Raw genomic sequence first — 69,485 nt, forward strand, 5'->3', positions numbered from 1 at the left:
GTTATGATGAAAGGACTGGGGACAGAGAGGCCAAGGTGGCCAGGTTGTGAGCTTAGGGCAGGTCTCTGAGTTCAGAAGCATCAGGCACTGATTTCAGGGTGGCGCTTGCGGTAACTGCTCCCCACTATGAGCGGATGACAAGCAGGCCCTCTAGGGCCAGCCAGGTCTAGAGCCAGCTAGAGTGGAGGAGTGCGCAGGAGGTTCCAACAGCAAAACCCCACCCACCTGCCCAAGGTCAAGGGGAGTCAACCGGCGGGGATGAAGACTTCCTGGCGCCCTCTGGTGGGCTTAGAAGATACCCTCTCTGGGCCAGCCTTGAAGAAGCTACTGATACGAGAGTCTGAAGTCGAAGAGACAGGCAAGTAGGCTAGACAGAAACTCAGGTAGGGAGGATGGAGAACTTGAGTCAAGGGAAAGAGGGGTCTCCAGAAAGGCTTTAAGCCCCTCCCCCAAGCTGATCTGGCTGCTTGAAGAGCCTCCCGCTGACTGGCGGAGCTCTGAGCTGTCAGCATGGATCCTGCAGGACAAAGTACAGTGAGGCCCAGGCCTCTGAGGATATGGAAGATTCTCCAGTTCGGTACCAGGCCAGCGCGGTGTTCCCAGGGTATTCTCTTCCTGACTCTGCATTCACCCCTAGACTGCTGCCCCCAACCTTGGTTCCAGCTCGGTATCTCCCTATCCCATCCTGAATTCTCACCCACTAATACCCCTCGCCTGGGATCACCACTGTTCAGTCCTAGGACTTGGAGCTCAAACAGAAAGTTTGTCCTGAGGGGTGGACAAGAGTTTTGAATGAGTCCTTGGAGCCGATTGGGGATGCTAATTCAAGAAATGACTGGAGCTGCCTGAGTAAGGACAGGGGGAAAGCAGGCCTGGACTTCCACATCAAACCCCCTCCCCTCCAGCCTGGCTCCTGGACTCACACCCTCCTCTGTACGGCATCAGAGTCTCCAGGCAGTGGCCAAGTCTGCAGGGTCAAATCTCACAGGCAGTGAGGCTGACAGACCGCTCAGGCCAGCCCGAGCCCTCCAGCCTAGGGCACTGTTCACATGCGATTCAGACCCTGTCACACCAAGAAGACACAGACAGGCTCTCTCTTCCTCCCTCCCTCCCTTTTTCTGTAACACACACACACACAGCCCAGAACAGACTCGAAAGGCCAGAACCCATCTCAGGGGTCTCTCCTCGGACCCCATCTCATCCACAGCTTCCAATCCTGACGAGAAAGGACACACAGCACAGGAGCTGGTAGCTGTTTCATCTGGGCCTATCCTGAGTCCCCCTCCCCCAGGCATCATAACCTCCCCCAAAAGAGACCTACCCACCTCCCTGCCAAGCCCTCATGCACCTTCACCCCACACGCACCACCCAACAGACAATTAAATCCCAATCAACACAAACGCTCATTATATAACCATTTCCCTGGAAGCTAAGGACTCCTCTTGGCCCCTGGAGTGCCCGCTCCAACCCGACCTGGCTCCAAGCAGTGCGACCTGGGTGGGCGCTTGGGGTACTGGCCGAGGAGGGGCCCTCCAGCCACCTCCTTTCCTCCGGCCTGGAGGAAAGTTCAATCCTGCCTGGGGTTCTCACACTCAATCCTGCCGCGGTTCTCCCTCCCTAGCTAACGCTCCCTGCTCAGCCCTGCCGGACACTGGCACCAGCTCTGATCCAGCTGGTCGCAGAGCCGCAGCAGCAGAGGGACAGCAGGACGGACAGACAAACAGCCCGGCCCCGGTCAGTAGCCTGACTTGTTGAATAAATTTTTGCAGCGCTGGTTCAGACGGCTTTGGGCTTCGGTATTGGCACCAAAAGAACTTTCGTGGCCTTGGAGAGGGGCCCGGTCAAAGTTCCCTGTCCTTCCTCCCAATGCAGGGCCCCCACCCCCAAGCACACGATGTAGCGCCCACCTGATGGGCACGCGCGGGCGGATGGGGGGGTCAGTCCCCAAGAATAATAAATAAATAAATAAACGCCTCTATAAAGAAAGAGCCCAACGCGCCAAGAAGCCGACCAGGGGGCTGAGTCTTTTCTTCCCCCTTCATGGCCACTGCCTCGCCTACCTTGGCATGGACGTAGCCGGGCAGCTGGGTCGTCCCAGGCAGAGATGCGGGGGTGACGCGTGTCCCCGAAGCCGGCGTGGAGAGGGACCCCGCGCCCAGCCGGCTCCACGCCTCGGATTCCGGGATCAGCTGCGCCCCCGGGGCGAAGGGGGCGGCGCGCGCAGGGTGGCGGGCCCGGGGGCGCGGGCCATGGCAGGCGGGTCGCCGCGGCTCCGGGCGGGCGGCGCGGACGAGCGGCTAGCCGCGCGGAGTTGGAGCGCGCGGCGGGCGGCGGGCGCGCGGCGCTCCGGGCCGGGGGCGGGGGCGCGGGGCCGCGGTGGGGCAGGTGCGGGGCGGCGGGCGCGGCGGGGTGCGGAGTCGGGCCGCCTGTGTCCCCGGCTTCAGCACCACTCGCGCCCCCGGCCCGGACTCGAGGCGCAAGGGGGCTGCGCGCGGCGGGGGCTGCGGAGGAGCCGGAGCGCCGGGCGGTGCGGGGACGTGCGGCGGCGGCGAGACCGAGCCGCGCCGCGTGCGAGGAAAAGCCGTCCTTATACTGACACCAAATGTCTTCGGGGAAAGCTGCAGGCTTGGGGCGCTGGAGGGGGAGGCGTGCGGGCGACAGACTGAGTGACGGCGGCGGCGAGTGAGCCCCCTCCCGAGGGGCGGGAGCCCCCGGGGGATGCTGCCACCTCCCGACAATTTAGGGTTGCACTCCAGGGAGGGTCCTGGCCTCTTTGGCACTGGCTGCGTCATGCGTAAAAAAGAAAAAAAAAAAGAAAGGGGGACCCTGTGCATGAGCGGCCCAGGTGCCGAGTGCTTGTTGGTCTTGTCACACTTCAGATTCCCACTGGGCTTCCAGTTGGGGTGCTTGCTCCACTACCCAGTGACGGGGTCACCAGCTTAGCGGTGATACTCAGCCTAACCAGTCTCCAAAGGTCCCTCGGAGACTCAAATTCCCACCAAGCTTCCCATTCGGGCCCCTCTTCTTCCTGCCCTTCAAGAGACCAGTAATGAGTGGTATCATATGCCTGTAACCCCCAGCAGAGGCAGGCAGATCTCTGTAAGTTCGAGACCCGCCTTAGTTCACAAAGTCAAGTCCAAGCTATACAATAAGAACTCAGTCTATAAATAAATAAATAAATAAATAACTACCTCTGTTTAGACTTCCTAATGATCTCCACGCCCCTCTCTACCCACACAAGTGGGGCAGATGCCTATCTTTACCCAGCTGCAAGGGCAGCCCTCGGCCTCACCACCCTCTGGGCAGCCTGAGAGGCCAGCTTTGTCCATGAAATGGGGACCATCCCCCTTGTTTTGCAGCTCCTGCTTCGAAGTCCCATGCCCTCTCAGCAGGTGGCCCCGCCTCTTCCCCTCCCGCCCCCACCCATGGGATGCGGACTAGGAGAGACCTGTGATTACCTTTTACTAGTTCATGTGTATATACATAAATTAAAGGCATCAAGATCCTGCCAAATGCCAATCAATTCCTGACCCTGTGACAGGACTCCTCATTTTACTGCCAACAAAACTGAGGCCAGAGAAGGGGGGTAGGGGCGTACATTTTAAGCCAGAGGTCACTCATCTGGGAAGCCACCACCCAGTACATGAATTGGGCGCTCCCCAGTCCATACCCACTATTGGCCTGTTTTGCTTTGCTTTCTGCTGCTGTGATAAAATGCTAACCAACAGCAACTTGAGGAAGAAAGGGTTTATTTGGCTCACAGGTCCTTCATGAAAGGAGGGCAGGAACCTGGAGGCAGGAGCTGAAGCAGAGGCCGTGGAGGAGCATTGCTGACTGGCTTGTTCCTGGTGGGCTGCTGAGCTTGCTTTCCTAAACAGCCCAGGACCACCTGCCCAGAGGTAGTACCATAGTAGGCAATCGTTAATCAAGAAAATACTCCAGGGCTGGAGAGATGGCTCAGAGGTTAAGAGCATTGCCTGCTCTTCCAAAGGTCCTGAGTTCAATTCCCAGCAACTACATGGTGGCTCACAACCATCTGTAATGGGGTCGGGTGCCCTCTTCTGGCCTGCAGACATACATGTAGACAGAATATTGTATACATAATAAATAAATATAAAAAAAAGAAAATACTCCATAGACAGTTCCACAGGCCAATCTGAGGAGGCAGTTCCTCAACTGAACAGCTCCCCCACCACCACCCGGCTCAGCCCTTCCAACTTCCATGTAGAATGTATTGGCAGCGTCTCTTCACGAGGCTGGAGTTCCCGGAAAGACAAAGTGCCTGTCCCAGGGACCACTTGTTCTGGTAGAGGGGCCTGACTGCGGAGATGAGACAACCTTTCATCAAAAGACTCTAATAGAGAAGTCCGGTAAGTACATGCAAAGCTAGGTGCCCTGCAGCGTGAACTGACCCAGAGAGACAGCAGCCTGAGTTAGAGAGGAGGGTTTCAGATCATCGTGGATTCCAAGATTCCAAGAATGGCTCACCAACGGTGAGACGCATGCACTGGGCCACACAAGACTGAGCCAGGAGGAGAGCTCGGTGGAGGAGTGGCAAGGGAAAGGAAGGGCAGGAGGCATACCCAGCCCTGGCCAGCGACATGCACAGCTGGAAAGCCCAGGACATGGGGAATCTAAACCTTCAGAGTGGGAAGAAAACCACAGCTGTTCTCTCCTGACAACGCTGCTGTAATATTCTGGAGGCTCCACGGGACTTTGAGAACCCGCCTGGTAGTGCAGTCGCTGGTCTAGGCCCTCAGTACAGCCTCCTTAAGTGTTACCCAGACCTAGATTGCAATCCCTAAGGTGATGTACACCTGCAACCCCTTTGTTCCTCTGGACGCCTCTGATCCTCGATCCACCCAGCCTATCCTACCCCACTCCCAGGACAGTGAGTGAATCCTAGAGACATGGAGGGTTCAAAGAGAGGCCAGGATGGAAGTAAGAGTAAGAGAAGCCATCGACCTACTGCAGGCTGGGAGTGCAGCTCCTGTCTCCACAAGAAGCCAGGCTAGGGCAGTACCTCTCAGAGGCCTCGCTGGCTGCGGGAGCTTCATTTATTCATTATTGCTATTTATATTGTGCCTGGTATTTGCAGAAGGCTGCATCAGCCGCACACACTCATTAGGCCCCACCATACCCTGGGAACTGAGCCTTCTAAGTCCTGCCAGGCAGTGGGTGAAGTGGATGGTGACCTAGAGTCCCCCAACATACCCACCTGGCAGCCGGCAAACTCCCCATTGCTTCTGCACAAGCTGGCTCCCAGGGACAAAGCCTAACTTGCTCAATACTCTAATGCCACTAGACAGAGCATGTGCACGCATGTACACACACACACACACACACACACACACACAAACACACATAGAGTCACCCTGTTGGAGAACTTCTCACGATTGCAGTACCCAGACAGTCATCTATTGCTGGAACTGGAGGAAGCTGGGGAAGAATTCTGACCCTGTGATCTAAAATTAGGTCCTTTCTGGACTTAAAGATCATAAGGGCATGGAGATAGATATTTCAATATCTTCACAATCATACTGATTTGTCTCTCAGATACTCACGGGCCATTTAAGCCATCTGTGCCTAGGATGCCATTTAATCTCTCTGTGCCTGAGATGTCATTTAATCTATCTGTGACTGGCTCTGATGGCAGCCGCTGGCAAGGACTAACATTTTCAATCCTTGCTACAATCTTATAAAACCTTTGCTTCTATTTCACAGATGAGGGTCAATTGACACAGAGAGGTGAGGTGACATGTTGGAGGTCACATGACTAAGTGGTAGAGATGTACTTTGTGTTTGGAGCATGTATTCTTAACTAGAGTTCTAAATTCAAAGCACTCTAAAGAAAGCCAGCAAGATGTCTCAGGTTAAGGCACTCACCGCCGATTCTGACAGCCCAAGTTCGATCCCCAGGAACTTGTATGACAGAGGGGAAAACCAATTCTCAGGAGTTGTCCTCTGACCGCTACACGCATACTGTGGTGCGCGTGTGCGCACATAAACACACACACACACACACACACTAAACAGACAAATAAAAATGTAACCATGTTGTTTTAAACCTCAAAAACTTCCAAAGTCAAACTTTCCAGTACTCCAAACACAGAGTGGTTTTTGGCAGCTAAAGAAGGAAGACTCCTGGCCCAAGGGTATGGGGGTGAAGAAGGGTGCCCCGATTGTCACTGCTCAGTCCCCATTCCCCCCCCCCCAGTTATCCTCCAAACAGAGCTGTACCCTGACACCTAAGAGCAAGATCTGCATCTCTGGGGCCCGCTTGGAAAACCCTGGGAGCAGCCCAGTACAGAAGGCAGAGACAGGAAGAAATTCACAGTGGAAATTGAACTTCAACCTTCCCAAGTCTCCTACTTGATTCTGGGTCTGAGCCAGGGTGGAGGACTCTTCAAATGGAAAAGCCTGGAAGTGCTGACCGCAGGAAACAAGGAGGAGGTTTGGAGCTCAAGGCTGAGAGAAGGAGGGAGAAAGGGAAGGATCAGCATCCATATGGGAAGGGCGGGCTGGGCTGACATCTCATGAGATCCACAGAGACCCTTGAGGCCTCAGAATCCACTGTTTAGGGGAGAGGAGGGAATAAAAGAGGGGGGAGAAGAGATTATAGGATAGAGGGGAAGTGCCGAGAGAGAACCCCAAAGGAGCCCAGGACTCCACAACTCCAGACAAGACTGTTTATGCAATTTTGCTCCTTCCCACAAAGTCTCAAGAAAATCAGGGAGACACACAAGGGCCCGTCTAGTGGGAATTTCCACAAGTGCCCTCCAAGCTGATATGGCCAAGAACAGCTCTGGGTGGGTCAGCCAGTGCACCCAACCTCCAAATGGGCCAGCCACCGGGAGCAAAGAGCCAAAGGCAGGACCCAGAGAGGGTGAGATGCAGCTGACTCCCCCAGCTAAGTAGTGGGGAGCACCTCCTCTCTTCTGGCAGGTGATCACTTGCTTCATTAGTCCGCTTAACCCCCCACATCCCAAGGTGACAGGGTTGAGAACCTCCACGTACAGCAAGAGAGAGTCAGAGTCCATCAAAATTAAATGAATTGCCCAGGGTCACATAGCTAATGAGCAGCAAAAACTGGATTCTATGCTAGGGTGAACAAGGGTGAGTGTGCGCAGGTATGGGAAGGAGGATTCTTCTCCTACTTCCTCCAGATTCAAGACGACAGAAGGGTAAGTTGGGGATGGGGGAAATCTACAAAGGACCTCAGGTCCTGCCAGGTGAAAACACCTGACATTTAGTCAAATGTGATAGGTGACGACTTAGAAGCTTGCTGGATGAGGTCGGAAACATCCAGTCTGGATACGTATGGAAGGGCTACCTGGCACCCAGCACCTGCCACTGGCAAGTGGGAGAAGAGTGACAAGAAAGAACTGCTTAAGCCGGGCGGTGGTGGCGCACGCCTTTAATCCCAGCACTCGGGAGGCAGAGGCAGGCGGATCTCTGAGTTCGAGGCCAGCCTGGTCTACAAGAGCTAGTTCCAGGACAGGCTCTAGTAACTACAGGGAAACCCTGTCTCTAAAAAACCAAAAAAAAAAAAAAAAAAAGAAAGAACTGCTCAGACCCCCACCCAGGCAAAAACACCAGCCAGCCCCCCAAAACTGCGCTTAATGGTTGGCAGACTGTTCCTTTTTGCCTCATGCTATCCTAGACTCCAGCATACGGTAGGTACTCAATATTTGCTGGGTGTCTCTTTATTTTCTTTTCAAGACAGTTTCAAGTAGCTCAGGCTAGCCTCAAGCTTGCTTTGTAGCTGAGAATGACCTTGAACTTAAGGTCCTCCTATGTCTGCCAGCAGAGAGCTGGAATGACAGGCATGGACACCGTGCGGGAGCTTCTGCAGTACTGAGGGACTGAACTCAGAGCTTTGCACAGCTAGGCAAGCACTTAATGAACTGAGCCACATTCCCCAGTCCTCTGTTTGCCTTTCTTGATGACAAACCCATAGAAGTCATTTCCAGACGTATTTTCTGATAAAGAAGTGGAGATGGAAGATTGGTAAGAAGGCTCAGCTGATGCCTGAGTTCAATTCCTCGAACCCACATAGTGGAAAAAGAGAACCAACTCCCACAAGTTACACACGCAAACACACACACACACTTAAAATGTTATTCAGAAAAAAAAACTTAAATAATAAAAGCAGATGAAGTAGAGAGATGTCCTATGACAAGCCAACTGGTCACTCGGTACTGCTTCTTGAATACCTGCCACATGTCAGGTGCCAGGTACACAAAGATGCAGCCCAGCAGGGAGACTGCCATGTCTAAACAGCCTGAATAAATATTTGCAGGAAAGAGTGTGGAGACCAAGATGTGGGAGGGGTCACAGCAGGCAGAGTGACGTCTTGGCCTGGATGGGCCTATTGAGTAGAGGAAGGTCATTCCCAATAAGGTACAGCAGGAGCAAAGGTCTGAAGAGCCAAGGACACCACAGAAGAGAAGAAGAGAGAAGAGGAGAGGAGAGGAGAAGAGAGGAGAAGAGAGGAGGGAAGGGGAGGAGAGGAGAGAACCTCGGGCTTGCTATAGTCTGATAAGATGAAAGATCATCATGAGAAGATGAGTGTAGAACAGTTCCCACTTTTCTCTACCTCTCCATCTCTCTCCTTGGCTCCATCTTTGCCTGCCTTGCTCTCCCTGTCCTGGAACTGCAAGTGGAAGTCTCACACAAACTGTGAGGAGCTTCTCTGTTTTCTCCGAGCCTCCTGCTGCTTAAAGAAAGAATAATAGAACTGGCAACTCTCCCTTTTATCCTGGATGGACGAAGGCTGGCTCCAGCAACCAGACCTCCAGGAACGCTGCCTCCAAGGCCACCATCAAGGAGAGACAGTGCTCTGCAGTGCGGGTGGGAGTAGGCCCTGGGCTGGCCATTGTCATGATTGCCAGACCCCAGTCCTGCAGCTTCCTCCCCCCCTCACCCTCAGACAGTTCTTCTGGGCACTATGGGCATGCAGGCTTTGCTCAGAAAGAGGGTGGGCATCACCCAACATCCTGGCTGCTTTGTTTTAACCATCAAGAATGTTTTGTTTTAAGGTTTCAACCTTTTCCATTTTATGCGTATGAGTGTTTGCTTGAATGTACATCTGCATGTAGTGTGTCTGCAAAGGCCTGAAGAGGGTCTTGGATCACCCAGGACTGGAGAGTTAAGACAGTCTTGAGCTGCCTTGCAGGTGCTGGGAATTGAGCCCAGGACCTCTGGAAGAGCAGTCAGTGCTCTTAACCACTGAGCCATCTCTCCAGCTCTGGTCTCATGGTGAATAGTAAAGCCACACTGAGGCTTCCACCTTGCTTCCTTCAGCCCTGCTCTGACACAGCCTCAGTCAAAGTCTGACCACCAGAGCCTTCCTGGCTCCAGACCCCCACTCTGCTTTGCTGGCCTGCCCCTACCATACCTTGCCAGACTCAAGACCTACCAGGAGGGCTTGTCTGTCCAAACCAGAGCTCAGCCTAGAGTCACTGTTTGGAGAGCTGCTGAATAAATGAATGGACTAATGAATGAATGAGCAATGGTCACAGTGAGGAGGGGGTGATGGGTCGCTATGGAACTAAACAGGTTTTTTATCAGTGGAGCTTATACCTTAATATGGGAGTTAGAAAATTACACATGATAAACATCGCGTGAGTCAGATGGTGACCAGCCTATGGGGGAAAATAAAGCAAGGGGAATAGACAGGAAATGAAGACAGGGTTGTCCTCTTTTTATGTTTTAATTACTAAGTATTCAGATGGAGCCTCATGCATGCTAAGCACGTACTCTACCACTGAGCCACAATCCCCAGCCCCTGGGTTGTCATTTTAAATGCAGTGCTGGGGCACCAATGAGACTCTGACGTTTTAACAAAGGCCCTGGCTCCTGTGATGAGAATGGCTGGGAGAGCATATGTACAACACACACACACACGCACACACACACGCGCACACACACGCACGCATGCATGCACACACACACGCACGCACGCACGCACACACGCATGCATGCATGCACACACACGCGTGCACACACACACACCTTTCTAGGAATCACAGAGGCACACAGAGACTGACAGGAAGGGACAGAAAACAGGCAGTGACTGGAGGAGGCCACGCACACCCTCAGGGTGATCTAGGTGGCTTCCTGCAGAACAGTTTGCAAGATGTGCTTTGCAGGCTCAAGCGACCATCCTCATCCTTGGCTTAGGAAGGGAACCTGGCTGCTGACTCTGTTTGAAAGTCAGTGTCAATTATATGCAAGCAGCGGGGAATCAACATGGACCATCCCACACTGGAGCAGAAGCCGCACGAGTTCCAGGTGGCCAGTATGTCCTCACTGCCATTCAGCTACCCACCCACACCCGGGCTGGGAGGTGAGCTATCACATACCCCTGACAGCCACAAAGAAAAAAATAACAAAAAAAAAAAAAAAAAAAAAAAAACCACTGGGCCAAGTTCACCCAGCAGGGAATGTGAGGTATGAAAGCAAGGTTCCATAAGCCAAGGGCACAGCTACCCCACTCTCCCCTGCCTGCCTAGACCCAAATGACCTGGAGCCTACAGGTCATAGAAGCACATGGGCAAGCCGGGCGGTGGTGGCGCACGCCTTTAATCCCAGCACTCGGAAGGCAGAGGCAGGCGGATCTCTGGAAGTTCGAGACCAGCCTGGTCTACAAGAGCTAGCTCCAGGACAGAGCTTTTCTCTGCAAAGCTGCAGAGAAACCCTGTCTTGAAAAACCAAAAAAAAAAAAAAGAAGAAGAAGAAGAAGAAGCACATGGGCTTCCCCTGTGCCCTGACCCTTCAGGGAAAACTTGGAGCTTGTCCAGTGCTTGACCCAGAACACTCACTTCTGGAACACAGGGCCATCCTCCCCAAAAGAGAAGATACACAGATACCAACAGTCTCTTGTCTGCGCTCTCACACACACACACACACACACACACAGAGAGAGAGAGAGAGAGAGAGAGAGAGAGAGAGAGAGATCAACACAGATTCGCACACACCATCAAACACAGACCCAAACTGATATATTCCTATTAAACGCACTCTTGGAGAGACACAAATTCACACAGACACGTTCGCTTGCCTCTCAAGTACACACAGACCCAGGTGTGTTGTTATTAAATTCACGCTCACGCAGACACGAGTGCAAATGTACCCTTCCTCAACTGCGCTCACGAAGGGAGGGTTGTCCACAGTGAGAGACAGAGGGAAAGAGAAGCAGAGAGAAGGGTGATGGGGAAAATAGAGGAAAGGGTGGGGAGGGTTAGGGGCTTGACTGGTGCGGGGGGGGAGGGGCAAGCGAGTTCAGCAGATCAGAGAGGGGAGGCTATGAGAGAAGGATGGGAGAGGAGAGAGGGAAAGATAAGGCGATAGGAGGCAGCCAGGAGGAAGAAGAGGAGGGAGCCGGAGGGCGCTGTGATTGGAGCCTAACTTTAGCTGCAGAGCAGGGATGACTCACACTTGGGGGGAGCGCTGAGCCGGCTCCAGTTTTCTGTTTATATACCTCCACGAGCTAAATATACAGGCTGAGGGGTTCTTCTGTTCTGGTCCAGCAGTTCCTTGTTCCCTGCCCTTGCCCCTCTCTCCAACACACACACACACACACACACACGCACACGCACACACACGCAACACACACACACACACACAGAGTCCCTGCCTCCTGAGGCCACTGACCACATCAACCCTCATCCACAGCTCTCCCTTCCAGGATATCAGCTGATAGGAGCTGACCATGGGGTTTGGCTTCACACTCAGAAATAAACATAGTGCAAACTGCCTCTTTCTAAAGCCATAAGGTTGGGCGGGAGGACGCAATGCTTGCCCAAGGTCATTCAGCATGAAGTAGATGCTCCAGGTCAAAGTCTCCAAGGATGCCAGACAAGAATCTCTCTGTAGAAGGGGCAAGGGCTGGAGAAGTGGCTGTGTCTCCAAGAGCAGGTAGGTGGAGGCTGCACGAGGTATCAACTGGAATTGGATCCCCGATAAGAAGTCTTGAAAACAGACAATTACACTGCAAATGCCATGCTTGTGCTCCCAAGTAGCTTCCCCAGAATTATCAGACCTAGGTTTAGTTCCCTGCACCCTGGTTTCCAGGGTGAGTTTTCAAGGCCCTCTTCCGCTGACCCAGGGAGGCTGTATGTCGCTGTCCGTGGTGCTGAGTCTGCATTGCTCGTCCAGCCCAGGGTGCCGGTCATTTCTGCTATCTTGAACATAGGGAAGAGACAGTGGCCACAGGAAAACAAAGAAGTGACAAAGGACAGAGAGTGTAAGGAAACCGAAGACTTTCAAGGAAAGAGCTGACAGATGGGGCAAGCTAAGCTAGATGAGAGTCGGTGTGCCCATCTCCACAAAGTTGCTGACACGCACAAATGAATGGAGACGGGAGGGCAGGCTTGGGCAGGCTTGAGGTAACATCCTGCGCCTCAGAGTTGAACAGAAACGCTTCTGGTGCCTGTATTCTTGTTACCCTTCTCGATGAAAAGGTTGTGAGTTTTCACACTGTCACAGAACAAACGGAACCGTGACTTCCGTTTCCCAGGTGCGCCGTTGTTTCATGTACTCTTGACAGCTCCGTCGCACAGCTGACAGGTTCGAAAATTTTGTTTTTCTCTGGGAAGTAGAGAAGTGTTAGCCCCTCCCTCTCCATCACAAGCTGCACTGGGGCCTCGCTCCATGACCCACACCTGCCCCCCAGTGGATTAGTTCCTCTCTGGTCCCTACCTTGGCTCCTGCCTCCCGGCTTCTGCACGTGTTCCCACAGCACAGGTGCCTTCCCTCTTCTCTTTCTCCTTCAAAGCCCAGATGCTGGAAAGAGGAAATACCATAGTCACCTCAGAGCCCCCACAGTTGGCACGAAGATGATCTAAACTGTTCCATTGCTTCTCTTTCTAGGACTAACTGAGTGCACCCAGTCATGTCTCAAGTAAGGATGGTATTGGAGGTTAGCCTGAGAGAATTCCATGTTTTTAGCTAGAAACTTAGAACTTCTTATTTATTTATTGAGACAGGGTCTCATGTAGCTGAAGCTAGCCTGGAATTCTCTGCATAGCCAAAGGTGGTGTTAGGTTTCTGACCCTCCTGCCTCTATATTACAGATACGTACCACCATGCCTGGCTTGTGCAGTGTTGGTGATGCTGATCTAATATGGGGTTTCATGCATGCTAAGCAAGCACTCTGCCAACTGGGAGCACTATATTCATAGCCCAGAAATGTACTGCTTTATAAGTCAGGCAGTAGTGGTGTACAACTTTAATCCCAGCATTTGAGAGGCAGAGACAGGCAGAGCTCCATGGGTTCAAGGCCAAGCCTGGTCTACAAGAACGAGTTCCAGAATAGGCTCCCAAGCTAAAGAGAAACCCTGTCTCAAGGAGAAGGAGAAGGAGAAGGAGGAGGAGGAGGAGGAGGAGGAGGAGGAGGAGGAGGAGGAGGAGGAGGAGAAGAAGAAGAAGAAGAAGAAGAAGAAGAAGAAGAAGAAGAAGAAGAAGAAGAAGAAGAAGAAATACAGTAAGCTATTTTCCCCCTTTTTATCCCATTTTGCAGATGAGAACACTGAGACTGAGCAAGGGAGAGCCTTTTACAAGGTTTTCTGTAGAGTGAGTAGGACCTCATAGGCACCCTAAGGCTACCCACAAATGCAGGAAGATCTTTTGAAGAATGAAGAGAAGGAGGCAGAGGAAGAAAAGGAAGAGGCAGAAGAAAGGGGATGCAACCTTCGCTGTCAGGTCCTTGGACCAGGTCTGACCAATCCACACACCCAGGAGAGAATCTTTGGGGCAGGAAGACAGCTCCACCTTTTTTTCCCACCACCCCACCTGCCAGAGGATTCTGGCCTCCAAATAATGAACGGTTCCTAATTTAATTACATCTCTAATTCATTTGGGTCTCCAAGGAGCTGCAAGCTGGAGTCTGATGAATACTCAATAGTTCCCAAGACGGAGGGAGGATTTCGTCCTCTGTTTGAGGGGAAGGGTGAGAGATGCTATTGATTTCTTCCACTGTGTATCCCCTACCCATCCTGCAATGTGCTGGAGAGAGCCAGGGAAGCATCTTGCAGAGGGCAAGGGGCAGCAAGGAAAGCGAAACAGTCCCCCAGTTGTTTTGAAAAGCACAGCATCTGCACACAGCTGGGACTGGCTATGACCTGTTTTGAAGGGTGCCAGCACCATCCCCATTGTCATTTGTTGGGTGGTTTCTTCAACCTACTACCACCTACTTTTTACTTACTTGGTTTTTTTATTGTGTTTTTTGTTTGGTTGGTTTGTTAGTTGGTTGGTTGATTGGTTGACTGACTGGCTTTGTTTTGTTTTGTTTGTTTTTTCAAGACAGGGTCTCTCTGTGTAGCAGCTCTGGATGTCCTGAACTCATTCTGTAGACTAGGTTGACTCTGAAACTCATAGAGACCCACCTGCCTCTGCCTCCTGAGTGCTGGGATTAAAGGTTAACACTACCACACCTAGCCTTGTTTAATTTTTTGAAACAAAGTCTCATGTGGCCCATACTGGCTTTGAACTCTGACCAAGAATAACCTTGAAATTTTAATCCTCATGCCTCCAGCTCCTCAGTGCTGAGATTACACCTTGCCAAAAAATGAGGAGCCAAAAGCCCAATGAGGAAAGTCACCAGCCAAAAAGCCCCTAACCAGGAACAATAGGCCCCCAGAACCCTGCAAAGGAATAAGGACAACCCAGTTCTAAAGAAAGGGATCTGGACCAGGCATGGTAGCACGAGTCTTTAATCCCAGCACTTGGGAGGCAGGAGCAGGTGTATCTCTGTGTTTGAGGCCAGCCTGATCTACAGAGCAAGATCCGGAAGAGCCAGGAATACACAGAGAAGCTCTGACTTGAAAAAGAAATGGGGGAGGCTGCAGAGATGGTTCAGAGGGTAAGAGCACTGACTGTTCCTCCAGAGGACCCGGGGTTCAATTCCCAACACAGCAGCTCACAACTGTCTGTACCTCCATTTCCAGACCATCCAACTCCCTCACACAGACATACACACAGGCAAAACACCAATGTACAGAAAGCAAAAATAAATAAATTATTTTTAAAAAGAAAAGTCAAGAAGGAGGAAGAGGGGAGGGGAAATTGGCTTGGGAAGTAAGGCCACCCCTCAGGGACACAGATGCAGCTGAGCTTGTGCTCACCCAGTGTGATCTCATGCCTTAGCCTCTTCCCTGCATAGAATAGGTGCGATAACCATCTCCACATCCCAGAATCCAGTGAGAGTGAGGGTATCAGAGAAAGACACTGAATGCATGGGTGAGGCCAGAGTTTGGGTCAGGAGTGTTCCCCTAGAGACCGCTCCCAGTGTAGCGCTTTTGAGGGTGATGGGTCTTTAGGAGATGGGATCTAGTAGGAAGTCATCTGTTTGAAGGGGCTCATGGCACTTGCTCGATTACTGCCCCCGCTGTCTGTCTCTCTCACCCAGCCATGAGGTAAATGCTTTTGCTCCACCACACACTCCTGCCATGATATATTGTTAACATAGGGCCGTTGGCCATGGATCCAAACCCCTAAAGCTATGAGATGAATGGAGCCTTTCTTTCTCTTAAGCTGATTATCTTGAGTATTTGTTATGGAAACAGAAAGCTAACTCCCACAGCACAGCAGACCCAAGAGCTCCCCTCATGAGAATCTACTTACTTAGTCCTTACAGCCACCTCCAGGGCTGGAATCTAGGGAAGAGAAGTGGAACCAGCCAGACCCATGATGACAGTAGAAGAAGCCACTTATCAGAGACTGAGGGAGGAATGAGGTAGAGCATAGAATACTCTTGGGACCAAAGCCCAGTCACATCCTGTCTGACGCAGCACCAGTGAGTTCTGTCAGGTTGTGGCACCTCAGGCTCATGGGGGTATCAGCCAAGGCAGGAGAGGAGATAGCAGAGGCCCCAAGAAAATCTGCAGCAGAAAACTTGACAGGAAGAAGGTGCCTACAGGTCTCTCAGCACTCAGGAGGCAGAGGCAGAAGGATCCCTGAGTTTGAGGCCAGCCTGGTCTACAGAGCAAGTTCCAGGACAGACAGGGCTACACAGAGAAATGCTGTCTCAACAACAACAACAAAAAAGGCAGGTTGTCGGGGAGTCAAAGGCAGCATAGGAGGTTAGACAGACAAACAGACAGGCCTGACAGCACAACTGAGGAGTGGGAGGCAGGGAATATGGAGAGCGGACCCATTTCTGAACTCAGTGGGATGGAAGAGAGGAGGCAGGTGGGGGGCGGTGTACAGCTCGTCCCATTGTAGGACACGGGAAGACATGTCCAGGAGGCTGTGGGGACAGATCATTGGTGGTCAGTGATAGGTCTGACTTGGAAACCATGTAACCCCAGAGTCCATGGACTCCACAGCCTCAAGGGGCCCATTTTCGAGGAGAGGGGTCAGATGGAGGTTTCCAGAGCCCTCTGCCCAGCTCCTGCTGACATCCAGTCCCAGGCCCCAGGAGAGTGGCCACCTCAAAGTTCCCTCCTGGACCAAGGCTACCAAGATGACCAGCTTCAGACCAGACACCTCTCAAGAACAGTCCTGAGGACTGACAACATCCTAGCTGAAGGAGAGCAGCTATATTGAGGCTGTCTCCCGTAACAGATCACAGCCACACAGCTAAAGAAGACATGTCTCTCAGCCTGTGCCTCCTGTTCATCTGCCCCTGAGTCTGCATCCCAGTTCCTCCCTGGGAGTTGCCATCTTTGTCCACACTGTCGCCTGGCCTCCTCAACCCACTTCATCATAGCTTCCCATCATTTCAAACCGTTTCCAGAACATAGTACGTATTCAACACATTTTTGTAAGCTAAATTCATTCAGCAATGGTGATAGGTACACAGTAGGGCATTAACCAGACATCACAACGGTGATGGGCACACAGTAGGCTATTAACCAGACATCGCAACGGTGATGGGCACACAGTAGGACATTGACCAGACATTGCAACAGTGATGGGCACACAGTAGGGCATTGACAAGACACCATTTGGGGAAGGACAGGAGCCCTGAGATGCTGCCATCATGATGGGGCAGGCAGAACAAGAACAAGAAAGATGGAATTGATGTACAAAGTCTGCACAGAGCATCTCCTCTCTCTCTCTCTCTCTCTCTCTCTCTCTCTCTCTCTCTCTCTCTCATAATTGCTAGTTTATAATTCATATGTTCAGCTATTTCTAAAGAGAATTTCTTTAAAAGTTAAAATAAAAAGCCAGAAATCATTTAAGGACCAGGGATGAGCTGGAGGCACTGGGAAGCTGAAGGAGATGTATTTCAGGCTGAGTAACAGAGTGGCGTTATACAATCAGGTAATAAGTTCGGATTGTGATGCTTCCTATCCGACCCTCACGATAGCGGGGGTATGGGCTGCACACCTCTCCTGCTGCTTTCACTGGCTCTCTGTCCTTCCTAAACTCCCTTCTCTTTACTCTCCTTGGTTTTTAGCTCCACCCTTTTTTGTATCTATGTCCCCCTTTGCAAGGGAAAATACTGTCAAGTTAAATGGCGACAGGACGAGTGTGAATGGGGTTCTGGCCTAAATAAGGCCTTGATGGTCACTCTCACACTGTCTTTGGGGCCCTGGCTAGAGCACAGCTTCCTGGGTGCCTGGAAGGGCATCTGGAGGCAGACCGCTTCTGTGATGGCTCAGCATGGAGTCCAAAGACAGGTGTAGTTATTCCTAAGTCATAAATGGGGACAGTAGGGCAAAGAAAGGAGGTGGTCTGTGCAGGGTTGCTCATGCCCATGTCCATGTCCCTGAATAGCTACCTTAGGGCGGGAGACCCTAAGCCTTGCGTGATGAGCAGGGAGGAAAGCTACTTCCAGGCGGACCCCCGTTTGTTCTAAAAAAAAAATGTGAAGATGGAAGATGGAGACCAGTCTCCTCTCCCCCAGTTGCTATGACAACCAGGCCTCCATTCCTGGCATTGTAGGATATTTGCATTTTAATAGAGATGTAATTAGAAGGCGAGGCTGAGACTGGAAGAGCCTGGGCACTCTCCTCACACCCCTTGTGGGATCCAGAATCCCCCACCCAGAGCCCACTGGGGACCAGAATCAACCCATTCCAAACTTGCCCCTCTCCAAGCCTTTAGTGACATTCCACAGATCACTTGTATCCTATGTGGGGGTGCAGAAAATCCCCACTGCTCAGATGGGAACACTGAGGCACACAGAACATCCCCACTGCTCAGATGGGAACGCCGAGGCACATAGTAAAGGACAGAATGACCCAGGACCCCACAGTGAGATCACATGCCTGGAGTCCAGACTCCACCCCTCTGCCTTCAGCATCTGAGCACTCTATGACCTTTTAGTAGCCATGGGGTCTAGTAGGAGTAGGAACCTGCCCATGTTTCCCCTGGGCCACTAAGACTCAGGAATAGAAAACAACTGCCTAACCATAAAACAACTTGCTGGCAGAGCAGGGCCTTCAGTCCCTACCTGGGTCACTGTCCAACCCGAGATCTCCAAAGAAAGTTTCCAGCAGCAGCACCCTGCCTCCCCAAACCGAAGTTGAAAAGAAGTAGTGGAGCTGGGTATGGTGGTGTACACCTGCAATTCCAGAAGTCAAGGGGCTGAGGCAGGAGGATCACCATGAGTTGGAGACTAATTTGAGCTATATAGTGAGCCTCTGTCTCAAAAAAAAAAAAAAAAAAAAAAAGAGGAGAGAGGAAGGGATGAGGAAGGGAGAAGGTACCAACACTGCCCAGCCCAGACCTTGACTGGGTGGCTGACCTAGGATCCTATTGCAGATGGTGAGTGTCACCAGAACACTGTGAACCCTGGGGTCACATACAGCTCTTCACTTGCTGAGCATGCAACAGAGTTCTTTTCTATTTTATCATAACGAACATCCGAGTGTGTGTGCCTGTGGATGTGACGCCCCTAAAGGCCGGAAAGGGCTGAAAAGGTATCAGAAGGACATCAGGTCCCCTAAAGCTAGAGTTACAGACAGGTGTGAGCTGCCTGATGTGGGTGCTAGGAACCGAACTCAGGACCTCTAGAAGAGCAGAAAGTGCTCTTAACTGCTGAGCCATCTCCGGGGCCCTGTAATGGTGATCCTAACAGAGTATAAAGACAGCTGGCTGCCCTATGGGAACAAAGGTTGGCCTCCACCAGCGGGCTGGGTTTAAGGAGACTGTTACAGAACAAAACGGGGGAGGAATGGGCTCTGTCTCCAGGAAGTCCTGCACCATTACAGCTGAACAGAACTCTTTGCCTACAACATCCCTCCCTCCTCTGTCCCGCCTGACTGCCCAGCAGATACAGGTTGTTACTTAACAACTAAATGCCTGACTGGCCTTGAACATGTGCAGGCAACCTTACCTTGCACCTGGGAGGGTGGTACCCTAGGCCCTCACCAACCCTCCCAAGAATCTCAGGAAGGTGTTGGAACCTTCCAGGCACACAGCTGGGCTATCAGAATACCGCTCTGAGCTCTAGGTTCACAAACAGCGCTGTCAGTAGCCTCAGCCCTCACCATGTGCTGTCACCAGCATGGAGACACAGCAGTCATTCACAGACATGTGCCCAGGTCCCCCAGGATACACCACTGACCCATATAGCAGCCGTTCACCTACAGATGTGTGGCACTTACTCTATGCCCGATGGTATTTTCACTGCCGTGTACATAACCCTTATAGTACCCCTATAGTTACTGCTATTATATCTAACTCATGAATGAGGAAAATGGAGGCATGCAGTTTGGGACCTGTTCTTAGTTCACACAGCAGAGTGCCTCATAGCCTGGGTCCAGATGACAGGAGCAGAAGCAAGGGTGGGAAGGCGGGAGCTTGGGGCTCCCAGCAACCCCAGAGAGGGTGAGGACATTGCTCAAAAGCCAATTCTCAGAGGAGGCCAGAGAGAAAAGGTGGCTGGTTTGTGAGCCAAGTCCCTATGGTAGCCCGACACCCTGGAAATCCAGTCTCCCACCAGTCCAGTCCCCCACCACAGGGTTCTCAGGTCTCTGAGGAGATCCATGGCTGCGACAGCATGGGCGGTGTAATATCTTCCAAGAAGGAGGAAAGTCCCGGATGGAGAGTGAAGGGTCTTGGAGGCAGGCAGGAGCCAGGCTCCCAGCAGCGCTTAGCCACTGGCCTGGTAGTGCTGACAGGCGGGGCCTGGATCTGAGAGAAGATCAGAAGGTTGGGCATTGAGGTGGCAAGGAGGAAGCAGGAGACCAGTGCATTTGCAGTCAATGAAAAAGACATCTGGAAACTCCATTTGCTTTTCAATTTCAAGGTGGAGAGAGGCCAGGGGCTGAGGGACTGGCAGAGGTGAAGTCAGAGCCAGGAAGGGAGAGAGAGCTGGAAGAGAGAGACACAAAAGACAGAGTCAGAGACAACAGAGATCCTGAGAGACAGAGACAGAGACACATAGAGACAGGTTGCAAGCAGAGACCTCAGGGGGGAACATCACAGACATAAAGAGACAGAGTCAGGGACAGTGAGCAAAGACAGGGAAGGACAGAGTCAGGAGGAGGAAGGGAAAACACAGACAAGGAAAGATGTCTGAGAATAGTGGCTGCAGCACTGGTCCTTAGAAACACAAGAGACGCACACATGCAGCTGTACAATGAACCCCACCCACAGTTCAATTAATATGTTTTAGTAAACCATTTACTTTATTGGAGTGGAAGCAAGTCTCACTCTGTAGCCCAAGATAGCCTGGAACTCACTCTGTAACCCAACCTGGTCTCAATCTGAAGAGAATCTCCCTGTCCCATCCCCCATCCTCCCTCCCTCCCCCCCCCTCTCTCTCGTATATTATATGTACATACAAGCGTTCTGGGGCACATGCCCATGCAGGCGCTGGCTGGAGGAGGAGGATGTTGAATGTCTTGCTCTACTGATCCCCAGCTTATTCTCCAGGTCTCTCACTGAACCTGGAGCTGGGCAGGCGCCCATCCCTCGGAGCACCAGGGCTATGGGGTGCATACTCACACCTGACCTGATGTTTCAGATGAGTGCTGTGGAGACAAACCCAGTCTGGTGCTCGCCCAGTGGGCGCTCTACTCACTGAGCTATCTCCCCAGCTCCAAGAATTACAATCTTTTAAAATTTAAACAAAGGTGGTAACGGCACCCGCCCCCTTAAATCCCAGCACTCGGGAGGCAGAGACAGGCAGATCTCTGAGTTTGAAGCCAGCCTGGTCTTCAGAGCAAGTTCCAGAACAACCAGGGCTACAAAGAAACCCTGTCTCAAAAAAAATATTTTTTTAAATAAATTAAGGACCTAGATATAGTAGCATGTGCCTGTAACCCCAGCACTCAGGAGGTAGAGACAGGAGGATCAGGAGTTCAGGGTCGTCCTCAGTTATGCATCAGTTTAAGGTCAGCCCAGGGCTGCATAAGATAAAAAAGACAAGTAACCTGAAACACAGTTGAAGACTATGAGCGTCCACATCTATTCATCCACATGCACTAGTTCACGCCTATGCTAGCACACACTTGTTCCTGCTCACACATCCGTGCAACCTGTTCACACTTGCTCTGGACTTGCTGCCCTGGCCTCTAGGCCTGGCTCTGTAGGAAATGCTGTGTGGCTTTCTAGAAAACTCCTCCCTCGGAGGGAAGCCAAGACAAAGCTAATCCCAAATCGGACCAAAGGAGTCAGCGATGGGGTTCTAAGGTAGCAGGGACTAGAGGATGGCAGATTATCCTGTTTCCTTTACACAGGCCCTGCTAAGCACATTCCTGACCAGTGCAAAGACTGACGCTCAGAACAGTAAAGTGACTTCCCAAGGCCACACAGCCAGGACAGGAACCAACCTGAGACCTGAAGACCTGACCCACCAACTCCCATGGAGACCAACATGAAGCAGCTGCCCCTCCCTGAACCTAATCTCTGAGGACTCGGGACAGATGTGACAGGAGGCAAATACCCATGGGTGGCCCTGCCCACTGCAGCCACCCCGTTCATCTGCTCACGCTAGTGTGGAAGGATCCAGAATGCCAGCACCGGCTATGTCTATAATGTGGCCCCCAAACAGTTTCAGGCATTATCCCCTCTCCTTGAAGGTGCTTCGGGAACATTGTTTCATTGGTCAGAGGTGGGTACCCTATAAAGAAGCTGTTTCCGCACCCTGTTTAACAGACGAGGAAATGAAGATGCTCTTTGCTGTGGATTTGCCGAGGGTCACACAACCCTCTGCAGCACTCTCAGTACTTGCATGCTTTTCTGGAAAGAGTCCTCGCCAGTCCGACCTCTTGGCTCTGCCTCAGCTTCCCCATCCAGGCAAGACCGGAGGGGGCCGCCTGGCTGCGGCTGGGAAGGCTGCACCACAGGAGTAGCAGAGATCCCCAGTCCAGGAGTGCTGGACCTCTCACGTCCGTGCACGTAGGACCCAAGCAGTGGACCAGGAGACCCACGAAAGCTGTCCTGCAGCGCCACCTAATGGTCACATGGTTGCGATGTGGACAGCCACACTGGATGAATTGATTGATTCCCTTTCCCTCAGTAAAACGGGACAGTCCCTACCACAGTGAATGGGGTTTACACTTGTGAAACACTGCAGAAACTTGACCCTTGCTAATGTTTGCTATTAGGAATGTCTCCCTTCTGCATTAGTTAGTAGAGTTTGGATGACGAGGGCGGTCCAGGAAGAATCAGCGGTTTCTTCTACATTCTACAGCATCAGGTATGCAAAACCCGCAGTAGTACACGTTGGTCCAACAAATTCAGACGTCCATTTTCACCCCCACCCCCATTCACCAACTGGCTGGTGCTGCATGGCTCCCACATGCCAACTGCTGGTTAGGAGCCTCCAAGAGAGAAATAAACCAGACAGAGGTTCTTCCTGCTTCAAAAAGAACCTTTTCTGTGTTTGGAGGTAGAAAGCCTGCCTGACACTCAGGGGGCTCTGCATTTGAACACCAGCACAAACAAACCAAAATGGTGAAGAAGAGACACTTCCAGACTAGAGATTTTCAAAGTCTTTTGTTTAAGAAGCCCTTTTCAGTCTTTAAAAGCTCAGGTCAGGAGAGATGCTCAGGGGTTAAGAGCAGTGGCTGCTCTTCCAAAGGACCTGTATTCTGTTCCCAGCACCTAAACTATGGCTCACAGAAGTCTGTAACTCCAGATCCAGGGGATCTGATGCTCACTCCTGGCCCCCACAGGCACCAGACACACCTGTGGTACACAGGCGCACACACACAAACACAAACAGGCAAAACATCTGTACACATTTTAAAAAATTAAAAACAAAAACAGAAGTTCAGGTACCCAAAGAATATTTGTATGTAATATTTATTGATTTGTATCTTTTTTAAAAAAAACTGACTTATTGGCTGGGCAGTGGTAGTGCACACCTTTAATTCCAGCACTCAGGAGGCAGAGGCAGGCAGATCTCCCTAAGTCCAAGGCCAGCCTGGACTACAAAGAGAGTTTCAGGACAGCCAGCACTGTGCAGCACTGTAACACAGAGAAACCGTCTCAGAAAACAAAAACAAACACCTGGTTTACTTTTTTTTCAACACTAGGGATTAAATCCAAGCATTCTACCACCAAACTATTAATACATCCTAGCTCTTTGGTAGCCCAGGCTGACCTAGAATTTGGTATGTAGCTATATAGTCTAAGCTGACCTGAAATTTGCTGTTCTCTGGCCTCAGCCTCCCAAGTGCTGGTGTTACACATAGATGCTGTATTATGCCCAGCAGTGTTCACGGATTCATTCGCTTAACGAACCAATTTATTGCTTAACAACATAAACAGCATTTTGCAGTAAGTAATTGTATTTTTCAAAACAAAGTATGTTATTTCGCAAGTTTGCAAATGTCTTTATTTCTTTATCTATTTGGTTTTTTGAGACAGAGTCTTGCTATGCAGCCCAGGTTGGCCTGGAACTCACGGCATACTCTCAGTTAAGTTTCCCAAGTATTAAGGTTCCAAGTGTGTGCCACCTTGCCTCACTGGCAAATGTCTTTAAAATGACTGGCTTAGTGGAAGTCAGCTAGATTCTCAAAGGGCACAGGATCTGTGTATTGCTTTGAAGTTCATGAGAAACTGTCTAAACCTGGCAAAGTGACTTAGGTCTGCAATTCCGGCCCCTGAAAGGCAGAGAGAAGAGGATGGGGAGTTCAAAGGTATCATCAGCTACACAGCGAGTTCAAGGCCAGCCTGGGATAACCGTGTCCTTGTCTCAAAAGTAAACAAGAAGAACCACCTCTAGCCTTTCAGTTTCCTTTGCAGGAACTGAGACTATTCAATAGTTGGCCCCTGGCCAGAATTGATCAGCGAGGCTGGAAGCCGAGGCTGTCGAAGACGGCACAGCTTGACTCACAAAAAGATTGTTAGGTAGGAATCAGACAAAACAAAGGTGGCTTCCGCGCCTCTCACTCGCCTCCAGTTCCCACTCCTCGGAGGCCAGGGGAAACCCATAAGCTTGCGTCCTAAGAGGGCACTTCCGCCCCTTCGGAACTTTGGATTCCGGCTCCGGTTTCCGCCGAGGAGCGAAGACCGCCAGGGCGGAAGTAACGTGCGGCGTGTGGGCGGGGCTTGGTAACATGTCGGCGGCGTTGCTGCGGCGCGGTCTGGAGCTTCTGGCGGCCTCGGAGGGTGAGGAGGGTGGCCCTGGGACGTCGCGCTGTGCGGGAGGCCCCGAGGGAAGTGACTGGGAGGACGGGAAGGGAGAGGTGAGCGCCCCCCGACTCGGTCCTTCGTGTCTTTCTCTCCAGCCTCTCGTGCTGCCCGCGGCCAGGCCAAGGCGAGCGGGGCTCCGATGAAGCGGACCCGGAGGGCCAGAGCAAAGGCCTCCCAGGCCCTTAAACTCCGGAACTCAGCGAAGGGAAAAGTGCCTAAGTCCGCGCTGGGTGAGTGCTTCGCAGGGTTCGGGGCAGCGCCTTCGAGGCGGATCTCCAGACATTACCCGAGATTCAACAAGGGAAAGGCAAGAAGACTGTTGAAATCGTGGGGGACAGGTTTCGAACCCAGCAGTCTAATTCCCGAATCTGGGCTCTCAGTTGCGTGCCATTGCTGTTATCGCCCTGCAGCTGTTAACAGAATGAGAGAAAGTGAAAGCTGAGAGAGGTGACACAGACTGTAATCCCAGCACTTTTGGAGCTGGAGGCAGTGTGGTTGAGTTCATGGCAAGACCTGACTGGAGGTCAAAGAAACGCAGGGTCCGGGTGCTTACGAACTATAGCCCTAGTGGGAAGAGAAGCAGCAGAAAGTCAAAACCAGCTTATAAATCTTGGCTAAGTGTGTGAGGCTTGCAATGTAGAAGGCTCTATGGTGCTCCAAGGGAGAATCAAAGCAACGAGCCTGCTCAGCTGTCTGTGAGGAAGCAATATGAAGGCTGAGCGCTTGAGGAGGTGTAAAAGCTGCCAGGTGAGAAGAAGGAGCCGTTAGCAGGAAAGGCTAACAGGAGTCAAGATGGGAGTATCCGCCATGAGGGGTGAGGGCGGGTTCAATGGTTAGGAGGACCTGGCTCGAGTTCCCAGCCACCCCCATGGGTGACTCCGGATCCAGGGAATTAGCTGCTCTCTTCTAGCTCCACAGGCACCTACTCACGTGCACATACACACATAGAAGCTTTCTCCTTCTCACTTCTTAAGAAATGGGGCATTCAGCCAACAATTTCCTTCTCCGTGTGCCCGATGCCCTCCTGAACCCTGAAAACGTGTGAGCTCATCTGATCCTGATAGCAACCCTGTGAGGTTAGCGCTTCTCTCACCCCATTTTACAGATACAGAAACGGGCACCTGCCTAGGTGGTGCACGTGGAAACAGGTTGCGTGTCCCCATGGTCTTGCTCTCAGTGTGCCCTGCTCAGGTGACAGGGTTCCTTCCTCCATCACAGCAAAGAAGAGAGTCAATGGGCATCAGAGATGGCCTGTCTGCAAAGCAAGAGCCTTGTTTCTAGTAGAACATCTTAGGGTGTGGCACCTTAGGGTAAGACCTAGAGACTTCGGTGGAGGGGCCCAGGATGGTGAACTGCTCTCTAGTCTTTGGGTCCATGAGTCCCCACTGAATAAAAGGTATTTAGGTACTTGGATTTTATTGTTTGTTTCTCCAAGTTTGGCGTTTTGTTGTTTTGGTTTTGGCATGGTTTGCTTTGATAAGATCTCACTCTGTGGCTCAGGCTGGCCTGGAACTCAGAGCAGGCTCCTGCTTCAGCTTCCTAAATGTTGGGCTCACAGGTACGCACCACCACACCCAGAGTTAAGTATTAGTTGAAATGAGAGATGGAAGTCCAGGAGGAAGCAGCATGAGCAAAGGTGGAGCTAGGAGGCATATTTGGACACGAGTAGTTTGCAGAGTTCCCGTGTCAAGGTGCCTCACTGCGTCGTTATTGGGGTTCCCTTCACTCCTGTCCTGAAGTGGGAGCTCCTCAATCCTCAAGACACAGGACTAACCTCCCACCCCTGACCCTGGATTTTCTGTGGCCCTGGTGACCACACCACAGCATGGTGCATAATGGGTGGGTAAGAATGGCAGGACAGTAGCCAGGCATTGTGCTACATGCCCTTAAACTCAGTGTTAAGGAGGATCTCTTGAGTTAGAGACCAACCTGGTCTACATAGACCCTATTTCAAAAAATAAAAGTAGCCAGTCTGGAGATAGCTCAGTAGCTGCCACCTTGGTTTGAGCTACCTCATCTCAGCCTGAATTGTGCAGAGCTCATGGTTGGTCCCAGCTCTCACCTGCTCACCTCTCCCAGTCATCTTCTTAGTCTCAGAAGCAACCAAGGTGAGCACTGCAGAGCCCGGCCTCACTCCCCTCAGGGTCTTCAGGTACATCTCTCTAATTCCAACACCTCTGGCTATCCTGGAACTCACTTTGTAGATCCACCTGCCACTGCCTCCCAAGTGCTGGGATTGGTGTGGGCCACCTCCTCTACCACCTCTGATCTTCCTCTTGAAGGTTTTAACACTGTTTCCATCTGTCTCCAGATGCCCTTTCTCTAGGTGAGCATTCTCAACCTGTCATTCGCAACCCCTGGGCATCAAATGATGCTTTTACAGGGACCACCTAAGACCATTAGAAAACACAGATAATTACATTACATTCATAACAGTAACAAAATTACAGTTAGGAGGTAGCAACAGAAGTCTATGGTTAGGGGTCACCACAACATGAGAAACTGTATTAAAGGGTCTCAGCATTAGGAAGGTTAAAAACCACTACTCTAGATGTTGACCACTTTGACTTTCCAGTCTTTTTTGGTGAGATCGTCTTAGGACTTTGTTCTGGTACGCTCCTTTTCTGGTTTTTTTTTTTTTTTTTTTTTTTTTTTTTGGTTTTTCGAGACAGGGTTTCTCTGTGGCTTTCGAGCCTGTCCTGGAACTAGCTCTTGTAGACCAGGCTGGTCTCGAACTCACAGAGATCCGCCTGCCTCTGCCTCCTGAGTGCTGGGATTAAAGGCGTGCGCCACCACCGCCCGGCTAGTACGCTCCTTTTCTGTTCCTGCTCAACTTTTTGTATGATGGATAACCCTGACTGGACTGCATTCAGGAGAATAAGGCAGGAGAATCCTGAATTTGAGGCCAACCTGGTCTACAGAGTATACAGAGTGAGACTTTGCCCGCCCACTCCCAAGGAATGGATAGCCATGGATAGCCCTCTAAGATGCTCATTACCATGCTTCTCAGTCCTTTTCCTGTAAAGTGAGACCAGGAGTCCTTGTGTGTTCTGCTTCTTACAACTCTAGAACCTGATACACAGTTGTACATTAGGGCATACCTGTTTTTATTTGTTGGTGGTAATGGGTTTTTGCTGTGTTGTTTTTAAACAGCTTTGCTACATAACCCCCATCTGATCTGGTACTTACTGTGTAGCTGTCTTCCTGTCTCAGCCTCCCAAGTGCTGGATCACAGTTGTATGCCAGCATGCCTGGCTTAAGACATAATTGTTGAGTAAGTGGCTGAGTCACGACTAACTGAAAGCCATCCAGTAGGTGGGGATTTTCAGCAGGACCTATGGGAAAAGCAGATTTGTCAGGAAAGAGCCCAGACTATTGAAATGACCTAGGGAAGGGACCCGGAAGGCTTCTATAGTATGATGAGTCTGAAATGACATGCTCTGCCTGCCACCCGCAGCCGAGTACCAGAAACGACAGTGTCGAGACCACCTCAAAGCAAACCTGAAGTTCATGACCAGCGTGAGAAGCTCCGTGCCAGAGTCTGTGACCCAGCAGGTTTGTTTAGGGGTGCAAGCTATAGGAAGGGACCCAGGAATGATAGCTGAGGCTCTTCTTCAGATCTATGTGGATCTGTCTCACTAAATACAGTGTGGAGTTGGTCCAGCCCTGCCCTGACCCTAAGTCCCTGTGAGCTCAAGGGTTTCCACCTGTGCTTCCAAAAATGGAAATTCTGTGCCCTCACTCCAGAACCTTTCCAGATTCTGCAGCAGAACCGGGGCCGCAAAGCTTGTGATCGGGTAGTGGCCAAGACAACAAAGAAGAAGAAGGCTGAGGGCACTGTGTTCACTGAAGAAGACTTCCAGAAATTCCAGAGGGAATATTTCGGCAGCTAGGCTTCCTGCAGGAATGGTGAGGACAAAAAGCACTAACGTCCTTTGACTGCCATATCTCTGCTGTCTGTGGCTGTGCAGTGCTGTGACATGGGTGACCAGCAGGTGGCAGTGCAACCCAGCCTGGCTCAGGAAGCCCTAGAGCTGGTATTCCAGGGACACTGGACTAGAGCTGCAAGCCCTGAGGCAAATTTGCACTCAGATTGAAGTGGATTTCTGCCACGTATACCCTGCCAGAAAAGATTCTGACCTGATATCTTTGACCAGGACAGGACCCTGGGGCTATTTGCTGTGAAATAAGGCCAGTTGTGTGGCCCTCTCAGACCATACCTCCAAGAACTACAAGTTGGCTGTTGAGTTTGAGTAAATGGATTTGAACAAATGTAGGTTCAGGTTTTGTGTGTGTGTGTGTGCGCATGTGCTGTTGATGGGACTTACAGCACGTCTCCCATCTCAGTGTGGATGAAGGTGCTCCATGTCAGAAGCTCCCCCAGTTTAAGCCCAGCATAAATCCCTTCCACCAGTGATGCCTCCTCAGTGGGCATAGCCACTAGCTCCTAGCATTGCCCAGTAAGTGAGTCTGGGAGTCTAGAAGTGGAGCTGCCTCAGCCCCCCTGGAGCTTGGGGTCAGCATGGGATGGGGGCATAGGTCATGGTTTCAGGAGTCATCCTAAGCAAACAGATTGACATTTAAGTCTGTACCCCAGCCAAGGACATCAGTGAAAGCTAGGCTTGTGCCATCTCAGGGCAAACTGGCCCTTTTCCAGCCAACACAGTGCCAGACACAGGTGGCAAAGAAAGGTCATGTGGAAAGAACGCACTGTGGAAAGAATGGCACAGACAGCTACTCTCCTGCCACAGAGACCAGGAGCCCCCTCCGTGGAGATAGATGGATTCCTAAAGGAGAAAACTGATGGCCTTCACACAAACATCTTCTGCCCTGGGCCAGCCTCTCCATTTTAAACCCAGGGGTTCCTCAGGTCATGTGACTCCTGAACCCCAGGGAGAATAGTAGAGGAAGGGTATTGATGGGTCTCTGACAAGACAAATGGTTGGGCTTTGTCCTCAGTAAGAGAGCAGGGTTCAGTGCCCCCACTTCAGTGCCACATCTCAACATGGGGACACAACTACCCACAGCCTCCATGTGGCCTCTGCCTAGTGGGAGGCTGGCCATCCATCTGGGTCAGAGCAAGCAGGAACAGGAGGGAAGGAAGGTGCTGTGACTGTGAGCTCGTGATTGGGAGCTCTGGGTCCTCTGTGGTGTGGGTTGAAAGGGACATGGGTGGTAGTCTTCAGATCCTGTTTGCTAAATTTTGCAAAGTGGCCTTGGGACTCATTTCCTCCATCTTAAATAAGCCACTTAGCAAACAGCTCCATGCTTATTCTTGGAGGGAGGTGATGAAGGACTCCAGGGCCCCTTTCTAGGGAGTTCACACCTGTGGTCACATGATCACCTAGGGGATACCGCCAGAGATCCTGTACCTTTCCTGGTATAAGGCCTCAACTTGCTGCCAAGAAGAAAAGGTTAGACACTCGAAGAATGTAGTGTTGACCATTATCCCCAGTGGCCCAATAAGAGGATACCAGTTGTTAGATTCAAGCCAAAGGGGCCTAGCAAAGGGAGGCCTACCCCAACTAAGGCATCCCAGATAGATACAAAGTTTGATGTTCTACACCCCCATCCCACATGCTTCCTGTGTCTCCTGTTGTGGGCTGGGCCATCTGCACAGCCAGAGAGACTGGAGATGGACTTCCATGTACTGGTCTTGGGGACTCACAAGGTCAACCACCAGGACATCAGCCTTGCCTAGAGTGGTCTGACTTGGGGGTTAGGGAGGTCTCAACCCAAGGCCCAACTGGAGCTGATGAGGTTCTGGATAGGTGGGTTGGAGAGCTCTCCCTTTTCATATACACAATTTCCCCATTCTTAAAGACCTAGTCAGGAGGCCCAGCCGTCTGCCCTGAGATTCCCCTAACCTGAGCTGTCTCTCAAGTTGTCACTTGGTAGTGGTTTTGAGCATTTACCTGCTATCCACCCTGGCCAAGATCCCGTGCCCATCCCAGAGTGCCTGGGGAGGGGCTCAGCACTTGGGTCTCACGGCCCCCGCTTACTCTTTTCCTGGGCTCTTCTGTCTTCAAACCCTATATCCACCACCTCAACGGCCAAGACAGCCTAGTCCCTGCCTGCATAAAAGGGTGAGCCCGAAGGCCTGCTCCCACTTCCTCATCTGCAGACGTGGGGCTACTGCTTCGTCATCCTACCCACACCCAGACCCCACCTGTTCTCTCCCTCAGTATGATCCTCCAGGTGCAGGTCCTCCACCCAGACTGCCAGGCAGTTCACACATCTTTGGTGTCCCTTTGTTTCCCTTAGGAAAAGTGAAGTTCCACAAAAGCTGGGCTGTTGACCCTGTGTTCACTATGTACATCTCTGTCAGTGTTTATGCATAATGGGCAGTCACCAGTGGCCATCCTCTACCAAGTGACCGGAGAGCAAGCACTACTTACACCCATTTTGTCAATACCTGGCAGGGACTTCAGTCACCATGGTCAGGGTGGCTAGATCTTGGCTGTCTCCCTGGTCCCTCTTGTAAGCAGGTCAAGTGTGGTGGTGCATGTCTATAACCCTAGCACTTGGAAGGTGGAAACTGGGAAAGCCAACAATTCAAGGTCATCCTTGGATCATCTAAGACCCTTTTTAAAGCATTGCCAGGGTCACCTGGAAGGACTGACATGACATTAGCCCTGCATAAAGAGGTAGCAGCATAGGAAGTGGAAGGAATCACTGCCAGGTGTGGGTAGTCACTGTCTCTAAGGTCCTCCACCTGCTTACTGTCCCACTCCTCAGTGCCTCCCTCCCACTACCATGTTCTAGGCTGGATTAAGATGCCCCTTGGCCAAAAGCATCAATGCTGAGGGTGACTGTAGGTTTTTTTTTATAGCTCATAGTGGGGGGGGGGCGCTGAAATAACAGGACTAAAGTGAGGGCTTAAAACCAGCTGTGCCAATGAGGGTGGTCTCTGCCCCACTCCCACTGAAACCAAGCCTAGGCAGTGTAGCTAACTGATCCTTTTATGGGTGGCTTTTTTTCTTTAGCTAAGGCCTTATAACTCAAGCTGGCCCCAAACCTGTGATCCTGCCATAGCCTCTCCAGAGCCAAAATAGATACACACCATAATCAGCTAAACTGACATTGTGTACACACAAATGAATCAAGCTTTCTGCCTGATTGATAGACATGCTCTCTGCTTTAGTTGTAGACAAGTTGTTCCCACCCCCAGCCAGACCTTAAGAAATCCTAAATTTTCTCAGCAAGGTGTCCCTGCACCTCTTCTAGCACTAAGGATCTCTTGAATTTGAAACTTGCCTTGTCCATAGTTGAATTCTGGGACCCTATCTTAAAACCTAACAAGAAATCAAGTGAAAGTCGAGTAACCACGACAGTTGTTACATGTTACTCAGTAAAATGCTCATGGCTGACTTCATACTGTTCTTTGAAATCTTTTAGCCGTTATTGAATTTAGCTGTTGAGATGGGGTGGGTGATTACTCTGGACCTTTAAAGCCCAAAGTAGAAACAAAAGCAATGTGTTTCTACACTTTCCATTAGCCAAAGACTATACATGGGTGGATCCCTACTTAGTATGAAGCTGGGAAGCCTGTAGTCTTACAAACTCCACATCTCAGCCTCCATCAGATACAAGAGACTACATCCACTAACAGCACTCAGATGAATCTGCTGGCACACGGAGTTGGTCAGGGAAATCATTGTAAGTCCTGCAGGCCTTAATCCACTTTACAGACTTACGAAGCAAAACTATATAGTCCTAGCTTCCCATCCACTTCCTGCCTCAATTCATGTGCTTACCCACACCACCCCAGCACTAATACCTTATGCTGGTGCAAACAGCCCCCAGCATCTCAGTGAGCAACACCAGCTCTATTCCTTCTTCAGTAATCAGACTTATCAGCCCTCAGCAGGTTTCCTAAGGTCTCTTGAACTGTATAAGCTTAGAGAAATCTTTATCAGCTTGTGTGCTCAAGTACTATTCCACCTTATCTAGGTACCTACATGGCAGACGTCTGGCATAAAGCCAATTATGAACAGATGGCATTCAGGTGGTTCCTCTCAGTAACCCAGATCCCCCAGCTAGCACATAGCCCAGCTTTGCCTCACTACTTAAACTTAGGCCTGTGTGAAGTCTACTATGTAACCTACACACAACAAAAGTCTATTATAAATAAGGAATGACACAGCAAACCTGCACTGGTACTTTGCTACAAAATAATTTATTACAGCAAACACAGCTTCAGCACAAGACTATGTACAAGCACAAAGCACCCGGCTACCCTACTAGGGAACTCTCTTCTTCTCCCTTGCCTTACGGACCTCTTCTATCAAATCTTTTAGATACTGGATCTCTTTGGCAAGAGAATCTGCCTTCTCTTTCAGAGCTTCATTCTTCTTCTCTAGCTCCTTACACTCGCCAGTGAGGGCTTCCTGCTCAGCCCGCTTCTTCTGGCGGTATCTAGTGGCTGCTGTCTTGTTTTGCTCCATTTTTTTCAGCTTCTTATCCAACTTCTCAATTTTCACCTTACCTGTCAAAGTAACTCCAGGGGGGTCATAAGGTTTAGGTCGGGGAGACCCACGGGGAACACCTGGAGAGGGAACAATGTTTGGTGATCCCCTGGAGGTGGAAGGGCTATGCTGGGGAGAGCCCAGATAGGACTCAGGGCTCATACAGATACCACTGTCATTATCTGAGGGGGTGTCTTCATCCTTTACACACTGAGGGATTACAGTAATATAAGCAGCAGAGTCAGGCTTCCTGTCTCCTTCAGAGATATCAACTTCACTGCCTAGCTCTAAACTGAAGGAATGATCTGGAGTGGAAGACAGGACCCCTGAGGAACAGGGAAAAGGCTGCAAGAATGCAAAGGGGGCAACCTGGTCGATTTTTGTTGCACTTTCTGGGAGATGGCTAATTGGGTTCACTGTCATGGGCTCCTTATTAGTCTCTTGGACTAGAGGGGCAAAGAGATCGCATGTGTCATCCAACGTGGTCAAAAGCTCATCTGGCATGGTTTCCAGGTCATCAAAACGAAACAGAGCATCGAAGTCAAACTCTTTAAGATCCATTTTCTCCAACATCCAATCTGTTCCGGAGAAAGCATCCTCTGAAAAAAACAAACAAACAAAACAGTTAATGGCTCAGACCACATACTCAAGGCAGAAGAAAGCCATTAGAGTACCAGACCCGCACATGAAATGAGCACCCGGGAGCAGGTGGTGGCCCACTCACCCTTGCCGGTGTCTGAGGCACTGACCAACCCATCCACAGCCTGCCATTCGGAGGAGCCCGCCTTAGCCTTGTCGCTGGAGAACCCATGAGGTTTGAAGTGCTTGGCCACCTCCAGGTAGTCATCTAAAAGACCTAGGCTTTCTTCAGCCCCCAAACCCGACTGGTCGAAGGGGGACATCAAGTCCCCCGCCAACACTTCGCTGTTCAGGAAGCTCATCTCGGTCATGTTGTAGGGCTTTGTTGGAATCGAAGAAAGTGCTTAAATCGAAGGTATCTTTGTCCGTTACAGCAACGCTGCTGCTGGATTCCGTGAAGAGCCTGCGTAAGAATCCAAAAGCAACCCCCATCATCTTTCTATCTAAAATGCAGGATAGCCAAATCCCAGAAGCCTCGGAATGAGCAGCACGTGAGCCCAAGGCCATTGTGTAAGCCTCCCCAGCCGCCGGCTCAGGTTGCACAAGATGGAGGCTCAGCCTTGCCTCGCCGGACGCCCCAGAGGAAGCAGCTTGTCCTTGCCTCCTAATACAGCCATCGACGTCGCGTCCCGCCCCACCCCCATGACTCACACCCCCGCCCCGCCGCCATCTTGGCTGCGCCACGTTCGCAGGATGTCACAGAGACCCCGGCGAACTCGCGGCCGTTGAGCCGAAAGGGAAGCAAAGCAGCAGCACTGTAGACAGTGCTTCCCCGTCCCCACCCCGCCGCCAGTCAGCGCCGGCGTCTCGCGGCCACGCAAACAAGACCGACGCGTCGAGTCGCTCGTAAAGCCGCGTATGGTGATCAACGCGCCACGGCCGCAGCCGCGCCCAGCCCCAACAAAGCACACGCCCTGGGCAACCGGCCCAGTACTCACGCCATGGCTTAAGCCGGTGGGGGCTGCCGCTGCAGAGCCTGGTGCTGCTGCCGCCGCTGCAAAGGCCAACGCTGCCGCAGGCACTGCTGCCTCTAATACGCCATGGTGGCCGCAGACCCTGCGGGAGGGGGTGAGGAAAGGCTCAATAGCGTACAGATCCACATCTATCGGAGAGCAAGCAGAAATGGCGGCGACACGCCCTGCACCCGCCTCTTATATACGACGCGAGGGACGCAGCACACCGCACTTCCTCCCGCCGTGATCACGTGGTCCGGCCGTAGACCCACCCAACTTCATCCCATTGGCGTCCTGGCCCTCCCCATCCCTCCTCCACTGTGCTCGGGGAGTAGGTGTGGAGTTATCAGATCATTCTGAAGGCCCCATGAACGGAGAAAAGTACACTACAGGTTTACAGCTAACCGAAGTCACGTGTCGCCGCGGAGGGATCTCTGGGCACCGAACTTCCGGCCGGTGTTAGTTCACAGGGCGGGGAGAGCACTGAGTCAAAGCTGTTACGGTCAAAACCGAAGCTGCCTAGTTATCACGCGAGACGCCAATGGAGCGCTCGTCGAGCTGATTGGCCCAAGCGTGGCGAGTCATATAAACCTCAGGTTCCTATTGGCTCCGAATCTGCGCGCTGTAGCAGCATTAGGTCTGTGCGGGGAGGGCGGAGCTACCAGAGGTTCCGGCAGCCAAACTGTCATACCTCCTCCAGCCTCTTGTTAGGGGTGACCCTGCTGCAGGGGCTGGCTGTCTTAAGCATCGCTCCTGGACAGCTTTGGTCTGGCACGCACGGAGCAACCAGTCCTCCAGGCGTGATCCTTGCGCCCGAAGCCCTCCTTACCCATATTTGGTGTTGTCAGGACCAAATGGGCAGGTTTCCGGCCTCTAGAGGCCTTGCGGAGAGTTACCTGGTGCAGGCTTTCAGACTCCTGTCCAAGGAACGCCCTTTGAGGAAAGGACAGAGCAGGGCGCTCATGTTGGAGCCTCACTGGGAAATATTCTAGTTCCTCTAGCTCTGCAACTTTCCTCTGAACTCTGTAGTTGGAAAAATATGCCTAACTTAAGGTCTAAACCTTCCCATTCCTGCCGTCAAAGGGGTGCTTGCTGCTGGTTTACAGTGTCCGTTGTCTTAAGACCATGTTTAATTCAACTGGCTCTCAAGCCCCCAGGTAGTTTTGATTAATTCCTAAGTACTTCCAGATATAACCTTCCCAAGAAGTCATCCAGGTGTGTGAGCAGCCGCTTGTTCTGTGCTAAGTGATGAAACCCAAGTCCTAATCAGAGTCAACCCTCCATAAAAGGGTGCTATTTTGGGAGTGCTGGGAGTCCCTCTTCCACACTCCAGCCCCTTAAAGGCAGAAATCTTGAGTTTCCACTTCTCTTGAAGTGACTCACACTTCTAAGAGGGCTGGCTCAGTCATTTACTGGCTAGGGCATTTGATTTGGCTAAGTGACATCCACTCTGAGCCTGGTTCCTTATCTGCAAAAAGAAGTTGTCTCTCCTTGTCCTAAGAAATGCGTAAAGCAACTGGCACAGTGCCTATCACTTAACTGCTCAATAATTACTTGCAAGCCACGTACTCTAGCACACACAATCCTAGCACTCAGGTCTGAAGTGTACCCACGTTCAAGGTCAACCTGAGCTGCTACTAGAGGCCAAAAGAAACAGGTAATTATTGCCATTGTTATTAAAACTCAAAACTTCTGACCCTGACCTACTTCCCAAGTCCCCATCTCCAAGATTCATTCTTCCTGCTTCCTCAGACGATGTTTCACTATTATTATTGACTGTGACTAAGCCAACTATAAACAACTGGAATCGGGAGGTGGAGAGATGGCTCAAGGGCTAAGAGCATTTGCTGCTCTTCCAGAGGACCCAGGTTCAGACCCAGCACCACATGAAGACTGGGTGGCTCACATTCATCCCTAACTCCAGTTTCAGGGAATCTGATGCCCTTTGACCTTTGTGGGCACCAGGCACACACATGTTGGTACACATACATACACATGCAGGCAAGGCACCCATACACATAAATCTTTTTTAAAAATTAGAAGAGATAGCTCAGCGGTTAGCAGCATTGCCTGCTCTTCCAAAGGTCCTGAGTTCAATTCCCAGCAACCACATTGTGGCTCACAACCATCTGTAATGAGGTCTGGTGCCCTCTTCTGGTCTGCATACATGCAGGCAGAATACTGTATACATAATAAACATTTTTTTAAAAAATTACAAGAGAATTTAGTTTTAAAAACTAAAAAGTCAGGTGGTGGTGGTGGTGCCCATCTTTAATCCCAGCACTCATAGGCAGAAGCAGGCAGATCTCTGAATTTGAGGCCAGCCTGTCCTACAGAGCAAGTTCCAGGACAGCCAGAGCTATAAAATAAAACCGTCTCAATAGCAAAAAATACAACACCCAGAATGCACAAGGCCTACATAATGGGGTGTTTCTTATCCCCAAAGAGTGCATGTGCAGACATACAGGTGTCCAGTCCTTTCACCAAAAGCGTAACTATGTCCTCCCTTTACTCTAGGAAGTCTCCTAACATAAGGCCATGCAGACGGTTAAGAAACACCGATCTGACACTACGGGAGAATTTCTGATGGCTTCTTTGTCCCCAGTCTACTACAGAGATCCAAGCCAGATGCTTTAAAGCTGAAAACGGACCTCGCCTAGCATCCATGTAATAAAATACTTCATACTGCATACACACACCGGAGTTGTTGGAAAGGAGAGTTTTATTTTCTTCTTCCCATGCTGCAGAAGATGCTGTTTTCCCCAGTAGAATTTGCTCCTTCAAGGAGAAAAATAAATAAAGGGTCTCTGGGCCTCAAAGCTAAGCTGCTCCTATATGGACCCAGCTAAGACGGGACACAAAGACTGGTGATTGATCCCATTCTACCAGCTTGACACACTGACCACTGTGGAAGGGCAGGCAAGAAGGTAGGTTGTGGACCTGGCCTCAGAGACCAAGAGTTTAAAGACTAGGTGATCAAAATAAAAATTAACACCAATCTCACCCCCAGTCTGCAGTTAAATACTGAACCTACATCCTGGTATTTTGGCCATTTATAAGTCTAAGAGGCTTACAACCTCCCAGCCTGGTGCAAGGGTCAACTCTAGTCCCAGGTGCCTCCGCATTTACCTTAGCCTTGAGCTTTTAAGCAAAAAAAGCTAGAGTTGTAGCCAGTGCTCTCAGTCCTATCCTTGGCAGAAGGCTCTAAACATATGGAGCACCCCTGCTCTCAGCGTCCCTCAGGGCCCTTGTTCCAGAAGCTGATTCACCTTAACCATCTGAGCTCTTTGGAGGATTACATGAAGTAAAATCAGCCAGCGAAATGTCCAAGGAGATGATGGGTCTCCCAACAGTTTTTCCATCTTTTATTTTTAAAAAAGTCTCAACAGCTAATATGAAGAAAAATACTGCTATCCTGAATTCCGTTTCTGAGAAAGGGCGACAGAGAAGAAACAAAATAAACTTAGAACTTGCTTGGTTATTAAGGTGAAGAGTACTGTCTTCAGCATCAAGTCAAGCATGTAGTTTTGGGAGTTACACAAGAGAAAGGCAGAGGTGGCACAGCCACTGGGTCTTTTCAACAAAGAAGGAGGGGCAGAATATTTCTTCTTCCATAGGAGCATCCCAGAGCATCTGGCCGCCTCCCACTTTATGACAAAGGAAATGACAGCAAAGAGGAAGGCCTGCTCAGCTAATCAATAAACCCTCAGGACAGAGCTGTTCCCATTTCTCCTTGTTCTGAGGACTTTTAAGAGGCTCTCGCATATAAGATGTATAAGATGGCCAAGTCAAGATTTTGGTTTTGCAAAGCACAGTCCAAAGTTGAAACTGCTCCTAAAGACAGGAGATAAATTCACTGTTTTCTTAAATTCACAATGACATGTGGCTGTGATTATTTGGGACATTTAAAATCTTGAGCATTTTCAAGTTTGGGGTTTCATTTGCACTCTTCCCGGTATCTTAAATGGAATCGATTCAGAGATGACAGCTTGGAAAAGTCTTATAATACTTATGACAGGAAACCCCTAAACAAAACCTGGTTTTGCAGCAGTCTATCAACCCCCCCACCCCAACAACAGGCACCAGCTAGAACCTTGGACCCCTCAATGTCAGCCCTCTACACCCACTAAGTCCGACAGGCAACACGGTCTTCAGCTCCCATTTCATTATTATAGACAGCCAGGGCATCATGTTTCAGTTAGGGTTCTCGGCTTTATCGTTTTCAAGTTTCTCACACTGTCTTACACAAATCAAAGAGAAACTCCTGAAGAAGTCAGATATATGGGAGAAGAGGCAGAAAGGACCTCCTAACCTAATGGGAGGGGGAAATGGCAAGTTATCTATCTCTACCCTCATTTCAAGTGGGCTGCTGAAGAGTCAGTGCTATTTATAGTCACTTCATGTCACCCTCATAAGGAAGGGCCAACACAGCTGCAGAGTGCATCACACTGATGGAGAGGTAGTAAGAGTTAAAATAGAAAGACTTGATGGGAGAACAAAATGCTAGATGGGCAAATCAGAACCAGAGTTACTGTCAGCTTTTTGTCATGAATGGATATACTAACCACCTCCCTTCCCCTCATCCCTAGGATACAATTACACGGCCATAAATAGGGATCTTAGCAGCAAAGTGGAAGCCCCAACTCTTTTCTGTGTATCTTATCTATGTACCCTCTTCCTAGGTAGCACCAATCTCCCCAGGAGATAGGAAAGGGACAAGGGCTGGCATGATCATGTGCCCTCTGGCCTGTGGAGATACCTACAGTGTTCAGCAAACACTCTCCAGATCAATGGGGACAGGAGTCAGATGGGGGGTATTGGCCCTGGGTGTGTTCTTGCTCTAAGGCAACATTTAAGAAGGTAGAGCCTGTCGAGAAGAAAACCTGGTTACTGGGTTTCAACTGACACTCAGCCTCCTATTGCCTTCCCTTGGCCTCTACTGCTACAGCAAGGCCTTCTTCTGTTGGCAATAAAGGAAACCAGCACCTTTGGAGGTACTGTCAGCGAAGCCCCCAAGCTTCCCCACTACCTGTGTGACTTTTGTGACCACAGACAGACACAGACAGTAGGAACAGAGCCCCTCCCCCTGTGATCCCACTGATAGCCATAAAAAAAAAGTCTCCAATAAATAACTGCATTGGTTCTTCCTCTATGTACCATTCCCAGGTGAAAAATTCCTAGCAGATAAACAGGAGCTGCTTGGGGGAGGGGAAAGGAGCTTGCTTTCCAGGAAGCAGAACCAAAGGCTGATTTGCCAGGACAGAGACTCTCCGCCAGCCTCCCCGGAAACCCAAATACTGTACTGTCTCATTACTCTGCAGAGCTCAGCTTGGAAACATGCAATCAGCTCTTCTGTGACATCTTCAATAGGCAGATGTGCTCCAGGTGCAAGAGCAAAAGAGGTGTGACCAAGAAAAGGAAAGACAGAGAAGACAGCAAATAAGAGGCCAAAGGGCAGAACAGTGCAGAGCAGATAGGAAAGCAAGAATTTTCGGGCAAAAAAAAAACCAAAAAAAACCAAAAAACACCCAACAGCTGAGGCCAGCACTCCACCTTCTCTGTTCGTTCCAGAAAAATCAGCCTAGAGCAAGGAGGCAGTAGGGAGCACAGTGTTTGGTAACAAAAATAGGGTTGGGTGGGAAAACCAAAGGGATGTCATTCTAATCAGCATGAATTGACCAGGACAATGACCAGCAAAACAGGAGGCACCTAGGGACCCTGTGAGGCACCAACCATGTAGCCAAGTGTTTCTAACAGAGACTCTGGGCCTGATCACCCGATGCCCACTCCAGCCTTCACCTGCCCTACGTCTGCAGCAGCACCTCTGGCTCAGACAACGAGCAGTAGAGAGTATATCCCAATTCGTCTATTTCTTGAGGGGTGAGCTCTGCAAATAGGTTCACCTTGGGGTTCAGAGCACTGGGCAAGACTCCAGCCTCCAAGTAGCTGATGAGTCCCCGCAGGGCCTGCAGAAAGCGGTCAGCCAGCATGTCTGAAGACCAGTCAGCCTCCTCCTGGGCCAAGTGGAGGATGACATTGGTTAGTTGGCTGGCAGTAAGGTGGCCCAGAGCTGGAGTGGACTTGCATATGGCCTTGAGTATCTTGAGGCACAGAGATCGGCAGCCTGAGTCAGCCTGGTCCAAAGCCCGTAAGCGTGCCGTCTCAGCAGGACGCAAGCTCAGCCGCCACATGTTGTCATACTGAGCTAAGCGGTGTGGTCTGGCCACCAAGACAGTGTCACCAAGGGTCACTGATGGCAGGAAGTCAATGACAAGATGTTTGTCCCTCTCATACTGCACTTCTAGTGTCAGGGCCTCTGGGGGTGGTGCTGGTCGGATCACATAGTCCAAGAGGGACCCTATGGCTGGCCAGTTAATAGAGCCTGCCACTACCTTCTCAAACGTGTCTGCCACTGTCTTTGGGGAGAGGTAGCCACCTACAACACAGCGGTCCCAATAACTGCTACCACGAGGAAAGTACTCTGGGTTCTCACGACGGACCAGGAAGAATCCAGGAACATTCATGATAGTGTCCTCGCCAGGTATACATGACCACAGGTTCTGCTCCAGCACAAGAGGGACAATGAGTTGGATGTGGTCAGCTGTCACCACCTGCCAGAGAAGAGTTAAAAAAAAGTGTTGGCTATGTTTTAAATGTTTTATTACACCTAGTGTGTGCACATGCACACATGTAATGTGTCATGGCATGTGGAGGTCATGCACACATGTAATGGGTCATGGCATGTGGAGGTCATGCACACATGTAATGGGTCATGGCATGTGGAGGTCATGCACACATGTAATGTGTCATGGCATGTGGAGGTCATGCACACATGTAATGGGTCATGGCATGTGGAGGTCAGCGGTAACTTACAGAAGTCAGTTCTCTCCTTTCACCATGTACAACTCAGGAACTGAACTCAGGTCATCAGATTTGATGACAAGCACCTTTACCTGCTGAGTAATCTCATTGGCCCCAGAATTTAAAAAGGTTTCAGAGGGCTCTACTAGTCATAAGATATATGCTGCCTACAACACAGACCTAACATCTTGCACTTGCCAACAGTAATGCAAACCAATGATTCAATCAGCACACAGAAAACAAGAATACAAAAAAGGAGGTTTTTTACCACTACCCTGGTTCAGGGTTTTGGTTTTTGGGTTTTTTTGTTGTTGTTGTTTTGTTTCTGAGGTAGGATGTCACATAACCCAGGCTGGCCTCAAACTACACAGCTGAGGCTGACCCTAATCTTCTGATCCTTTTGCCTCCTGAGAGCTGTGATGACAGGCCTGTGTCATGATGCCTATTTTATGAAATGCTGGGATTATACCAACTGAGCCATATCCTCAGCCCCGATAGCTTCTTTAAAAGTCTAAGTATGACTAAAAAAGTGAGAAAGGACAGAGCAAAGACAAATTCTGCTGTGGGACGGATTTACAAGCAAGCAGCTCTCCAGCTGAATCCCAGACACAATGACTTTCTTGAACAACCACAATACTGAGAAGTATCTGTCTATGCCCAGCCCTACCCTTCATAAGAACTGTGTTACCTGCAGATCATCATAGAGGCTGCCACTTAAATACATGTCCCGAAGTGGCATATCAGGCAGCTTGGCCCGCAGGAAGCTCCGGAGCTCAGCACATATGTCCACCGCAGCTTGCTTGGCCCGAGCCTGCTCTCCAGCAGGGATGGCTGCCCGGTTCCGGTAGTAAGAAAGAAGTTTCTCCTGCAGGGACATGCGGAGTCGTGACTTCTTCAAGTCTACCTGGCCCCTCCTGGGAAGTGGTTTGGGCCGGGGTGGGCAGAATGTATCTGCCAAGGCAAGAGAGAGAGGCATGTGAGCTCTGCCCAAGCTTGCTCAGTCCACAGAAGTCCTAGTCCCAGGAAGGAAAAGGACTTGGCACAAAGGGAAAGTTGCCTGACATTCCATGCTGAGAAATGTTTCTCTACCACAGCAGCTATAAGTCCAGAAGCAGTCCCAGAAAGTTAAGGAGTTTCTTACCTGTGTCAAAGGCAGAGGAGTCTGTGGGAAGAGTCTGCAGAGACCGGCTCAGGCCTGTTTTCATGTCCTTGTTCAACAGTCGAGGGGAGCCCATCCAGTTTGGCTCTTCCCAGCTCCTCTTTCCTGAATGGCTCAGGCGGGTGGGGCTGGTAGGGGCACTGATTGCCCGATCATACATCTGCAACACCAGAGAGGACCCAGGACATATACCAGCCCTCCTCCTTCTGTCTCCTTCCCGACACTTCTCCTCCCCTATTAAATTCAAAAGTTTTTTGTTGTTTTTGTTGATGGTGGTACTGGGGATGCAACCCAGGTCCTTGTGCATGCTGGGTAAACACTCTACCACTGAATTACATCCCCAGACAATGTTTTTCCTACTTTACTACAAGTCAATTTTACTTAAATCAGGACTGTCTGAACAAAATCACAGTTAACCATTCATGATCTGAATTCTGGTGTATGAATTAAATTATGGTATACATACTAGGTGGTGGCGGCACTCGCCTTTAATCCCAGCACTTCGGAGGCAGAGGCAGGCAGATCTGTGAGTTAAGGCCAGCCTAGTCTAAAAAAAATATTATGGTTCACATAAAAAAAATATGGTTCACATAAAAAAAAAAGACATTTGTTTTGCAATAAGTAAGGTAGTAGTGTTACTCACTGATAGCCTTTTAAATATTGAACTATCAAGTTTGCCCTTTCTTCCTTCTTAATTCCAGCAAAGATCACTTTTGTTTCAGGTATGTACTTTTTGGGATTCTCCAAAGACTCCATCAGGGTATCCCCTCCCAAAGTGATGTATTTGCTCTTGCTAGCATCTGTGTAAAAGAAGACAGCAGCCTGCACTGTCTTCTGCCCAGGCAGACCATGAAGGTTTTGGTCCAGTCTTATGTTTCCCTACCTTTTCCACAATGTGGCACTGGGCACACTTCTGAAGAAAAATCTTTGTCTTTTGCAACATCACCCATTTTTGATGGGCAGTATTGGGATACGATTTTAATCCCAGCACTTGGGAAGCAGAGGCAGGTGGATCTCTGTGCAATTGAGGCCAGAGTGAATTCCAGGACAGCCAGAGCTACACAGAAAAACCCTCTCAAAAACAAACAAACAAACAAACAAAAATCACTCATTTTTAATTCGATCCTGGCTGGTCCACACCACAAATGGTAGGACCCGAAGATAGACATCCTGCTCTCTCCTCAACCAAATTTTTCAAAATAATTTTTAGTCTAGACTATAGAATATACTGCTCCATGCAGAAAATCTCAGGAAAAATTAAATATTAAATATTAATTATCAAGAAATAATTTATCCACAATGCCACAACCCATAGAAAACTGTTAATATGTGGTATATTTCTTTCTAGAGATATTTGTACCATCAAGATCAGACAATTTTTTTCTAGTTCAGACATTTTTTATTTTGTACATGGGTATATGTGTGTGCGTGTGCACATACCACAGCATGTGTGTGAATGACATAGGATAACTTTTTGGGGTCATTTCTTTTCTTCTACCATGTGGGTCCTGGGATCACACGCTGGTTGTCTGGCTTGGAGCAAGCACCTTTACTTACAGAGCCCAAACTCCACAGACTTCTCAAATCATAAGTTTTCCCTTTTTGGTCATTTCTTCCAATCACTAAGATACATCAGTATTTTCTGACTATACAACATTTTTCTAAGAATATTCCATGTTGAAAGAGCCGGGAACGTTGTTAAGCAGCACAGTGCTTACCTAACACTCCATGTTCAGCTCTGATTTATTTATTCCACAGGTAGTATCAGCTGTTCCTCAGTATCACCAAAGGATTAGTCCCAGGACACTCCAAGCATACCATAATCCTTAGATGTCTCCTGTCCCTACAGGAAATGGCACTGTAGCTGGGTATAGTGCCTAAAATCCCAAAATGTAGCTGGTGCATGCCTAAAACCTCAGCAGTCAGGAGGCAAAGGCAGGAAGATTTGAAGTTCAAGGCTATACACAGTGAGTTCCCAGCTAGGGAGACTACAGTGTAAGACCTTATCTCAGGACAACAGAGACGGTCAGAAGACTCAGCAAGTAAAAGTAGTTGCTCCCCAAGAACACAAGTCTGAGTTCAATCCCAAAAACTCATATAAAGGTAGAAGCTGAGAACCCACTCCACAAAGTTGTCCTCTGGTCTCCACTGTACGCCTGCACACGAGTATCACACACCAATAGAATAATCTTTTAAAAAAATCATTGTACTTGCATATAACCTGTGCATAGCTTTATATGTATTTTAAATCTTATTTATATTATCTAATACAATGTAAATGCTATATAAATAATTATCCTGATTGCCTAAAGAATGACCCCCCAAAAAATGCTGCACCTATCAGTATAAATACAATTTTTTTATATGTTTGTTTTTCAAGTCAGGGTTTTTCTACGTAGCCCTGGCTGTTCTGGAACTTGCTCTGTAGACCAGGCTGGGCTCAAACTCAGAGACCAGCCTGATTCTGCCTCACTTAGTGCTGGTATTAAAGACGTGTGCCACCACACCCGGCCATGTAAATGCAATTTTTAAAAAAGTATTTTCTCCGGGTGGTGGCAGGATGTGCCTTTAATCCCAGCACTTGGGAGGCAGAGTCTCCGAGTTCAAGGTCAGCCTGGTCAACAGAGCAAGTTCCAGGGCAGGTACCAAAACTACACAGAGAAACCTGTCTCAAAACAAACAAAGTATTTTCAGTCTGGCTGGCTGAGGTTGTGAAATGAACTCACAGACTAAGATAGCTGTCTGTGTTTCACAGATCTTACATGCTAAGCATTGTTCTAAGTGTCTAGGTGTGTCCAATCTACCCGGAGGGTAAAGTTCAATACCAAGTATGCAGATAGAGATAAATGCTTTGAGAATAAGAGGAGAAAACAGGGTGTACATGTGGTTGCTATTTTCAATCAGGTCACAGGGAAGGGTGGGTAGTTGGGTTAGTTGTTGTGTTTTACCTACTGGGACACATTTCTTTTTTTTCTTTTTTTCTTTTTGGTTTTTCGAGACAGGGTTTCCCTGTAGTTTCTAGAGCCTGTCCTGGAACTAGCTCTTGTAGACCAGGCTGGCCTCGAACTCAGAGATCAGCCTGCCTCTGCCTCCCGAGTGCTGGGATTAAAGGCGTGCGCCACCACCGCCCAGCTGGGATACATTTCTTTACAACTCCAGTGATCTCTACAGCGGAAGCCTAGAAGCAGACTGCCAGATGAGCAAATAATACTCCCACTACAGCCTCATTTTGTAGAGGCAACTCACCGTGACCTCCCATCCTGGGACCAGACTGCACACACTTACCCGCTTAACTGCCAGGGTGGCAATGCCCAACATGGCTGCTCCACCCACACCCAGCACCAGCCGGGCATTGGAGAGCACAAAATCAATGGCTGTGCCGATGCCATTGTCATCCTTCTTGCCTTTGCGCTCACCAGCGCCTGCCATTGCTCACCTGAGAATGAAGACAACACAGTCACCAGCTTGGACCACAAGAATCATTCCTTTCTGTCCCTCTGCACCACAATCAAGGTTACTATATACAAAAATCTAGAACTGCATACTCTAGCGTCCAGAGGGGATGATACCATGTCCTGTGACTCACCTGGATACACAGGAAAAGCAAAAAGCAATGCTAGTATTGAAGGGCCCAGACCCTCACCCAGCTCTCCCCCTCTTGCCCCCCCCACCTCTTTGGTAGCCATGATAGGCTGCAGAAAAAGCCCAGCAAGATGTAGGCCCCAGAATAAGCAGGATGTGCTAAGCCCCCAGCTTTCCCCAACCTTGCTCTAATTACTGGAAAGAAACTGCCAGGTATCCTCCATGTGGTAAGGAACCAATCAGAAGTTAGCTGGCGGGCTCTGGATGTGATAATAATTACTGATAACGGCAGAATGCAGTAACTGACCACTCCAGGGCCTCCAGATATAGCAACCTTTCCTCAGCTGCAACTGACCAATCACCTCAGGACAGGTTCCCCCAGCCCGGAGATGCGCCAATCCACTAGCAAAACCCCAGATGACCCCCTCACCTGGCTCTACCCCCAATATATGCCCTGCCCCACTACAGCTAGGGGTTCCCCACTGTGTCGAACGGAGGACCTGAGTTAACTTGTATTTTTGCATTGGATCTGGTTTCTTGATGGTTTTGGGGTCCAGGCTCTGGGCACAACAGTATATACTATAGAAAAGTCTTTCAACAGACCTGAGACTACAGCAAACATTAAATTCATTAGCAATCCTATTTTTGTACTGCAGTAAAGTATCTCACCATACAATACAAGCCTCCCTACTCCTTTACAATATGGTGTTGATAGAAAGACAGGGTCTTTCTTCTTTAGTTACTACTTTAGGAATGTTAGGATTAAGAAACAGACAGGCATGGTGACATATGCTTATAATCTTAGCACAAGAGAAGCCACGTTTTAAAAAAGACTCACTGTCAAATCCAAAAATACCCTTTCTCTCACCATACTCACACTACGGCAGTTCCCTTTCCTCTGCCTTTTACTTTCAATTAAAGCTTGAGAGATTACCTGGTCAATTAAAATACATTCCTACTTCAAATGTACAGAGCAATCAAGCCACAGAAGAGTTAAACAGGGTGTGTGCATGTGGGGTCAGGTTAGACAGCTATTCACCATCCTTCCTGCTGCCACTGTGACACAGATGGGCTATGGAAAACCCAAGGGAGGCAGAGTATTCTAATCACTCGCATTTCCACACAACTAACAAGAACCTCTATTTTTTTTTTTTTTTTTTTTTTGGTTTTTCGAGACAGGGTTTCTCTGCAGCTTTAGAGCCTGTCCTGGAGCTAGCTCTTGTAGACCAGGCTGGTCTCAAACTCACAGAGATCCGCCTGCCTCTGCCTCCCAAGTGCTGGGATTAAAGGCGTGCGCCACCACCGCCCAGCAAACCTCTATGTTTTTAATAATTTATTTTATGTACATTGGTGCTTTGCCTGCATGCGAGGGTGTTACACAGATCTTCAGAGTTACAGACAGTTATTAGCTGCCATGTGGGTGCTGGGAATTGAACCCAGGTCCTCTGAAACAACAATCAGTGCTCTTAACCACTAAGCTATCTCTTCAGTCCCCAGACCTCTATTTTAAGAAAAACCTTTACAAATAGATTTACAAGGCCCAGCGGTGGTGCACACTTTTAATCCCAACACCCAGGAGGAAGAGGCAGGTAGATCTGTGAGTTCAAAGTCAGGCAGGTCTATAGAGAGAGTTCCAGAACAGGCTCCAAAGCTACAGAGAAATCCTGTCTCGAAAAACAAAAAAAAAAAAACAAAAAAAGACAAGCAAGGAGGAACACTGTGTCTAACAAGTACAGTTTCAGATTAACCAGATAAAAGTTCTGGAAGCCTGTTGTATAATACTGCTGACTTGTGCATTTAAACCACCTAAGATGACTGGGTTTTTGTTTTTTTAGATTTATTTATTTAATGTACTTTGGGGGTTTGCCTGCATGTATGTCTGTATGAGGGTGTCAGATCCCCTGGAAGAGGAGTTAAAGACAGTTATGAACTGTCATGTGGGTGCTGAGAATTGAACCCAGGTCTTTTGGAAGAGCAGCCAGTGCTCTTAACTGCTGAGCCATCTCTCCAGCCCCTAAGATGTTCTAAAAAAAAAGAAAAAAACAAAACAAAAAAACAAAAAAACAGTGACCTGGCAGAAGGCTGGGAAGAATCGCACTCTGTGAACATTTCAAGCAAATTTTATTTAAACTATTTCCCTAGACACAAAAATAAGAAAATACTCATTTCTCTATTTAGTGAGGATGTTAAACCCTTGCAATTTCCTAACTAGATAGAACAGAAGCAGGACTTACTTGAGTAAGTTCAGGCATTTCCGTTACATGTACAGCTTGAGTGCATGCGATAGTAACTAACCTATAGCAAATGCAGTGGCTCAGCAGGTAACACCTCAAATAAAGGCCTCAGAAGCAGATTCCCTCCAACTCCCCAAGAGGCAAACATAGAAACTAGCAAGGTATGGTAGCACAAGCCTTCAGTCCCAGGACTGGGAAGCAGATGCAGGTATATTTCTGTGAATTTGAGACCAGCCTGGTCTACATAGTGAGTTCCGAGCCAGTCAGTGATACATAGTGACCTGTCCCAAAATACATACCCTGTCCCAAAATAAATAAACTAATTAACTAGAACTCAGGACCTATTTCCCTCAAAGTCAACCATAAAACAAAACCAAAAATACCACACTAGGGGCTGGGAATATAGTTCAGTGGTAGAGCACTTGCCTCTCTTGCTCAAGATCCTGGGCTCCATCCCCAGCATCATCACTACCCCGCCCTCCACCCCCCAAAAAGCACTTTGTTTTAAAACTACCTTTTTTGTGCAACAGGCTACAAACTCCCTGGTTGAGTATAGGTTTTAAAACACCATTACAAGCCAGGCAGGTGTAACACTCCTTTAATCCCACCAACTTGGGAGGCAGAAGCAGGTGGATCTCTGAGTCAGAGACCAGCCTGGTCTAGAGTGAGTTCCAAGACAGCCAAGGCTACAGAGAAAGAAAGCCTGTCTCAAAATACCAAAACCAAACCAAATATAACAACAACAACAAAAGAGTCCTATTCTAGAAAGGGATCTGCCCTATACCTGACAGGAAGAAATGACATATCTCAGAGGTCAAAAAGACCCTCACAGAAAGGCAGGACTTGCTGGACTTCCCTCTCAATCCATTGTTATCAGATTATACACCATGTCCAATCCTGTATCTACACAGCTATCCATTACTGAACCTAAGCATAAAAATGGGTAATTCATCCTGAGTCTTTGGGCCTTCATTTTAAGTGCTCCATACAGGGGGTAACTTGTTATTTCTTACAAGGTATCAACTGTGAGTTCTTCCCTAGAAACATGTCACCCAAACTGGCCTTAAACTCCTATCCTCTTGTCTCCTCCTAGGTGCTGTGACTACAAGCATGTATAATCATATCTAGCTCTTATCTTCAGTTTAAAGATGAAGAAACTGAAGAACATGTTCAGTAACTAGCCCAGAGTAGCTTATACACCAGTAAAGTGTACAGCCAGGGTCTGAATCCAGACCTTTCGCTGCTGGGAGAACCAATCCATGAGTCCCAACCAGCCTGCCATACTACCTCACAGCTCTTCTCTAACCTTACTAGACTTCTAGCCACTATAGCTTCACGGGAGCATTCTGGCACATTCACTGCTACAAGAATGTACTGTTTGACAGACTAAGTATCTACTGCAATGAACTAACCTATGGCATTTGAGGGATTTTGTTTTGTTGATTTCTTCCAGACATAGGCAGTTCTTTAGCTCAGGCTGAAAATATTTACTATCAGGCCTTTCCAGACATAATCTGTTGTATATCCCAGGTTGACCTGACATTTACTACCTGTCGCAGGTTAAGTTGAACTTGTAGTCCTCTGGTCTCAGCTTCTTGAGGTTTGTACCACCATACCTAGCTTTTCATTTTCCCCTAGTGGCAAGATTTAACACAATTCACAACCAAAACATCAGAATGCATCCAGTAATTCCCTATTTCTTCAGACCCACTGCCTTCCCCTTTGCATGCAGGATTCCATGCACATCACCAACTTGGGTCCTGGGCTGCAATGTAAGTGTGACTACGAACTGAGAGCCGTTACATAAGGTTCCTGCTTTCTGTCTCAGTAAGCATTACCCTCTACCCAACGGGCAAGCCTTATACCACAGCCACACTCTGCCCTTCCCTCTTTTCCTTATTTTGAAACATCTATGTTGCCCAGCCTAGCTTCAAACTAAACTCCTACCTCAGTTTTCTGAGTGCTGGAATTACCAGCAAGTACAACCATGCCCAAGCTTTCTAAGTTTCAGCCTCTTTCCCCTTCTCTCTGTGGCCACCAAGCCCTACTGTTGTCTATACTGTTATTTACAGGTGACCACCTCAGTACAGCTATCATCTGACCAAATTCACTGCCTCTAGTGTCTCCACACAATTATTATTATAGTGTCTACACACAATTTATTCTCCACACTACCCTGGCACACTCCAAGACACAAATGTTCCTATCATTCCCTTCTTAGAAAACTGTGACGGTCCCCCAGTCAGCTATTGCCTCCCCAGGAAGTTCAATGTCCTTCCATCCCTGGCCCAACTTCAACTCCAGTCCCAATCCTTACACCACTAACCATGCCAGACTCACTTCCCAGCTACAAAGTGCAGCTTCCACCTCCAGACATTTGTTTTTTCTCCCCCACTGCAGCACATTTCTGGTTCTCATTTGAAGCAGACCGCAAATGTCTTTTCTGTACCTACCACCCAAACCAAGAGCAAACCATCTTCATTCCTGTCTCCATAGCCTTTTATACAGTGCCGGCACAGCGCTGTTCATACTAGAATTACTTCCCACTGAACTCTTAATTTGGCTGGTTTGTTGTTGGTTTTAAGATTTATTTTATGTATATGTATTTTGCTTGCAATATAATGTCTGTGACCCATATGTGTACCTGGTGCCCATGGAGGTCTGAAGAGGTTAATCTGATCATTTGGAACTGGAGTTATAGATAGTTATGAGCCATCTTCTGGGTGCTAGGAATTGAATCTGGATCAACAAGTGCTCATAACCACTGAACCATGTCTCCAGCCCTGAAGTTTTTGGAGTTTTTTGTTTGTTTTCTTTTTTTTTCTTTTTTTTTTTTCTTTTTGATTTTTGAGACAGGGTTTCAAAAATCTTTTTGATTTTTGAGACTGTCTTGGCTGTCTTGGAACTTACTTTGTAGAGCAGGCTGGCCTCGAACTCACTAAGATCCTCCTGCCTCTAACTCCCAAGTGCTGGGATCAAAAGTGTTCCAAACCACCGCCCAGTGAAAGTTCTTAATGGACCCATCTTTCTTCTCTGTCCACAGAACCTAGGCATATAAAGGAACTCTGAAAGGGTCTGAATTAAACATGGCCTTTACGCTGTAGTGGGGCTTCCTGATGGCAACGTCTCCAAGAGCAACTAGAGCTAGAGTCAGTGAGATGGCTTAGTGGATAAACACACTTGCTGACAAGCCTGAAGGCCAAGACCCCCAAATAGACAGAGAGAACCAACTCCCAGTCTTATAACCTCCACACGCATGCTCTGGCACATGTACCCACACCCATAACAAATGTAACTTTAAATTAAGAAAATAAAGGGCTAATATTCCACCTGCCAAGTACCATTTTCAGTGCTGTGTGTACACTGTCTAGGTGAATTCTCATAGAATCAAAAGAGATTAAGTACTATTACTTCCTTCCATTTCACAGATAATGAAATGAAGGCCTGGGAAGGTTTGGAGACCTGTATCCCATAGCTGCTAGCTAGCAGTGCCTGGATTTGAAAGCACGCACTGAATATAATGATTGCTATACCAACTATACAGTAATGATAAACTTCTGTTTCAGAAAACATGGTGCAATCCAATATAAACTGAGCAGACAAGCTGGGTTGGAGCTGAACTCTAATGACTTCACCATCTTTTTTAATATTCTCATATATAAAATACTCTATAAATGCCAATTCTGTTTTGGTGGCTTGCAATCCAAGGCCCATAGTTTCTCAGTAACAAGACCCACTTCTACTGACATGTCTACATTTTATCTAGAGAGTAAAGGACACGCTTGATGATAAAGGAGAGGTCATCCCTTCCTAGCTTCTTGCAGCAGAAAAAGAGAAACCTCCAGTATCAAGGGTCTACCTACCTGAGGCTTCCTAATGCATCTGTGGGGTGGGGTGGCGTGCCAGGAGTATCTACTGAAGGCACCTTTATCCTCTCCTTGGAATTAGGGTAGGAAGGGAAAAGGGAGGATCCTAAACAAGACCTCCAAGTTTGCTACGGAGGAAGACCAGGCCCTTCTCCAGCTGCTTCTCCCGAGCCTCTAGATTCTCAAGCTTCTGATTTTTCCTGAATTCACGACGGATGGAAGCAAAGTAGAAGTCTCGATCAGTGTAGCGAAGCTCTCGGCCTTGGCGCAGCAGAGCCCGGTATAGACTCAGAACCGCCTCTCTGCTCCACGGGGCCATGGGGGACTGACAAGCACTAAGCGTCACACTCTAGAAACAAAAGAGAAGACACAGAAGCCTAGAATCAGCATTGATGACAGCGTAGGACCTTAGACACGGAGTCAGGGGTTCTTAATGCCAGACTCAGAGACTTCCAAGGATTTCATGGTAGAAGTGGGATCAGAGCCCTACCTCTCAAGCTTGCCCTCCTGGGAAAGTTCAGCTTATGGCTCACTGGGGCTCAAGAACTAGATTGCCTGAGCCTGAGTCCTGGCTGTGCCACCCATTGCCATGGCACTTAGTAAAAAGTACATAACCCTACTGAGTACCAGCTTCCTCACTGTAAAGCAGGAAACGACACCACGAGAAGACCTTCTGTATAAGGTTATTTAACAACAGCAAACCATTGTACCGGAACTCTACCAGAAGGTATGGCCAAGCGTGGTTAAAGACAAGGAGTCAGCCACATCTGCCTCCTGGCACCACCACATTACCTTGAGAGGCCTTCTTCGTTGCTGTTGTTAATTACTTTTTTAATTTTTTACTTTACATGTATGGGTATTTGCCTGAATGCTTGTCTGCACACCACTGTATACCTGGTGCCTTCAGAATCTGTGTCATATTCCCAAGACTGGAGTTATAGAGAGTGGTAAGCCAACATGTAGGTGCTGAGACTTGAAATCGGGTCCTCTGGAAGAGCAATCAGTGCTCTTAACCACAGAACCATTCCGCTACCCCTTTGTTTTGTTTTTTGTTTGTTTGTTTGTTTTGTCTTATTTGCTTTTGTTTAGTATGGTTTTTTTGGGACGGGGTCTCTCTGTGGAACCCTGGCTGTCCTGGAACTCACTATGTAGACCAGGCTGGCCCCGAACTAAGATCAGCCTGCCTCTGCCTCCCGGGAGCTGAAATTAAAGGTGTTCGACAGGTAACTGACGACGTTCCCAGAAGGAAGTTATGTGCCCACCCGCCACGACAATCCAGACTCTCTACTCGCTGGAATGAAGGGAACTTACATGTGCAGCACTTCCGGGTGTTCTGTAAACTTTCCCAGCCGGGGCCCAGTGCACACCAAGCTCAGAACTATACTGGAAGGAGGAATCCTCCCGAAATCCCTACGTGGAAGAAACGGTCGTTGTAGGAGCCTAAATGTGTTTGAGGGGTGAAAGGAGTATTTGGTTGGAAGAAAAAATAAAAACGATCTGGACTTTGGTCCCCAAGACAGGAGCAATAGCCTCGGACCTCTCTAACTTCCAGTGCGAACCTGGACAGGCCACTGACTCTGTCTCCTTTCCCTCAAGTGCAGAGCAGCTCCCCTCGGCCCTAAGGGTCTCCGGCGATGCAAGAGATGCAGAAAACCAACGAAGGGCTGGGAGGAGAGCGTCACGCAGAGACTGGAACAAGGTCGCTGAGTGAGCGGCTATAGGCCCCGGTCGGCGTACAACTCCCGGAGGGCGGCGACGGAGAACCCGGGGCCAGGCAGGCTTGATGAACCCCGGTCTGAGGCGGGGCGGGACGAGGCTAGGAGACCCCAGAGGAAGCCGGTAGCCCCCGCCGGCCCGAGCGCAAGAGAGCGATCCCCGGCCGCCCTAATTCGCTCCCTCACTCACCCGCGGGCCACGCGCTACCTCTCCTTAGGACTCTCCACTCGCCCAGTACCTCTCTCGGGGTCACCCATCAACATGGCCCCTTTACTTCCGGGGCACGACCTCGCTCGCGGGGCCGACAGAGACCAGGCAGTGAGCACGGAGGCGGGCGGAGGCGGAAGGACTTCCGGTCGGCCCCTCTGCAGCCTCCCTCCGGGGGCGGAGCCGGGGACTTAGTCTGGCCCTGACCATCTCGGGGCTCCGCCCATAGACGCAGCCCCACCTCCTTGGGTGACGTCACCCAGCCCCGCGGGCCCCGCCTCCTAAAGCAAAGCCGCAAGGGTCTGCGTGGAGGCTGCGCTGGGTGGGTGTGGGCTGAGGGAGGGGCGCGAGTCATTGCCCTCCGCCTGCTGCCAGCCTCTAGCCTGCGGTGTGGATGTGGAGTTCTGGAGTTTAGGAATCTGCCCCGGCCCCAATTTGACTGGTGAGATGACAGGCAGTTAGTTCAGCGATTACCAGACTCAAACTGGACCAAAGATGGCTTCGTGAACCGCCTCCTGTGTTCCAGACACTGGGCTGGATATGTCACACGGCGTTCTGTCCAAACCAGCATCATTAATCCAGTTTTACAGGTGGGAAAATCGAGGCCTAGAGAGATAGGGTCATTTGTACTGAGGGCTGAGCCGTGCAGAGGCTCACAGCGGGTCCCAAATTCAATCTTCCTCCAAAGTATGTGTCTTTCCGTCCTTCTAGCCTGCCCTACTTTGCCTTTTAAAGAAATAATTTTGTGACCCAGATAAATCTAATTGGTGGCATTTCCAGCTGGAAGACCAGGTAACATTCATATATATCCTCCAGATGATTCATCAGCAACATAGTTTTCTAATAGCAAAGGACCAGGAGACCCTTTGGGGGAGACCTTAAGATTACCCAGACACAAACTGAGTCACCTTGGATGTCAGGGTCTTCTTTTCCAGATACACCAGCCTTCCCACACCCACCCCACCCCTGCCTCACGTTCCCGATGTGATAGGGATGGGCATTAAAGTGGCATGTGGCACACATGTATCTATACATATTCATAGGCCAGAGACCCACAGCAAAGGCACTGATTACAAACCTCAGGGTTCTTCTAGGTTTCGTAGAACCTGGACACTCTGGGATCCCCTGGACATAGTACAGGACTGACAAAACCACCCATGTACATCATAAGGAAGGTAACCAGTTCTTACAGGGACTGTGGCTCCTGGCATCTCACTGGAGAATGAGTGGACGGAGTGGACGGACGTGTTCCCGAAGATCAAAGGTCCTGGGTCAGGGTGATAAAGTCCGTCAGATTTGGGAGGGGCCTGTGGGCTGGTGGTACACCTGGGCAATGAGTTAAGTCTCCTGGGCCTTGTTTTACTCCTCTGTGAATTCTAGAAGGTGATAAAAGTACAACCCACCCCGAGGGAGGTAACCCAGACCCATAAAGACAAACATGGCATGGACTCACTCGTAAGTGGATATTAACTGTAAAATAAAGGATAACTCTGCTATGATCCACAGACCTAGAGACACTAGGTGACAAGAAGAGTTCATGGGGGACACCCAGATCTCCCTGGGAAGGGGAAACAGAAGGGATTCTGTGAATGGCCTGAGGGCAGGTGGGGATGGAAACAGGAATGATCAGGTGGGGGAGGGGGGACATAGAGGGAGAGTACTGAAGGGGACACAGGGGATCTCCAGGAGTCTATGGGGAGGACCCCAGCTTAGACTCCTAGCATCTCCTGTGACCAGATTGGTACCTTGCCCGGTTGTCATCAGAGGGGCCTCATCCAGCAACTGATGGAGGCAGATGCAGAGATCCACAGCTAAACATTAGGTGGAGTTCAGGAATCCTGCAGAGGAGGAGGAGGAGAAAGGAGTGTAGGAGCCAGAGGGGTCAAGGGCACCACGGGAAAGTTCACACAGTCAACTAACCTGGGCTCACAGGAGCTCACAGAGACTGAACTGACAACCAGAAAGCCTACATAAGACTGACCTGGCAATCTGCATATATGTTACAGTTGCATAGTTTGGTCCTCTTATGGAACTCCTCTAACAGTGGGAACAGTGGCTGTCTCCAACTCTTTTAACTGGCTTCTGGGACCCTACTCCCTGTACTGAGTCACCTTGCCCAGCCTTAATACATGGGGGAGGTGTTTAGTCTTACTGCTATATTTTATTGATACTCACAGGAGACCTGCCCTTTCCTAAACAGAAACGGAGGAGGAGGGGATTAAGGGGTAGGAGGGAAAAAGTGAGGGAGAGGGGCTGGAAGGGGAGAATGGGAGAGGGGAGCTATGGCCTGGATGTAAAATAGACGACTAAAAAAAGAAAATACAGTACAACCTCCAGCCAGGACTGTTACACAGAGAAACCCTGTCAGGGGAGGCGGGGACGGAAGTACAGCCTCAAGAGCCAGGGGTGCATGCATGCGTCTGTCTCATCAATCAAGCAGTTCCCTAGCATGCCCATGGCCCTGGGGTCCACTTTCCCTTGCCAAAAAGAGCTGGATGTAGTGGCACATGCCTTTAATCACAGCACTCAGGAGGCAAAGGCGGGTGGATCTGTGTGAGTTTGAGGCCAGCCTGGTCTACAGAGCGAGTTGCAAGCCAGCCTGAGCTACACTGAGACCCTGTTTTGAAAAACCAAATAAATACTTTTAAATGACCAAACATATTTTTCCTGAATGGCCCATGAGTGCTAACACTATTTTTGTTTTGTTTTGTTCTGTGTGTGTGTATATTTGGTTGGTTCTGAGGGGGGTTCTTTTGGGGTTTTTTTTTTTTTTTTTGAAGCAGGGTTCTCTGTATAGCCCTGGCTGTCCTAGAACTCGCTCTGTAGACCAGGTTGACCTGAAACTCACAAAGATCCACCTGCCTTTGCCTCACAAATGCTGAGATTAAAGGCGTGCATCACCACACCCCAACACTATTGTTTCTGACCTATTCAGTGCCAGCTCTGAAGCAGGTGGAAATGCAGAAATTGAATCTGCACAGTCTTTGTCGTCCTGAAGGTCAGGGTCAAAGGGCAGAGATACAGGTGTGCAGACCACTGCTATAAAAAGCCTTCATGGGTTCCACAGAAACCCAGAAGAGCAACATAAATACAGAGAGGGAGATGAAGGGTGAGACATGGGATGGACATCTTCCTGGGCAGAGATTGCTCAGGGAGGGATCCAGAACTAGTTAGGTGAGCTTTGGCTCATTCCGGATCCATCTTGGAGACAAATTCTTCCACCTGACAGCTAGGTGACACCAGCAAAGCCCTCAGTATCTCTGGACCTCAGTTTCTACACCTTTAAGTAGAGTTTGGTAATCCAAATACCCGGAAAGTGATGGCAGCAGATCAGGGATTCAGGGTCATCCTTGGCTATATATTGAGTCCAAAATCAGCCTGAACTACATTAGACCGTGCCTCAAAACAATGACAAGACAGCCAAGTCATCAGAACCTGAAACTGACTCATGCCAACTAAAGAGAGCAGTGAGCAGGTCAAGTGAACTCTCTGCAAGAGGGATTACACCTTTCGCCCAAGGGTCCAGTGCCAGGTGAAGGTGCAGTGCTGGCATGGATCTTGCATGGCCTGGCCAGACCATAGTCCCGGTCTTGGCCCTGGTCCTAACAGTGAGAAGTTCCTACCATGACCAGACTTGTGTCTGCTTTACAAGGACTGGATAGGTGGGCTGAGCCCTGAAGGCGATCAGTCCCTAGGACTTGAGTGACAACAGCACACTTCACCTGTGATGGACACTCATGCGCACCAGTTCGTCTAGACCCCAACACCGATCTGCAAGCAGAACTGGCGTCACCCCAAAGACATCCAGGAAATACGACCTTTAGATCTTTTTGTAAGACAGTGTCTTGTTAGGTAGCCTCATGGACATATGTGCATGTGGGGGTAGGGAGGGCTTGTGTTCAGGTCCAAACGCACACACGTGTGGAAAGGCCAGAGGACCATGCCAGATGTCTTCAAGTGTTCTCTGTTTTGAGACAGGGTTCCTCACTGAATCTGATGCTTAGCTAGTCCACTCAACTGGCTGTCAGCATGCCCCCCAAATCCTTTTTGCCTCCCCCGCACTGGGATTACAAGTACGATCCAGTGGTGGTGATGGTGGGGCTCTTATATGGGTTCTGGGGATCCAAACTCCAGTCCTCCATGTGTCAAACACTTTAACTGAACCATCTCCCCAGCACCAGACTCTAACTCCTGCTATTCCTGCCTCAGCCTACCCAGTGCTGGAAGTACAGTGCTGGCATTGAGGGACCCTGAACAGTAGGAGTAGGACCCGAACTCAGATCTGGAGCTCTGAACTATTCACAGGACAGATGAAGTCACCCAGGACCAGAAAGGACACGGAGAGAGGGCCCTGGGGATACTAAAACTCTAACATTGAAGAACTGAGAAGGGCCAATCAGAAGACTGGATATCTAAGGCAGGAGGGTGGAGAGGAGAGGGCAAAGTCACAATGGGAGGCATGGTCTCCAAGGTAGAGGTGGATGTGGTCACAAAGGCAAGTGCCCTTAGGAGTTGGATATTGTCCTCCCCACTTAGCAGCTGTGTGGGGCTAGCTGACTTAGAGAGAAATGGGGCAGAAGCCTGGGGGCCGAAGAATGACTAGGAAGTCCAAGGGGAACTGGAGATTCTGTTGGGAAGGAAAAGAACAAGATGAAAGGACAGATCGAGGGGGACAAAAGCCAACTGTGTGTGCGTGCTGTGCCCAGCTGATTTTGGCTTGGGGTTGGTGGCACTTGTTCTAGCTTGCTAGCGGGAGGGGCAGGGGAACCCATTTTGGGAGGGAAGTTTGAATAAGCTAGAATGAGGGGACCTTCTGTGGCACATAGAGGGCAGGGGAGAGTCACATGGGGGACAGAAGTCTGTGGTTTAAATGTCACGTTCCTTTACTTTGCTCAGTAGGCTGTCTTATAAAACTGAGCCCCTTGATAAATGCCTGTTGACCTAAAACAGTGGGGAATTGGGCAACACAAGCGAGTGAAAAGAAGAACATTCAGTCCAGCCCACCGCCCCACCCCTCCCAGGAGACGGCCCCTGCTGGTGGAGCCGTGGAGGAACTAAGTGGCTATAAACATAGCAGTGAGGCTCCTCCAGAGAGTGAGTCAACCTAAAACCCAGATATCAGTGTCACAGAGAGGGCCATCTGCTGTCATTAGAGGTCAACAACTCTGTAGTCACTAGATCCAGTATCCACCATAGGAGAGAGAGAAATCTGCTGTCTACACTGTGTCCAGCCGTGCCCAGCCATGTTGGGACAAGCAGATGGAAGAGAAACCTGTGCTCTATAGCAATGAAGGGGCTGGTGTGGCCAGAGGTGCAGGCTCTGCACCCAGACCCCATTCCCTTCTGTGAGATTCTAGGCTAGAGAGGATTGGAAGGCTGTAATAGTGGGGGGACCACGTTGGTTGCTCTATGAATGACAGATGGTTTTCTTATCCCTTCTCCATCCCCTCTGTACCCACTGTAGTCCTGAATGGACTAGGCACCCATGCACATACTTTATAGATATGGCCTTCCTGTGCTGTCTCCTCAGAGGGCAAACTGGACACTTGTCTTAGGATTTCTATTATTGCAATGAAACACCATGACCAAAAGGCAAGTTGGGGAAGCAGTTATTTATTTGGCTTGCACTTCCATATCATAGTCCACCATTGGGCGAAGTCAGAACAAGAACTCAAGCAGAGCTGGAACCTGGAGGCAGGAGCTGATGGAAGGGAGCTGCTTACCAAATTGCTTCCCCTGGTTTGCTCAGCCTACTTCCTTATAGAACCCAAGACCGTAAGCCTAGGGAAGGCACCACCCACCATGGGCTGTGCCCTCCCCCACTGAACACTAATTGAGAAAATGCCGTACAGCTGGATCTCATGGAGACATTTCCTCAGCTGAGGCTCCTTCCTCTCTGATGACGCCAGCTTGTGTCAGCTTGTGTCAAGTCTTGGGTTGCTCCAAGACTATGCCATTGATAATGCAAGCAGATTGGTTAGACACAAAGTAGTAACCCGAGACAGTGTTCCAGGTTTATTAAAATCACTAGAGCAATGCTTCCTGATGCTGTGGTGGTCCCTGCCATGAGATTGTTTTATTGCTACTTCATAACTAGAATTTAGCTGTTGTTATGAATCATAATGTAAATAATAATGATGGAAATAATATGCAGGATATCTGATATGTGCCCCAAAGAGGTTGACCCACAGGTTGAAAACCTTCCTTCAAATACCAACATCTCTGCCAAGAACAGCAGTTCTTTCAGCCTGCTTGCCCCATAGAAAAAAAGAGCAGCCAACAGGAAGTAACCCATTACTGTTCTCTGTCCCTCTACTGTGTACTGTGCAAGGTGAACATGTGAGCACACATATACACAACACAACACATGTGTGTGAGAGTGCCTTTCTCTCTCTCTCTCTGTTTCTCTCTCTCTCTCTGTTTCTCTCTCTCTCTCTCTCTCTTTCTCTATCTCAGGATCTCACTATGGAACCTGGAGTGCCCTTTGCCCAGCTGGCCTCAAACTCTCAGGGATCCTCCTATCTCTCAGGAGAGTAGCTTGCCTGAGAGCAGAGCTCTTAGAGCCTCTTTAGGGACAAGCCCAGGGGAGAGGTAGATAGCATGCAAGGTTCCTAATATTCAAGCTCTGAGAGCAGGATCACTCAGGAGAGTGGCTAACCCTGGGCTTCCTGCCACCAGAGCTCATTCCCACCAAGGAAAGGACACAACTGAATGAATGGATACCTTCCATTGCTGAATATGTTCAAAGACTGGCCTTCTTCTAGAGAAGTCTGGAACTTGGGGGCTGGAGAGATGGCTCAGCAGTTAAGAGCACTAGCTGCTTTTCCAGGGGACCTGGGTTCAATTCCCAGCACCCACATGGCAACTCACAACTGTCTCTAACTCCAGTTCCAGGGGATCTGACACCTTCATACCAATGCACATAAAGTTAAATAAATTATTTAAAAAGAAAAATCTGGAACTTTATCTATGAAAGAAGAAAGGAAGACAAATCCTTTCTTTCTACCTCTTCATTCTGCATGATTTTTTAGACTTGGTTTTATTTGAGATTCCCAGGGTTTTGTGATTCAAATGTTTGTATATTCCCTACCTTTGGTTCTTTGGAGGGGCGAGGACATAGATTTTGTTTGTTGTTTGTTTTTATTTTTTGTTTTGTTTCTTGAGACAGAGTTTCTCTGTGTAGCAGCCCTGGCGTCCTGGAACTCACTCTGTAGAACAGGGTTGTTGCAGGGGGTGGCCGCTTGTTTGTCCCAGCTGCCCAGAACCAAAATAACCACACAGAAACTATATTAATTAAAACACTGCCTGGCCCATTAGTTCTAGCTTCTTATTGGCTAACTCTTACATCTTAATTTAACCCATTTCTATTAATCTGTATATTGCCATGTGACAGTGGCTTACCAGCAAAGATTCGGCATGTCTAGGCTCTGGCGACTCCATGGTGTCTCTCTCTGTGCCTTATTTCTCCCAGCATTTAGTTCCATCTTCTCCGCCTACCTGAGTTCTGCCCTATCAACAAGCCAAGGCAGTTTCTTTATTCATTAATGGTAATCACAACACACAGAGGGGACTCCAACATCACAGGCTGGCCTCAACCTCACAGAGATCTACCTGCCTCTGCCCCACCCCCACCCCCACCCAGTTTTGAGGCTAAAGGCACGCACCACTGCTGCCCAGCTAGATTTATTTTTATTTTTTTTAAATTGTATGTATATGGGAAAACAGTGTGCACAGTAGTGTAAATGGCTATGAGGTCAGAGCCATCTGATCCCCTAGGCTTGGAATGAAAACCAGTTATGAACTATCTCACATGGGTGCTAAGAACTGAACTTAGGGCCTCTGGGAGAGCAGTACATAGTCGTCCCCCCCCTTTGGTTTTTTGAGACAGGATTCTCTGTGTAGCCCTGGCTAACCTGGAACCCCTGTAGACCAGACTGACATCAAACTCACAGAGATCTACCAGCCTTTGCCTCCCGAGAGTTGGAATTTTAAAAGTATGTACCACACCAGGCTTCTCTTTCTCTTTTTTCCCCTCAGTGGTTTTTTTTTTAATTTATTTTTTAAATTATTTATTTATTTTGTATACAGTGTTCTGCCAGCATGTATGCCTGCAGGTCAGAAGTGGGCTCCAGATCTCATTGTAGATGGTTGTGGGCCACCATGTGGTTGCTGGGAATTGAACTCAGGTCCTCTGGAAGAGCAGCCTATGCTCTTAACCCCTGAGCCATCTCTCCAGCCCTTTATTTTTTTAATTTTTTTTCTCATTTTACACGCCAAATCCATTTCCCACCCCCTCCTCCCCTTCTGCTCCCTTGACCTTCCCCCAGCCCATCCTTCATTGACTCCTCAGAGCTAGTAAGGCTTCCCAAGGGGAGTCAACAAAGTCTAGCACATTGCTTTGAGGCAGGACCAAGGTCCTCCCCTTATATCCAGGCTGAGCAAGGTATCCCTCCAGAGATAATGGCTCCAAAAAGCCAGAACAAGCAGTAGGTCTCACTGCCAGTGACCCCACAGTCTGCCCCAGCCATACAACTGTCACCCACATTCAGAGGGCCTAGTTTGGACCTATGTTGGTGGTTCCTTCACTGTCAGGCCTGAATTGGAAGGCTTCCATTAGCTTAGGTAAGCTGTTTCAGTGGGTGTGCCCATCAAGGTCTCGACCTATTTGCTCCTATTCTCACGCCTCACTCTCCTCGACTGGACTTTGGGAGCTCAGCCCAATGCTCCACTGTGGTCCTCTGCATCTGCTTCCATCAGTTGTTGGATGTAGGTTCTATGGTGACGTTTAAGATAGTCATCAATCTGACTACAGGACAAGGTCAGTTCAGGCACCCTCTCCACTATTGCTTTAGGATCTTAGCTGGAATAATCTTTGTGGATTCCTGGAAATTTCTCTAGTGCCAGGTTTCTTGCTAGCCCCATAATGACTCCCTCAATCAAGATATCTCTTTCCTTGTTGTTGGTCTCTGTCCTTCCCCTATCTCGACCATCCCGTTCCCTCTAGTTCTCCTTCCCTCCCCTTCTCCCCTCATCCTCCCCTTCCTCTCTCTCTTTTTAATATGCAATAAAAGCACCATAATCTTTCATTAGGAATGTCTTAGTTAGGGTTTCTATTGCTGTGATAGACACCATGACCATAGACAACTCGGAAGGAAAGGGATTGTTCCAGTTCACAGCTCTCAGGTCACACTGCATCAGGGAGAGAAGTCAGGACAGGAACGCAGAGCAGGAATCGGGAGGCAGGAACTGAAGCAGAGGCCACGGAAGGGTGCCCAGTACCGGTTTACTCCCCTTGACTTTCTCACCCTGTTTTCTTATGGCACTCAGGACCACCAGCCCAGGGGTGGCACCTCCCACATCAATCATCAGTCAAGAAAATGCACCATAGGCTTGCCTATAACATTTTCTCAATTGAAAGTCCCTGTTCCCAAATTATTCTAGCTTGTGTCAAATTGACAAAAAAGTAGCCTGCACAGTTATAAGTGCATAGTTATATCTTCTCATTATTGTTATATTATTATTATTATTATTATTAGTTTTAGGGGTTTGTTTGGGTTTCTTTGTTTTGTTTTGGTTTTCGAGATAGGATTTCCCTGTGTAGCCCTGGCTGTCCTGGAACTCTGTAGACCAGGCTGGCCTCGAACTTGGAGATCACCTGCCTCTGCCTCCCGAGTGCTGGGGTTAAAAGCATGTGCCGCCACTGCCCAGCTCCCACTGTTATTTATAAATTAAACTTCACGTCAAACTTCATTTCTAAATAATACTTAAAAAAAAAAAAAAGCCAGGCAGTGGTGGCACATGCTTTTAATCCCAGCACTTGGGAGACAGAGACAGATCTCTCTGAGTTGAGGTCAGTCTGGTTTACGAAGCAAGCTCCAGGACAGCCAGTGTTGTTACACAGAGAAACCCTGTCTTGAAAAAACAAAACAAAAAACACTTAAAGGGGCTGGAGAACCGGCTCAGTGGTCAAGAGCACTGGCTGCTCTTCTAGATTGTTCTTGTGGAGAACTGGGATTCCATTCCCAGCACCCACCTACATGGAGACTCTAGGCCATCAGCACCTCCAGTCCCGCCCTCTTTTGGCCACTACAGGTACTGCATGAAAATGGTACACAGACATGCAGGCAAAACACCCATACACATAAAATTAAAAAAAAAAAAAAACTTTTCTTTTAAATACGGTTAAATTATTCATACATGTAAGTGCTTTCTTAAAGTCATAAGGTGGTTACAACTGAGATACAATTGGTATACGCAATTTTACTTTATTGCTATTTTTATTGTACTGGCTTCAGAGAGTTCTGAGTTTCCACTTATAGCCCACCTACAGTGCCTCCTCTCCAATCCTGTTTGTCCTTATGTTTATTTGTTTATTTATTGCACGTCTGTGCATGTGGTTAAAGAACAACTTGCAAGAGTTTCCATCCAGCATTTGGGTACCAGGGATGGAACTCAAGCTGTCCAGCTTGGCATCAAGTGTGTTTACGCACTTGACTCTGTCACTGGTGCTCTGGCTGTGTATTTGTATGAACTGCTTCAAGTTCTGTCTGGCACAAGGAAGAAAGAAGGGTGGGAGCTGGCAGAAGCCGATGTGCTGCCTGAGGCCTCACTTGCCACCAGGAGGCAGTATAGCACAGCGGGAAGGGACCACAGCCGGGTTACTGTGTCCAGTCTGTGCTGGAAAATGGAAGGAGCCGGCCCCACCCAACTCAGCACCCAGGCTCCCTCAGAGCTAAGCAAGTTCATCTGTGAGAAGCACCTGGCGGAACACTTCCCTTTTCTGGCCTGGTTTTGGTTTTGGTTTTTGGTTTCTTGAGATAGGGTCTCTCCATGTAGCCCTGGCTGGCCTGGAACTCAACAGAGATGTCTCTGTCTCTACCTTCTGGGTGCTGGGATTAATGGCAGACACCACCACACCCTGCTGCTTGTTTTGTTTTGAGATGGTGGCACACTCTAACCAGGGCTGGCCTTGAACTGGCCCCTCCTGCCTCAGCTTTCCCCTACCTATAATAGTTGGTTCCCTCCTGTGCAGCGGTTCTCAGCCTTCCTAATGCTGTGACCCTTTAATACAGTCCCTCATGTTGTGGTGACCCTAACCACGAGATTATTTTTGTTGCTACTTGACAACTATAATTTTGCTACTGTTATGAATCATAATGTAAATAACTGTGTTTTCTGATGGTCTTAGCCGACCCCCCTCCCAAGGGTCATAACCCACAGGTTGAGAACTGTTATGCTCAGATGGTGGAGTCCCCCAAAACCCAACAAGGAGACCGAGTCCCATATGTAAAAGCAAAGAGCCTTTATTCTTCCTGAGTTATTAGAACTCAGACTCTCTGTGTGTCCAATGGCAAGATCAGAGAGCCCCGACCTCAGTTGGGGTGGGGTTTTTATAATAGCAGAGGTTGGGTTGAGGGATTGCTAAGGTTCAGGACCCCTGATTGGCTGACATTTGTCTAGGGCTGTCCTGGTGAAAAGGGATAGGTGTGTGCTGTGTGCTGGGCTCTGGAGTGTTGGGTATTGTCTTTTGGGTGGTCCATTCCTGGGTGGCGCCTGAGTAGTCCCAGTTTGTGGTCTTTTCTGGAGTCAGGTGTTACCTTAGGGTAAACTGAGACTCAGGCCTACTTTCTGGTTGGTCTCCATGTCTTGGCAGGTTGCCCTCAAGAGTCGCCGCTCTAAGGTTTAATGCTCCACCCAGCTCTAAACCGAAGGGGATATCTTGCAATGTCTAGAGACAGAGTTGGTTGTCATGCTTGGGGGTGGGGGGTACCGTCTGGCATCTAGCAGTCAGAGACTAGGACACTGCTAATAACAGCTCCATGGCAAGAGTAAGCCTCACACAGAACAACAGTGCCAAGGTCAAGAATCCAAACTCAGGCTACCCTCAAATGTGCAGAGGGTCTCGGGATCCTGTTCCTTCAGCTTCCATCTCCTGAGGGCTGGGTTTTCATGCATGCACCATCAAACCTGGTCTGTGAACTGCTGGGAGGTCAAAATAAGGCTTCCTTCATGCTAGGCAAGTGTCCCAGTTTCCTCTCCTTCCACTCCCTCCCTCCCTCCCTCCCTCCCTCCCTCCCTCCCTCCCTCCCTCCCTTTCTTTTGACACAGAATCTCACTAAATAGCCCAGGCTGGCATTGTACTCAGGTGATTCTCCTGCTTCAGACTCTCCAAAGCTGAGATTCCAAGTGCATGCCACCATGCCCAGCTTTCTGGGCTGGGCTTACAGTCAGCAGCCAGAACTGAACACAGGAATGAGTTGAAAAATGACAGGCGTGAAAGAGGTTAAGTGGAACCCATGGGTGTCAGGACAAAAGAACACACTTCCTTGAGGTGATGGTGGTATGTCCAACTGTACTGGGGTGAGAACTTTCTAAAGAAGGTAACCATGCACAAGGACCCCATAACCCTTAAGAATGGCATAGAGTTTGCCAGGCAGTGGTGACGTATGCCTTTAATCCCAGCACTCGGGAGACCAGCCTCATCTACAGAGCGAGTTCCAGGACAGCTAGGGCTACACAGAGAAACCCTGTCTTGAAAAACCAGACAATCAAAAGAACAAAAGAATGTCACAGAGTCGGAACTGGCCTCCACTGAACTCAGGCCTGGGAGCCCTTCCTTCTGCCCCAACCTGCCTCCAATGTTGAACTCAGCTGATGTTGAATCTAGAGATCCAATAATAGAAGGTGCCTTAGTCAGAATTCGTATTGCTGGAATGAACACCATGACTGACAGAACCTTAGGGAGGAGTGAGTTTGTTTGGCTTACATTTCCATATCTCATAGTCCATCCTTGAAGACAGGACAGGAACTTGGAGTCAGGAGCTGATGCAGAGGCCATGGAGGGCTGGTGCTTACTGGCTTACTCCTTATGGCATCTTCGATTTGCTTTCTTATAGAACTCAAGACCACCAGCCCAAGAACGGCACCACCCACAATAGGCTGGGTCCTCCTGCATCAATAGCTAATTAAAAAAATTCCCCCACAGGATTGGCTATAGCCTAATTTATGAAGGTATTTTCTCAGTTAAGGCTTCTTCCTCTCTAACGACTCTAGCTTGTGTGACGTTTGACACAAAACCAGCCATAGAAGACACTTGATAGACTGGTCAAGAGATGCAGGGGACCTGGGCCTGCAATCCCAGCCACTCAGGAATCTGAGACAGGAGTCATAACTTAAGGGTCAACCTGAACTATATAAATGAGACCCTGTCTCAAAAGAAGTGAGCCAGGCATGGTGGCACATCTATAATCCCAAAACCCAGAGACAGAGGCAGGTGAATCTCTGTGAGTTTCAGGTCAGTCAGGGCTACATCATGAGGCCCTGTCCCCAAATCAAGAAGTAAGCAAGGCATGGTGGCCCACTCCTTTAATCCCAGCCTAGGGGAAGCAAAGGCAGGCCCATCTCTGTGAATTACAGGTCAGCCAGAGTTACATGCTGAGTCCCTATCTCAAATAAAATAAAATAGCCAACTAATTTAACTAAATTTAAAACAAATGGCTGGGCAGTGGTGGTGCATGCCTTTAATCCTAACACTTGTTGGCAGAGGCAGGTGGCTCTCGGACTTCAAGGCCAGCTTGGTCTACAGAATGAGTTCCAGGACAGCCAGGGAGACACAGAGAAACCCTATCTTGAAAACAAAAGGCAATAAGAGGCCAAGGATGTAGCTGAGTGGTAGATCACTTGCCTACCATGGATGAGGTCTGGGTTCAATCCTCAGTGCTGAGAGAGGGGAAGAGAAGGGACGGGATGGTTAGTTCAAGGGTGGTGATAATAATTACTGATATTTGGTTGATGAACATTTGTGTGGAGGAGGGTCAGCTGTGTCTCTTATGACCTTCCAGAAGGCTTGGGTACTGGGAGCATGCATGAGGCACGAACAGTCCTCAGAAAGGCAGGTTACTAGGCAAGCCAGAAGTTACTATCATAATAAAAGGCTTTGCTCCTGGGTGAGGTTTAACACCAGTGCCAAGTCTAGGCAAGCGAGGACTGGAGACTGCTGGTGCTGTGGGAAAGATGCGGCCTGCTTCCCTTAGTGGACAACATAGGCTTTGTGTGACAGAACCTTAGCCTCAAGGCTGGTGGGTTGGAATATTCTGGAAACAGTAGTAAGGACTTCATCCCTGGGCTGCATTGGAGACAGATCTGGTTCCACATCCCAGCCCCTCCTTATTTGTTTGGTGAGTCACTCCACAAACAGCTACTGAATTGTACCAGGATCTGTTTGTTCTCAAGGGTGGGGGACAAACACAAGAAGAGGCCAGAGTACCAGTCTTCCCCATGCTCCGGAGGGCAGAGACAAGTAACCTTGAAAAGAGGACCTGCCGCTGTGTGGTGCCTTCAGAAGGCAGAATTACAGTAAACCAGAGACAGAAAGTTCTGGGCCCTAAGGACAGCATGCAGGAATTTACCAAGGAAGGTTCTCATTAGGTGATTTGAAATGCTCTGGGAGGAAATTCAATATAACCCAGGAGAAAATTCAATATAAAAGGTTATAGCAACAGAGTGGAAGGTCCCAGTGGGTGCCAGTGTTAGGGAGTGTCACGTGGACACTCGGAAGCTCTGTGTGTGTGTGTGTGTGTGTGTGTGTGTGTGTGTGTGTGTGTGTGTGTGTGTGGTGTTCATGCATGTGGAGGTTAGAGGTTGAGGTTAATTTAGGGCATTTCCAACTGTGTATCTTGAGGCAGGGTCTCTCACTGGAACCCGGAGCTTACTGATTTGCTACCTAGTCTAGCTAGCTTGCTCTGGGAAACCCGTGTCTCCATCTCCTGAGGATTGCAGGCAGCCCGCCACACCTGCCTGGCATTATATGGGTGCTGGGGATTTGAACTCTGGTCCTGATGCTTGCACAGCAAGTCCTTTACCCACAGGGAGCTTTGTGCCCTTGTCCCACTCCCACTCTCTTCCCCAGTTCAGTGAGGGAACTCGCCACAATTTCTGTAAATTATATTTAAAGATTTTTGAGTCACTGGGTGCTGGTGGTAAACACCTTTAATCCCAGCTCTTGGGAGGAAGAGGCAGGTGGATCTCTGAGTTCTAGGACAACTGGGTCAATAGAGAGAGTTCCAGGACTGTGTAGCTAGGGCTACACAAAGAAATCCTGCCTAAAAAAATGTAGAAAAAGAAATAAATAGGGGCTGGAGAAATGACTCAGCAGTTAAGAGCACTGACTGCTCTTCCAGGGCACACGGGTTCAATTCCCAGCATCCATGTGGCAGCTCACAGCTGGCTATAACTCCAGGATCCAGCACCCTCAC

At 49.3% G+C, this 69,485-nt stretch overlaps 4 protein-coding genes across 8 annotated transcripts; 1 reads left to right on the plus strand and 3 right to left on the minus strand.

The window, feature by feature from the left end:
• Positions 1-24,391: 24,391 nt before the first annotated feature.
• Rps19bp1 (ribosomal protein S19 binding protein 1) lies at positions 24,392-28,818 on the plus strand. 2 transcript variants are annotated; one of them, XM_038344085.1, is made up of 4 exons: positions 24,392-24,522; positions 24,642-24,776; positions 28,004-28,101; positions 28,294-28,818. In XM_038344085.1, exons 1-4 carry the CDS (start codon positions 24,471-24,473, stop codon positions 28,345-28,347), a joined length of 339 nt encoding a protein of 112 aa, XP_038200013.1. In that variant the 5' UTR covers positions 24,392-24,470; the 3' UTR covers positions 28,348-28,818. The 2 variants fall into 2 exon arrangements, with proteins under 2 accessions (XP_038200013.1, XP_038200012.1); XM_038344084.1 differs by having other exon boundaries at positions 28,305-28,818.
• A 3,888-nt stretch (positions 28,819-32,706) lies between these two features.
• Positions 32,707-34,794, minus strand: Atf4 (activating transcription factor 4). Its single transcript, XM_038341954.2, has 3 exons — positions 34,592-34,794; positions 33,739-34,056; positions 32,707-33,613 (listed from the first exon to the last, which is right to left on the minus strand). The coding sequence occupies exons 2-3, from the start codon at positions 33,962-33,964 to the stop codon at positions 32,790-32,792; spliced, it is 1,050 nt and encodes a 349-aa protein (XP_038197882.1). The 5' UTR covers positions 33,965-34,056; positions 34,592-34,794; the 3' UTR covers positions 32,707-32,789.
• A 3,161-nt stretch (positions 34,795-37,955) lies between these two features.
• On the minus strand, positions 37,956-46,055 carry LOC119822545 (mitochondrial dynamics protein MID51). Of its 3 annotated transcripts, none has more exons than XM_038341951.2 (4): positions 45,912-46,055; positions 42,609-42,786; positions 42,156-42,418; positions 37,956-41,217 (listed from the first exon to the last, which is right to left on the minus strand). In XM_038341951.2, the coding sequence occupies exons 1-4, from the start codon at positions 46,053-46,055 to the stop codon at positions 40,411-40,413; spliced, it is 1,392 nt and encodes a 463-aa protein (XP_038197879.1). In that variant the 3' UTR covers positions 37,956-40,410. The 3 variants fall into 3 exon arrangements, with proteins under 3 accessions (XP_038197879.1, XP_038197880.1, XP_038197881.1); XM_038341952.2 differs by having other exon boundaries at positions 42,609-42,860; positions 45,912-46,034; XM_038341953.2 differs by lacking the exon at positions 45,912-46,055 and having other exon boundaries at positions 42,156-42,332; positions 42,609-42,740.
• A 6,359-nt stretch (positions 46,056-52,414) lies between these two features.
• Positions 52,415-54,315, minus strand: LOC119822547 (MIEF1 upstream open reading frame protein). 2 transcript variants are annotated; one of them, XM_042055661.1, is made up of 3 exons: positions 54,214-54,315; positions 53,620-53,718; positions 52,415-52,657 (listed from the first exon to the last, which is right to left on the minus strand). In XM_042055661.1, exon 3 carries the CDS (start codon positions 52,625-52,627, stop codon positions 52,415-52,417), a length of 213 nt encoding a protein of 70 aa, XP_041911595.1. In that variant the 5' UTR covers positions 52,628-52,657; positions 53,620-53,718; positions 54,214-54,315. The 2 variants fall into 2 exon arrangements, with proteins under 2 accessions (XP_041911595.1, XP_041911596.1); XM_042055662.1 differs by lacking the exon at positions 53,620-53,718 and having other exon boundaries at positions 54,214-54,304.
• Positions 54,316-69,485: the final 15,170 nt, after the last annotated feature.

This window comes from Arvicola amphibius, chromosome 9, assembly GCF_903992535.2.
Source record: "Arvicola amphibius chromosome 9, mArvAmp1.2, whole genome shotgun sequence".
Classification (NCBI taxonomy): Eukaryota; Metazoa; Chordata; class Mammalia; order Rodentia; family Cricetidae; genus Arvicola; species Arvicola amphibius.

Bases quoted from the DNA above. Each gene is read 5' to 3' on its own strand.
- Rps19bp1 (XM_038344084.1), top strand. From the start codon at position 24,471: ATGTCGGCGGCGTTGCTGCGGCGCGGTCTGGAGCTTCTGGCGGCCTCG. The intron at 24,777-28,003 runs GTGAGTGCTTCG...TGCCACCCGCAG, and splicing joins AGTGCCTAAGTCCGCGCTGG to CCGAGTACCAGAAACGACAG. The intron at 28,102-28,304 runs GTTTGTTTAGGG...GAACCTTTCCAG, and splicing joins CAGAGTCTGTGACCCAGCAG to ATTCTGCAGCAGAACCGGGG.
- Atf4 (XM_038341954.2), bottom strand. From the start codon at position 33,964: ATGACCGAGATGAGCTTCCTGAACAGCGAAGTGTTGGCGGGGGACTTG. The intron at 33,614-33,738 runs GTGAGTGGGCCA...TGTTTTTTTCAG, and splicing joins TGCCTCAGACACCGGCAAGG to AGGATGCTTTCTCCGGAACA.
- LOC119822545 (XM_038341951.2), bottom strand. From the start codon at position 46,055: ATGGCAGGCGCTGGTGAGCGCAAAGGCAAGAAGGATGACAATGGCATC. The intron at 42,787-45,911 runs GTAAGTGTGTGC...CTGGTGTTGCAG, and splicing joins CCACCCTGGCAGTTAAGCGG to ATGTATGATCGGGCAATCAG. The intron at 42,419-42,608 runs GTAAGAAACTCC...TTGCCTTGGCAG, and splicing joins CTCCTCTGCCTTTGACACAG to ATACATTCTGCCCACCCCGG.
- LOC119822547 (XM_042055661.1), bottom strand. From the start codon at position 52,627: ATGGCCCCGTGGAGCAGAGAGGCGGTTCTGAGTCTATACCGGGCTCTG.